Source organism: Antechinus flavipes, chromosome 4 (assembly GCF_016432865.1).
Source record: "Antechinus flavipes isolate AdamAnt ecotype Samford, QLD, Australia chromosome 4, AdamAnt_v2, whole genome shotgun sequence".
Taxonomy (NCBI): domain Eukaryota; kingdom Metazoa; phylum Chordata; class Mammalia; order Dasyuromorphia; family Dasyuridae; genus Antechinus; species Antechinus flavipes.
This window is the reverse complement of record NC_067401.1, coordinates 45,292,343-45,353,996: the sequence shown is the minus strand read 5'-3', so window position 1 is coordinate 45,353,996 and position 61,654 is coordinate 45,292,343. Positions and strand designations below refer to the sequence as shown.

The window sequence follows — 61,654 nt, the reverse complement described above, 5'->3', positions numbered from 1 at the left end:
AAAAAAGAAATCAGATGAAATGTGAACTATACTATCTGCATAACTGGGTTGTTGTGAGAAAAGTGCCCTGTAAAACTCTAGGAGAAGTACTGGACTGTATCTACTAGATTACTATGAAACAATAACTTGAAGGGAGACACAGAAATTAAGGGAGAGAAGGAAAAGCTTACTGTGGAAGGTGGACTTTTAGCTGGGACTTAAAGGAAGCCAGAAGTCTGAAGGAGGAATTGAGGAGAGTACTCCAGACAGGACAGCCACTGAAAATGCCTGGAGGCAGGAGATGGAGTTTCCTTGGGATAGGGAACTCCCAGATTAAGGAAACATCCCCCACTTGTGTGTGTCAGCAGTTTTCTGGCAGTTTAGCGTCCTAGGACATTTCCTATAGCCTTGTCCAAGGTCACACAGTCTTTATGTGTCAGCCCAGGTCTTCCTGACTTTGAGGTAAACGCTGTTACCATTTATCATGCTATAGATAGCTCAGTTCCTGAGTACAATGGCTAGGAGTTAAAACTCACTCCGAGACTTACTGGCTGTGTGACCCTGGGCAATTTAACCTCTGTCTGCCTCAGTTTCCTCATCTATAAACTGGAGATAATCATACTGAACTCCCAGAGTATTAGTGAGGATCAAATGAGATAACATATATAAAAGTACTATATCAATGCTAGTTATTATTAAAAAATAAAATTACTGCATAAATATGATTTGCCATAAATAATTTTCATTAGAAGAGGAAAGGCCATCTTCCAAAACAAAGAATCCTAACAGTTATGGGGCATCAGATGATGAAAATACAATTCCTCTATGGCATCAAAGGATACCTCTATGGGCAGCAGTCTCAAAATTCTCACTTGAACTCTACTCATTACTTAATATAGACTAAATAAAGGCATAAGCATGACAGGTGGATTATAGAGTAATTGTGCATATTGCATTTTTGGTAAAGTTTTAATCAAATGTATTTTAAATGCAAATATATTAGGACTGTAGTCTGGAATAATGGAAAGAGTATGAGGCTTGAGCTCAAAAGACGCAGATTCAAATCTGACCCTGACACCAATTTATAGGTGTCTCAGAAAGCCTCTCAGAGTTCTTTAATATAATATAGTACAATACAATAGAATATAATACAATATTTGTAATGTAATATAACATAACTTAACATAATACAATGTAATATAATGACATAATATAATATACAATGTAATATAACATAACATAATATAATACAAAGTAATATAATATAATATAATACAATATAATATAACATAATATTACATAGCATTATATAATATAATGCAACACAATATAATATAATAAAATTAGTTTTATTTCTAATATGGTCTTTCTATATATATAAAACTCACATAAACAAAAACTCTTTGGACAGATTCTCAATAATTTATTTTTTGCTGAGGTAATTGAGGTTAAGTGACTTGCCTAGGGTCACACAGCTAGGATTCTGAGGTCAGATTTGAACTCAAGAACTCACTTCAGGGCCAGTGCTCTATCTACTATACCATCTAGTTGTCTTGCCTCAATAATTTTTAATAATATAAAAGGATATTGAGAACAAAAGTTTGAGAACCACTTCCATAGTCAAATCCTTATGTGAAACTCAAAAGTAAAAGTAGCAGATCCAAAACTTGAACTTGATTCTTTCTGACTACAGGTTTAGTGGTCTTTTTATTGTTCCATTCAGAATAAAGAATTTACTCTCTCTCCCCTTAGATTGTACTAAGCAGGGCTAGATCTTTTCCCTCAATTTACTCCTCTTTAACAATTAGAGGAGTGGACTGAATGGTCTCTGTGATTCCTTCCAGTTTGTTTAAAGAAACTGGAAAATTTAGCTTTTAGAAAAGAAGCCTGAGTGGGGCTTTACTGGCCTTTAATGTCTGAAAGACTGTCAGATGGTTAAAGAAGTTAGTCTTGCTAGTTCTCAGAGGACAGATCAACTAGTATCTGGGCAGATCTATCAAGGGGCAGATTTCCCCTGAATATGGGTAACACTTCTTAAAAGTCATAGTTTTAGAATCATTCTTTTCCTCTTTATTTGTTGCTATTTAGTCCTGACTCTTTGTAAACAGTTTGGGGATTTTCTTGCGAAAGATACTGAAGTAGTTTGCAATGGCCATATATTCCATTGTTCTACCATTAATAAATGCTTGCTGAATGGAGGGGGCAATAGTGGTCTGTGACAGAAACAGAATCTCTTGAAAAGCAGCGAAAGAAATGTCACTATGGCCTCACCAGCAGGGTCTTCATACCAGTGTTAGTGATCAGTAGTGACAATAGTGACTGATGGCTTTCCCCTTGTAAAACCATGAAAGCAGAAATGGGTACCTGTCCAAAGGGCAGGACCAATGGTTTCCCCTAGGATTCCTTAGATTCTTCTAACAGATAAAATTATCTTAACCTTTTGCTAAAGGAAAGTAGATTCATAGAATCACAAGCTTTTAGGGCTCTGAGGAACCTGAAAGATCTTCATCTACCTATGTATGAATAGGAAATAATAGTTTCTATAATGTTACCTGATAAATGTTTGAGCCCTCATTTTTAGGTGAATCCATAACCTTCTGAGGTGACATGGTCCACTTTTGAGTAGGGAGATGATATAATGGACAGGACATCAGTCTTGAAGTCAGGCAGCTCGGGAATTCAACTATCACCTCAACTATCATAGTGGTATGGATGATCTACTTTGGTAAAATCATATGCTACAATTCCAGGCAAAGAAAGCAAATTCATAACTCTAACCTTAAATCTAACTTCATCTATTAAAAAGGAAAGTAACCATCTTATAGGGATATGAGGGCAGGGATGGGGGAAAAGTTTTGCAAAGCCTAAAGTATAATTGTAATATCACTATTATGATGATTATAATTCACATTATAATGTGATAGTATGAAAAGCCTGGCAGGTAGGTGGCAGGATGGGTAGAGCACTGAGCCTGGAATCAAGAAGTCTCATCTTCATGAGTTCAAATTCAACCTCATCCGAGGCAAGTCACTTAACTCTGCCTCAATTTGCTCATCTGTAGAATGAGAAGGAAATGGTAAGTCACTCCAGTATTTTTGCCAAGAAAAATCCCAAATGGGATCACACAGAGTCAGACATGACTGAAAAAATGACTGAATAACAATACAGTGTGCTAAATACTAGCATAGAATAGAAAAGAGAAACCCAGAGCAGGCCCTGCCTTCAGTGAACTAACCTTATTATCCTGGAGTCCCACACTGAAGTTGTTTCTTGCTGATGACTCTAGGGGTTCACTCCATGGCCAGCAGAAGGCACTGTCGGTGTTTTGGTTTGTTCCACACCTTTTACAGACCACTGATAATGTTTCTATCATCTTCCCTCTTGGCCACCATTGAGAAAATCATAATCTTCACCTCAGTGGCCTTTCTTAGCTTAGATGGCACCAATTAATTCCCAGCCCTTTTCTCTCTTGTGAGCTGAACTGACAGCAATGTGGGTGGAGGGAGGAGGAAGGAAATCGGGTAATCAAGGAGCACCATGTGCCTTATAAATTGTAAAGGGGGAAAACAGGAAGATCTGCCAAGTGGAAAAATACTAAATACTTGGAATGTTTCATTTGAAGATTCTGAGAAATATCTTGCTGGAGGGGCCAAATAAATAGATGTGGGTCTCCTTTCCTCAGAGCAGAATCTGTATTATTTTCCTTTGTACTGTAAATGGAAAAGACAGCATGACAGAGTGGAAGGGTTGTTGTAATAGGAGTCAGAGCCTTTCTTTGAAACATAAGATTCTAGTTCTAGAATGACCTAATTTGACCTTTCCATTTTACATAGAAGGAAACTGAGACCCAGAGATCATGACTTGTTCAACTCAAATATGGAAGTGACGGAACCTTGAATACAGATCCTACATCCCCAAGATCCATATCATTTCAACTGTATCTAGCTGCTTCTATCAACTTATTTCTGAGACTTTGAACAAGGCACTTAAATTTCCAGTGCTCCTAGATAACTATCTGTAAACCGTTGCAGAAGAATTGTTGGGAAGTAGAGCTCTCTTATCTCTAAATTGACAAGCCTTTGACCCTGTGGTTAACTCATTTGCTAGTGTTTACAAACCAGTCTTGAGCTGGAATTGTGAGGCTCACTCACATCCACAACTCAGTCCCCTCCCTGGAGAAAATCTTCCCCAGATTCCCAGAGAGATGTGGACACTTCAGGAAAATATCTCAGAATTGTTCTTAGGGACCTTCCCCCTTGGGTGTTCAGTGCTCTGACATGAGACTCACTGGTCCTGGAAATGCTCTGATTCAATCCCATACAGCAAACATTAACTTCCTGAGATGTATGAAAGCCTAAACTGCGTCTGGAAATACTAAGAAGAAAGGAAGCAAGCATTAATTAATCGAATTTTAAGTGCCTGCTATGCAGAGTGCTTTGCAAATGTCTCATTTGAACCTCATAACAACTCTGCAATGGAGGTACTATTATGGTCTTTTTTTTTTTTTTTTTTTTTTTGCTGAGGCAATTGGGATTAAGTGACTTGCCCAGGGTCATACAGCCAGACAGTGTTAAGTGTCTGAGGTCAGATTTGAACTCAGGTCCTCCTGACTTCAGGACTGGTGCTCTATCCACTGCACCACCTAGCTGCTCCCATGATTCTCTTTTTACAATTGAGGAAACTGAGGCAGGGTCATAAGGTCATACAGTGCCATTTTACTCAAGCTCTGAAGGGAACTGGTGGTAATAAGAGTTGGAGATGAGGAGAGAGTGCATTTCAGGCCTGAGAAGAGGGATAGAAGTAGCCCATGCAAAGAGGTTGAGGCTGGAGGCAAATTCTCCTTGACCAGGTAAGTCCAACAGTTCGATTTCATTGGACATGGATGATTTACATTTTAGAGATATAAATTTAGTAACTGAATGGAGAATAGATGGGCAGTGGGTGAGATCTGAGGCAGGGAAACCGATCCATCAATCCACCAGCATTTATTAAGCACCTATAATGTACCAGATACTATACTGGAGACCGAGAATGTAAATATGGATAATGGCTCTTGTAACAGGCTGAGAGGTGATGGGGGCCTGAATTTCCCTGATGTTTCACTTGACCATTGGCTCTTGAGCCATCATCTTCATCTCCCTTTCACTTGACACTTGGACTCCATCAAAACATAATCTTCTTGCTCTGATTGATGAGCTTTTAAGTTTGTCTTACTGAAGTCGAAGTCTCCATGCCATATTGTGGCCATATTCTTACCGAGCTCTCTTGATAATCCCACTTGCCTCAGGGGGGAAAAAAAGAAAAAAAGAAAAAGAAAAAAGTGAGGGGCTAAGTGACTTGCCCGGGGTCACATAGGTAGGAAGAGTTAGGTGTCAGAAGTCAAATTTGAACTCAGGTCCTTCTGACTTCAGGACTGGTGCTCTATCTACTGCGCCACCAAGTTGCCCCACCACTCATTTTTTTCAATACTCCTATATGTATTTTCTTTTCCCATTAAAATGTAGGCTTCTGCCTGTAGTCTTGGCATGTGCCCCTAATCCTCAGCTCAGGAATTTTAAGAAAGAAAGAGAAAGAATAAAAAAGAAAGAAAAGAAAGAAAGAAAAAAAGGAAAAGGAGGGAGGAATGGAAGAAAGGAGGAATGGAGGGAAGGAGGAATGGAGGGAGGGAGGGAAGGAGGAATGAAGGGAGGGAGGGAAGGAGAAATGGAGGAAGGGAAGGAAGGAGGAAGGAAGCAAAGAAAGAAAAAGAAACAAAGATAAAAGAAAGAAAGAGAAAAGGAAAGAAAGATAGGAGAAAAAGAAAAGGAGGGAGTAAGGAAGGAAGGAAGAAGGAAGAAGGAAGGAAGGAAGGAAGGAAGGAAGGAAGGAAGGAAGGAAGAAAAGAAAGAAGGAAGGAAGGAAGGAAGGAAGGAAGGAAGAAGGAAGGAAAGAAAGAAGGAAGGAAAAAAGGAAGGAAGGAAGAAAAAGAGAATGGAAGAAAGAATATAAGCTTTTTGAGAACAGGACAATCTGGCTTGCTTATATTTGTATCCTAGCACTTAGCACAATGGTTGACACACTTAATCAATTCTTTATCTAGTTTTTTGTGTATCTGAACTAGAGTGCTAGTCACAAGAATGGGAAAACAGAATTTATGGATTCAAGAGATATACAAATAGAATCAGGGAAGGAATTAGGCATGCCCCTCAGGTTGTGAACCTGAACAATGAGAAGGATGATTATGCCCTTGACAGAAATGGAAAAGTTAAAAGAATGAGTTTTTGAAGGAAAGATAGCAAGTTCTATCTTAGATATGCCCAGTTTGATCTGACTATAGACTTTCAATTGGAAATGACCCATAAACATTTGGTAATGTGTGGGACAGGAACTGGGCAGAAAGAGCAGAACTATCTGGAAATCATCTTCACTTGACCTTCACATGCCTACAAGCTATTATCCTATTATCACTTCTCTCTTACTTGATCCAATCCTAGAAGAAGCTGTCTACACTTTTTGCCTCTGATTCTTACTCCCAAGTCACTTCTCAATCCCTTCCAATCTGGCTTCTTTTCCTACCACTCTATGACACTGCTCTCTCCAAAGTCACCATCAACCCTCTTTATTGCTAAATCTAATGGCATTTTTTCAATCCTCAGACTTTGCCGTTTTGCAGTATGTGATACTATTGGCCACTTTCTCCTGGCTACTTCTTCCTCTCCATGTATTTTTTTTTTTTTTGGTTGACATTTTTCAGTTGTCCTTCTCTTCCTATCACAGCAGCAGCAGCAACATATCCCATTTCTTGGTTATACCCTAGGACTCTGCTCTAGCCTTCTTCATCTCTCACTCTACCCACTCATAAGGATCTTATCTTCTCAGCTCCCATCAAATCAGTGATTCCTAAAGCTATACATGCATATATCATCTTTCGCCTAAGCTCAATGCTATATCTCTAAATATCACATTTGTTACTTCTCCAGTAGACATATACTCAACACGTCCAAAACAGAAATCATCTTTTTTTTTTCCTAAACCTATTTTTTCTCTTAACTTTATCATTTCTATTAAGGAAATCTCTATTCTTCTAGCTGTCCAAATTTGTAACAGAAGCCATCACTCTCTCCATTCTCATTCCCATGTTCAACCAGTTGTCAAATCAATTTGATCTTCTTACTATCTCTTAGCATCTATCCATTCCAATCTTTCTACCCACTATGATCACTCATAGCACATCATGAGAATCATCACCTCATCTGACAATTGCAAATGATTCCTCCATGGTCTCCTTGCATCTGGTCTCTCTCCTCTCTAATGCATCTTCTACACAACTACCAAACTGTTCTTCCTAAGTGCATGTCTGACCATGTCACTCCTGCTCAATCACCTCTAGGACAAAAGTACAAACTGCTCTGGCATCTAAAGCCCTTCACAGTGTGACCCCAGCTTAGCGTCTCTAATGTATCTTGCCTATCTGAGTATTACTTTTCATGTACTCTACATACCTGCCAGATTATTTTCCTCCCTACTCCCTTGCTCTTATGCTTCTTTGCAAAGGTGCCCCCCCCCCCAGGCCTACAATGGTCTTGCTCTATTTCTTGACATCCCCTAACTTCCTTAACAGTTCAGTTTGAATACAACTTTCTTTGGAAGGCTTTCCTTATGGCTCTAGTTTGTTAGTATCCCCAAATCACTTTGTATTTATTTGGCCGTATATGGGTTGTTCAAAACCTCTGGTGTGAGCGCCTGCTGAGTCCCCCCTTCAGGTTTGCTCATTCCACCTTTCACCCAAATTTCAGCTTCAAGAACCTATAGCAAACACAATGGTCATACCTAGGTAAATTGTCTTAGCAGATGGGCTAAACCAGGTTGAAGGTAACTAACAGGCTTCAAACCTGTTGCTGACTTAGGGAGTATTTACCCTAAGCACATGAAGGATTTCTCTGTTGGAATAAATAAATGAGAACCGTTTGTTCCAGCAGCCATGGAGGGACTGAAGTAGGTGTTGTGGAGCACCGAGTGCTTGGTAAGACATCAAAGATACCAAGGTCATCCACTGCATCCCAGATCATGTCAACCATCCTGATTTTGATCTTAACATTGGACTTGGATGACTCTGGAAGAGAGCATGAGGCAGATGACTTTGTGCAACTTTGCCTCCCTTCAATTCATACATAAATCAAGACGTCACCCCATGAAGTCATTGTTATTTTTCAAAAATAAAGGATGAACAACAATGAAAGGTGACTCTCATTAAGTGTCAGGTTACAGTAGATGGCTTCTGAGACCCTTTTCAATTCTGCTGTCCTTTGATTAAGAAAAAGGAAATGAATATACATCAACCAGATTGCGCTTCATAAGCAATCAGCAAGTACAATGAGTTTTGAAGCAAGTCTAAATCATACAGGACTTCCTGGTTCATCTCTCCCTTTCTTCCTCCTTGTCCCTTTTAGTTTCCTACCCTAAGATTCAGGCAACAAATACCTTCCCTATATAAGGCACTTAGCTTGAATCCTGGGGGGTGGTACAAAGGCAAAGACTAGGTCACTGCCCTCAGAGGCTCATTGGGTGGACAGGAGGCATTCATTTACTTATCCAAGAGAAGAAGATCTGATTTAAGTATGACTTTATTGAAATGAAAGGCTCAACTTTTAGTAGTGCAGGGAATCTTAACTGCCATGTCCCTATCACTGTTACCAGAGTTAAATTATATTTCACATCAAGCATAATAGGAACATGGCATTATAATTGGACGGAACCTTAGTAATTTTAAAGTATTCCCTTTCCCCATCAGTCACCCCCATTTTCTCAGAGAGAACACTGAGGTCCAGAGAAACAACTGGCAGAGCTGAGATTTGAACTCGGGTCCTCTTTCTCCAAATTCTTTCTACTCTAACATACGGGTCTGATTTCCCAGGCACTTTGGACATCAGTAGTGCAGATATAATTCACCCCATTTTACAGTTTAGGAAACTGAGACTCAGCAAGATTAAACAGTATACCTGTTGTCCTATTAACTAATAAATATCACTGAGGAGATCAGAACAGAGTTCTCTTGATTTAGCACTTTATGCCAGACACTATGCTAAGCACTTTACATCTCATTTGATATCATTTGAAATCCACAACAATCCTAGGAAGAAACTGAAGCAAATGGAGATTAGTTCTTGCCTGGAGTTTTTTGATCCTCACAACAAATCTGGAAGGAATTGTTATTCACTTTTTTACAGATAAGGAAACTGAGATAAACAGAATTTAATTGATTTAGCCAGAGTCAGCTACAAAATGTCTGAGGATGGATTGGCCCCCTTGGTAGCCCTAGGATTTGGGTCCAGAGAACCATGGAATGTAGTACAGGTAAGTGAGGTTTGGGATGTGGGGAGCAGAGAAGAATTGGAAAGGTCCAGGGAATGATGTCTGGCCTGAGTAGCTGGCAGGCTGCCTAAAACAAAAGGAGAGGTCTCATTCCTGAAGGCAGACTTCACAAGCTGACCAAGCTCAGCCTCTCAGTGGTTATGTTATATTTGGGCTTCTTCCACAGTCACATCTCATCAACACACATTAAAGGCACTTCAATTAGCCAATTTTTCTTAAAAAACAACAACAACAACAACAAACCCACTGCTTCCTTCCATAGCTAAATAAGTAGTGTCATTTAATTTCCTGTCAATTGCCTAGAAAGCAGCAATTAGGAAAACAGTAATCAAGGGCAGAAGAGTTGCTGAGAGGGAGCCTCCTGGCAGCCTGGGAGACCCAAGCTTCAGAATACTCCCTCCTGCTGAAGTGCCCCATGATTGGCTCATGCCATCTGTGTATAGATGAGGATCCTTCCGACAGAGACTCCAACAGCTGCATCAACTGGAGCTCACATTTAGATGGGCTTCCAAGTGGACCACGGACCTTCCCAACAGCCCTCTGGGTAAGGGAGAGAATTTGACTTATTATTATTATTATTTCAATTAGTTTACAAATAACAACAAAAATAACTGACATTGAGTTAAAAAAAAAACTTTAATGTCTAAGAAGTACTTTAGGCACATCACCCAAATTCTTAGTTGCTCTAGGCAGCTCTCATGACTATACACCAGAAAGAGCCTGACCTGCTTTGATTAAGGGAGATTCCTCACCTGGGAGTTCCCTGTAACAATCAAAATCACAAGTGCAGCCTAGTCCCAGATCTCATTTGACTTTGCAGCAATTCTGTGAAATAGGTTATTTAGGCATCACAATGTCCCACTTGACAGATGGGAAACTGAGGTTCCAAGAGGTTAGATTATCTCAGAATCCCAGAGTTGGTAAGTACCCAAGTCAGGATTCACACCCATCTCCCGATTCCAATTTTCCACTAATAGGATATGGTTTGCCTTGTTTGGTTAAATTCTGACTTCTTTGAAGGTCACTCCAGGAAAACTCTGCCAGAGATCTGGAGAGGATCCAACTATTGATCCTTGAACCTTCCACAGGGCCAAGATTATGAGGTTACAATAGCCCTCTTTGTTCTCCTTTTCCTAAGGGACTTGAATTTAACCTAATAGAGTGCCTTGAATCAAATACAGCTATTGTTAGGACTCTGTGTGTGTCTATGTGTCTGTGTATGTCTGTCTCTCTGTGTGTATGTATATGTATATATGTGTGTATATATGTATATATATACATGTGTGTTTGTGTGTGTGTGTGTGATCAATTGGAAATAGTTTACAGAAGGAAGACACTAGTATTAAGTAAGAGGAACTGGGAAAGGCTTGTGGTAAAAGATAGGCTTTTAGTTGACTTACATCCTCCCCAGAAAACCTATCATCAGGAAATCTAATTATCCTACAAGACTGAATCTGCCTGGTACTTTCATCTCATTAGGATCCATTTCTCCTCTGATTGGACCATCTGCTTGATGGGTGGGTCCATGGATTGGAGGGGCTTTATTTAAGGAAGGGGCTCAGCACAATTTTTCTGCACTTTTCTTACCAGTTACCCTGCTTTTGGATCTTTTCACTATTTCCCCAGCACCTAGTATCTCTCCCTCTCCTGATGAGTAACTCCCCCCCCCCCCACCAACCCCTATTAGGTTGTAAGCTCCTTGAAGTTAGGGACTGTCTGTTTCCATTTGTAGTTATTTCCCAGCACACCATAAATATTTAATATTTATTAATTTACTGACTAATTGAAAGGAGTCAGAGAAACCAAGAGGTGGAGATGAGGAGGAAGAGTTCCAAACATGGGCTTAACCACTGAAAATATCCAGAGACAACAGTTGGAGGTTAAAGAACCAAGGATGACCAGTGACTTGATGGAGACCTATTGTAGAATTGCTTTGTGCTTTGGGGGAGGAGTTCGTTGAGATTACATCCAAAGTCCTTTCCCATATGGAGCTGCTATGATTCCAAGATGAGCAAGTATAATTGCTATGGCCTGGGTGGAGCGAGACCTTCCAGATGACCCCTTCCCCACATGGAACTCTGGGGATTCAACTTCTATGACTTCCCCAAGAGATTCTAGTCCTCCTCTGAGTGTGGTGTGAGTTGGAAGGAGGTTGTCAATGTGCCAAATTCAAAACCTTCCTAACATGGCCATCTGAGGATCTGTTTTCTCTACCCACGTGTTTTCCCTTACTCATAAGAAACAAAGAAAATATAACAGAAATATTTTTTTTGAAGTCATATAATCCCACAATTGGGTTACCATGTGAAAAAAAAAATCTAAAGGTTATAATTGACTACAAGCTGCAAGCTCAATATGAGTCAGCAGTGTGATGAGACAGCCTGATCTTACATCTTTTTGTAAGTATTGTGTTCAGAACAAGAGGTGACAGGCCCACTGTACACTGCCTTGTTCAGATCTCAGCCAGAGCACTCTAGTTATTTCTCAGTGTTGTTTTAGAAAAGACATTGACAGTTGAAGTGTGTCCAAAAGAAGTCTGTTGGTACAATGTTGATATTCAAAAATATGTGAGGGATGGCAGCAGGGGTCCTCAAACTACGGCCTGCGGGTCAGATGCGGCATCTGAGGATGTTTATCCCCCTCACCCAGGGCTATGAAGTTTCTTTATATAAAGGCCCACAAAACTAAGTTTTTGTTTTTATTATAGTCCGGCCCTCCAACAGTCTGAGGGACAGTGAACTGGCCCCTATTTAAAAAATTTGAGGACCCCTGTAAGGAGTTGGGTATCTCAATGTGGTACTCACTCTAAGGTAGAGAGGGGATGCAGAAAATTTCTCTTCACCATTGTTCAGAAGGAATATCCCCTTCTCATACATCAATCTATCCTTTATGGCTGTGCATGGGCTCCTGATGCCCCTGACTGACTTATGGTTCAATTCGCCAATCAAGATATAAGCATTTATTAAGTGCTTACCAGTACCAGGCCACTGCAATATGGATTAGGGATTTAAAAAAGCAAAAGTAAATGAGTCTAGATTTCTCTTTATGACCTTACATTCATAGAGTCCGAGGTTATGTGGCCTTTTGTTGCTGAATTCTATTCCCACTGCTGGCCAGTGACAGGAAATGTTTAACTTGAGAAAAGGAAAAATCTTGGGGCAGGGTATAAGGGACACAAAAGCTAGCTTTAAGTCCTGGAAGGGCTATCAAATGACAGATGGACTGAGATCTTTCTACTTGACAATAGGAGGAGACACTAGAAGCAATAAGGTAGATGTTTCAGGGAAGCTTTCTAGAGGAAGATCTTTCCAGAAGAAGAAGCAGGGTTGTCCATCACTGAGAAATGAGCTAGTTCACTGAAAGTAATCAAGTGGGGTCTAAGTGACTTGTTATAAGAGATCATTTTGTTTTATTTCCCAAATGCATGTAAAAATAGTCTTCAATATTCATTTTTATAAGATTTTGAATTTTTAATTTTTTCCTTCCCACCTTCCTCCACAAGACAAGAAACTTGATATAGGCTATACATGCATAATCTTTTTTTCCCCCCTTCCTCTGCTGTGTCAGCTGGCTTTTTTTCATTGAAGCTTTTTATTTTCAAAACATATGTAAAGATAATTTTTCACCATTGACCCTTGCAAAGACCTTGTGTTCCAATTTTCCCCTCTTCTTCTACTCCTTCTCCTAGCTGGCAAGTAATCCAATATTACATGTATAATTTTGTTAAACATATTTCTATATTAGTCATGTTATGAAAGAAGAATCAAAACAAAAGGGGAAAAACATGGGAAAGGAAAAAAACAAATTTTAAAAAGTAAAAATGTTATGCTCTGATCTACATTCAGACTCCATAGTTCTTTCTCTGGATATGGATGACATTTTCCTTCATAACTCTTTTTGAATTGTCTTGGATCACTGAACTGCTGAGAAGACCTAAATCTATCCTAGTTGATTATCACACAGAGCTGCTTTTACTATGTTCAATGTTCTCCTTTTTCTGCTCATTTCACTCAACATCAGTTCATAAAAATCTTTCTGAATTTTTCTGAAATTTGCCTGTTATACAACTATGATATACCATTATATTTATATACTACAATTTGTTCAACCATTACTCAACTGAGGCACATTCCCTCAAGTTCCAATTTTTTGCCATTACAAAAAGAGCTGCTATAAATATTTTTGTACATGTAGATCCTTTTCTCTTTTTTATGATCTCAAGATAAGATGCAGTAGTGGTTTTGCTGGATCACAAGGTAAACGCAGTTTTATAGCCCTTTGGGGATAGTTTCAAATTACTTTGCAAAATGTTTGGATCAGTTCTCAAGTCCACCAACAATGCATTAGTGTTCCAGTTTACCCCTCCAACATTCATCATTATCTTTCCTTGTCATCTTAGCCAATCTGATAGGTGTGAGGTGGTACCTCTGAATTATCTTAATTTGCATGTCTCTAATCAGAAGTGACATAAAGCATTTTTTCATATGATTGTAGATAGCTTAAATTTCTTCTTCTGGAACTTGCCTGTTCGTATTCTTTGACCAATTATGAATTTATAAAGGATAACTTTAGAGTGGATTCCTGTGTTGGGTGAGAAAACTAGGCCAAGTGATCTCTAAATCAGATGACTTTATAGAAAAATCTTACAATTGATCAAACTCATCCATCATAGGTAGGTATGATTTTATTTTAGAGCTGTCTTCTTAGATAAGAAAAAAATGGTGTAGATATTCTTTGCATATTGTGAAAACTAATTAGTTCAATGCAAACATTAGTTGGGAGCTGGGAAACTACTAGAGGATTTGATTACATTCTCTCATTTCCTCTTCCTCCCTCCCTCTTTTCTTTCTGATCAAATCCAGAATGTTGATAAATAAGGATGTAGTTAGCTTTCAGGGGCACGTCTCACAATCCTAGCTGAGAAAAGTTCTAAAGTGGCATGTCAACCCAGTACTCCCACTCACATTAGTATTTAATTTCTGAAATAGGTTATGTAACAAGGGGCATGTTCTGGGAGACAGTTGTCCTCCTTGGTGATAAACTCAATAGCTATTGCTATCCAATTGAAACATCACATTCCCCTTATTTGTCATTCATGATTCTATCCCCTGAGTACTATTTAATAACTGCTTCTCTAGTTTATCACTGTTATTGTTCAGTCATTTCAGTCATATCCCATCTTTTTTGTAACTCCATTTGGGGTTTTCTTGGAAAAGATATGAGAGTTGCTTATTTTCTTTGCCAGGTCATTTTTATAGATGGGAAACTCAGGCCAACAGGAATTAAAAACTTGCCCAACATCATCCAGCTAGCAAGTGTCTGAGGTCAGATTTGAACTTGGGAAGATGAGGCGCCTTGATTTGGGATCCACTGCTCTATCCGCTATGGCATCACCTAACTTTCCCCGCTATGGTTTAGAATGAATTTATTGTTAGCTCAGTTGGTTGGTACAGTAATTCTCCAAATGTAGAACACAGACCACTGGTGAGCAACTTCTGAATATTTTCTATAATCTTATTGCTTTTAACGTAAATATTCATAGCATGAAAATATCTGTACTTTTATTTCATTTCATGTTATTTTTCTGGATTAAATCAGAAGTGTTGCAGAAAGACCACAGAATTTAGACTCACAAAACCTTGGTTCAGATTCCTTCTTTGCCACCTGCTATTTGTGTGATCTTAAATAAGCCATTTAATCTTTCTGACCTTCAGTCTCTTCATATGTAAAATGTGGGGATTGAACTAGAGGATTTCTAAAGTCTTTTCCAAGTCCTTTAATAAGCTTTTGTCAAGTATCATTTCTATATCAGTCTAAACTTGGATTCCAATGAATCAATAAGCATTTATTAAATAACTTCTAAATGATGATGTTTCTTAATATATCTGGAGAACCCTTTACACACACACATACACACACACACACAGAGTCCTAGGAATAGCTATATCTGATTAGGTTAATGGGGAAATAGAGACAAAATGGAAACATTTCCTGCTGCCAGAGTACCATTGAAGAGACAACATGTCCAGCTAGAGGCATATAAAAAAGAAATACAACATAATGATGGAGGGATGGCTCTAGAAGTGGAAGGAACATGTTTTTACTGGTATTTCATCTAGGCCTGGAGGGTAATGAGGTATTCTAAGAGTCAGATGTGATGACGGATAATGTGCATTCCAGGTATGAAGAAAAGCTTATGTAAAAGCATAGTGACAGAGGATTGTTTTTCCTTATTTTTGAGAGAGTGTAAAAAAGAATTAAGATATAGCCCTACATGCAGTGACTCTAACTCCAAGGTTTATTTTTGTTATTGTTTCAAGTCACTTTTCAGTTGTGCTCAACTCTTCTTGAAGTTTTTTAGACAAAGATATTGAAAAAAGAAATAGGAGTAATACAAAGACAATTATGAAAAAAGAATTGGCCGTTTTGAAAAAGAGGCACAAAAATAGAAAATAACACATTAAAAATCATAATTGGTCAAATGGAAAAGGAAGTACAAAATCTCACTGAAGAAAATTATTCCTTAAAAATTAGAATTGAGCAAGTGAAAACCAATGGCTTTATAAGACATCAAGAAATAATTTTAAAAATCTAAAGAATAAAAAAAGAAGAAAATATGAAATATCTCATTGGAAAAACAACTGACCTATAAAATAGATCAAAAACAGATAATTTAAGAATTATTGGAATACCTGAAAGTCATGATCAGAAAAAAGCCTAGATATCATCTTTCTAGAAATTACTTGGGAAAACTGTCCCAATATCTTAGAGTCAAAGGGTAAAATAGAAATTGAGAGAATCCATTAATTACTTCTTGAAAGAGATCCCCAAATTCCCTTGAATATTATAACCAAATTCCAAAGCTCCTAGGTCAAGGAAACCTGGGGGTGGGGGTGGGGGTGGGGAGGGAAACAATTCAAATATTGTGGACCCACAATCAGGATAACACAAGATTTAACAGCTTCCACATTAAAAGAGCAGAGGGCTTGAAATATCACAAGGCAAAGGAGCTAGGATTAGAATGAAGAATAATCTGATTAATAAAATTGAGTGTAATACTTCAGGAGGAAAATTTAATGAAATAGAAGACTTTCAATCATTCCTGATAAAAAAACTGGAGCTGAATAGAAAATATGACATTTAAACATAAGACTCAAGAGAAACATAAAAAGCTACATATGAAAGAGAAATCAAGCAAACTAAACTATTGCCATTTTTATGGGAAGATGTTATCTCTGATGCCTAAGGACATTTTTGTTGTTAGTACAGTTAAGACAGGTTTACATAGACAGAGGGCATGGATGTAATTTGATTGTATTGGAATAATCTCCAATAAATAAATAAAGAAATGAGTTAGAAAGATGGAACAGGTAAAATGGGAAAAAAATTCTCTTATAAAAGAAATGTGCACAGAATAATTTTTATAATGGAGAGGGAATGAGGAGAGATAGCTGACAATGGGTAAGCCCCACTCTCATTGGAATTGATTTAAAAAGGGAAGACTGTATATACATACTCAGCTGTATACAGAAATATAATCTACCTAATAGGAAATAGGAGGGGAAAGGGCTAAGTGAGACTGGGGGAAGAATGATAAAAGGGAGAATGGAAAAAGGGAGATAGTGGTTAGAAGCAAAATGGACTTTTAAAGAGAGACAGGACAAAAAGAGAAAAAAAAGAGGAAATAGAAGAAAATGGGATAGAGGAAAATACACAGTAATTATAATTGTGAATGTAAGTGGGATAAGCTAAGCTCACCCATGGAAGTGGAAGTGGATAGCAGAATGGATTAGAAACCAGAATCCAACATTATGTCATTTACAAGTGACATATTTGAAACAGAAAGACATATGCAGAGTTAAAATAAAGAGCTAGAGCAGAATTTAATATGCTTCAGCTAAACTAAAAAAGTCCAGAATAGCCATCATAATTTCAGACAAAGACAAGCCAAAAATAGATCTAATTAAAAGGAATAATCAGCAAATTATTGCTTAATAATTAGCAAAATGAAGTTTTGCTAAAAAGTACCACAGATAATGACTATCAAAAAATGTTTATAGCAAGTTTCTGTAAAAAAAGCCTCATTTCTTAAATATATACTGAGTATAATCCTGAGTCAAATTTATAAAAAAATTAAGAACCATTCTTCAATTGATAGTAAAAGTTTGTAAAGGCAATTTTCAGAATAAGTAATCAAAGTTTTAGATCTAGGAAAAATGCTGTAAATTACTAACAGTTAGAGAAAGGTACATTAAAACCTCTCCAAAGTATTACCTCACATCTATCAGAAATGACAAATGCTGGAAGGGATGAGAGAAAGATAAGTATACTAATGAATTATTGGTGGAGTAGTTATCTGGTACAATAATTCTGGAGAACAATTTGAAACTAGACCCAAAGGAACTAGGCTATAAAACTGTGCATATCCTTTAACTCAGTAATATCACTACTAGTTCTGTAACCCTAAAGAGATCAAAGGAAAAGGACCCATATATAGAGAGAAAAATATAGCAGCTCTTTTTGAGATGCCAAAAAATTGGAAATCAAGGAGATGTTCATCAACTGACCAATTGTTGGAATCCTTACTAACTGTTAACTAATTAGAGTTGATCTAATCTTACAAGAAGATGTTTTGGGCAGAACCTGAAACAAGGTACTAAGTAGAACTAATTAATACAAGGCTTGTGTTCACACCTTTACTCATTGGAGTTCAATGAGTTCATACCTCCCTTGAAGCTCTTTGGGCCAGAGAGCACTATGGGAGAAAACCCATAATCCCTCTCTCTGGAAGGAGCATAAATAGGCCAATGGGCCAGTCGAAGAAGTTCTTCAGAGGAAGAAGCTACAAGTCGAGATTTCATGGAATGACATGAAGACTGGAGCTGGCTGGAGGCTGAAGAAAGCAGAGGCAGAGGCTGAAGGACCAGACCTTTGGATTTAAAGACATTTGGAGAGAGCTCTTGGAACCAAGCAGAGAGATAGGCCTCTAAGCTAACCGGGCTATACTGGAGATAATAAAAGATCTGAACTTTTATCACCTGGCTGCGTTTTGAGAAGAAAAAGCTCACAACAACCAATGACCAAATAAATTATGATATATGATTGTGATGGAGTAGTACTATGGTAAAGGATGAGGGGGTGGCTTCAGATACATGTGGCAAGACCTGTTTGAATTGTTGCAAAGTGAAGTGAGAAAAACCAGAAGATCATTGTGCACAATAACAGCAATGTTGTAAGGATTATCAACTGTGAAAGACTTGGCTACTCTGATCAGTACAATGATCCAAAATGATTCTAAGAGACTCATTATGTAAAAAAAAAAAAAAAAAGCTCTCAAAAAAACCAACCAAACGATAAAAAATGCTCTCTACCTCCAGAGAAACAATTGAACTCTGAGAAAAAACTGAAGTGTAATTTTATCACTTTCTTTTACTTTTTTTTTTAAATATGGCTAATATGGAAATATTTTACATGATTTTACAGGTATAATCGATATGTTGTTTGCCTTCTTGGTGGGTGGGAGAGAGAATTTAGAACTCAAAATTTGAAAAGATTTAAAACAAATTTTAAAAGAAAAATGGGCATGACATCTCATTCCTCCCCCCCTTTTTTTTTTGCCTACAGGGTGATAGCTATAGAATTGAAAAAAATCTCAGATAGTAATTTAATGTACTTGTTTTCAAGAGTAGGAAATGAGACCCAGAGAGGAATGTTACTTGCCCAAAATCACACAAATTACAGAACTAAAATGTGAACTCAGTTCCTCTGATTTCAAAAATAGTCCCCTTTCCACTGTTGGTATAATCCAATGGACATCCCATTTAGGGAAGTGAAAAGGGTTCTATTTTGTGGTAAAGTGGAAACACAAGAGCACAGAAGCAAAACTCTGGAGGAAAAGTGCCTTTGGACTGCACTCCTTCTAACTCATGGTTCAGATCAATGTCACACAAGTGGGCAAAAGGAGAATCTGTTCCCACAGGCAATCACCATGTCTGTTAACAGTCTGTTGAAAGAGCTACACTCGAAACATCACAGTGAACCTGGGCAGGATGCCCATCTCTCCTGAACATAATGGCAATGCCTAATATTTATGGACCAGAGATTTCACCCAGGTGAGGGAGGAATGAACCTGATGGAGTGAATTAGTCGGTATTTGAACTAGCCACAGAACAGCAAATATTTACTCAAGGAAGCCAATAGAGTTGACATTTTAATAGTCAATAAATAAAACTGAACCCTCCCCTCCACTACCCTTTTCCCTCACCGTCATCAAAGGCTTTTTTTCCCCTTCTGCTTTTGGCAGTGCCTACTTTGGTCAATCAAGCCATCTGGGATGTAGAGGGAAAACATATGGGAAATGCTACCACTATCTCAGATGAACATAATTTGCTTCATTTTAATAGGAATTTCAAAGAATCATCATGTCCCACTGTAGCCTCTAAGTTTCCTTGAGACTATAATTTTCCATTGCACTCATAGAGGAGGATTTGATTTCTTCTAAGGTCAGGGATTGAGTCTAAGAACCATTGGAGTGCCATACTATAACCATGAGGTGGGATTTAAATAGGAATGTAGACCTGATAATGTAGAGAGACAATGAGATTTTTCATTGTCTAAAATACAGCACCAAACTAAAAGAGGCAGGAATACACACTGAGTGGGTGCTATATGATGACCTTTCTCCTTATATTAACTTTTTTTTCTAGCTCAGTTCCCATCTGCATGTTAAGCCAAGAAAAGCTTAGTAATATCTAATCCTAAGTAGGATAATTGTCTGAAATAGAGGATTGTGACCCCTTAAACATAAGGTTAAAGGGGATTTAATCTTAGTCTAGAAATACGCTCCCTGGCTTTCATTATCTGGGTCTGGTGGATATGACAAAAAAGTTATCTACCTGCCTTTGTTAGAGAAAAGACTCTAGGAGTCCGGAGCCGAGAGGACCAGCAAGTGGCCTTGAGAAGATGAAGTTTATGAGATGGTTTTAGGGAGCAATGTTCAACGACATGTCTAGAAATCACAACAGAACCAACTAAAATCAGGCAAACAATACCCAGTGGAGATGATTGTGCCCAGCAACCACTGTAAGAAGAGCAGACTGGTCCCTAGTAAAGGCTATGTACCCAACAGAGGACAAAGGGACCAGATGAACAGTGCACCCTGGGAAGACGTCCCATCAACAGGGAGTGTACCTTCGAGATCTATGTGATGATATTGCCAGAAGACAATGATCTTCTTAAATTGTTGTAGCATAGGAGGCCTAAGCCACACACACATTTCCTATTCCCACATGATCACCAACACATGACACATTCTCCCCACTGATCATAAATGTGATGATTTCTATAATTTAAAAAAAGCATATCCAAAGCAGTACAGCAAAGTTTCTTTTTTCCAAGATCCAATGGATCTATTTTTTTTTCAATGAACAAAGTTCAATTTTCTTTTTCTCCTCCTCATATCTCTCTTCCCCAATGGAAAATAAAAAATCCTTATAATAAATATACTTGTGAGAGAGTCTATTCCCCTAGGAATAGTGTGAATGTTCTATTATGACTTTGCTCACTATGCTGCTTTATTAGATGTTTTTGCTTTGAAAAACATTGTTTTCTCCAGCTGACAAGTGAAAAAATAAAATACATTTGAGAGGGTTATGCGCTATGATTTTTAGTGAATATAGCTATTCCCAGATTTCTCTCTCTCTCTCTCTCTCTCTCTCTCTCTCTCTCTCTCTCTCTCTCTCTCTCTCTCTCTCTCTCTCTCTCTCTCTCTCTCTCTTCTTTCTCTTTCTCTGTCATTTTGTGATTTACAAAACATTTTTTCACAATACAGTTGTGAGGTAGTGCATTATTATTCCTACTTATTAGATGAAGAAACTGAGAGCTACAAAGTTTCAGCGACTTGCCCATCTGTTGCTCTTTTAACTACCCAATTCTGGCATTTGGGTCAGTTGAACAAACATTAAGCAAAACAGATAGAAAATACTTTCTGCTCTCAGAGAAGCTACATTCTATTGGAATAGGTACAGCATGTACATGCTGTACAAAAATAAGCAAATACAAAGCAAATACAAGGTATTGTGGAAAATTTTTTTTCCAGGACATGTCATTTTAAAAATGGTTTCTTTTAATGAACAGAAATATTTTTTCTTTCCTTCCCATGTTCCTTTCTCCCATTGAAAAAGAAGAAAACCCATGTAACAAAAATACATGATCAGATAGAACAAATTCCATTGACCAGCTTCTGTCTCTATCTATCTATCTATCTATCTATCTATCTATCTATCTCTATTATCTATCAATCTCTCAGTTAGCTCATCAATCTATCACCTATTTATCCATCTCATTCAGTGTAGTATAATTTCAAAAGTGAAAGCACACTAAAAAGTGGGAGATCAAGAAGGGTCTTGTGAAGGCGTTGATACCTGATCTGTGCTTTGAAAGAAGCTGAGGGGTACAGTGAGGTATACTTTGTCATAACTTCTGAGACTATGATTATAGAAATTCCCTCAAAGAAATTATCTTCTAGAGGGGGGATTATAGTATACTTAGAGATAAGTAAATGCAAGATACACCCATATAACCCACATCTCCAAATCCATTTGCATGGATCTCGATAGTAGAGATAGATTACTCAGTGCTCCATACTCATATCAGGGGCTGAGTTGATTACAAGTTGAGGGAAGAGAAATCCTGGTCTTTGAGAAAAAACAAAACAAAACAAAACTACTCTTCCTAAATGCTCTTTTAAGTTCTGAAGGGAGAGAAAGACCTGGGAAGAAGCAAACATAAAGATACCATGTGTACCAAATCCAGAAGATCAAGATCTCCCTTCTCTCAAACTCTCATCAGTTCTATTCCTCATGAAAGCATGGAGCATTGGGTAATCAGTCTCCATCAATTGAAAAATACCCATTTAAATGTTCTTTGAAGTGAGGTTACATACAAAATAAATATAGGATTAGGTGAGTGGGATAGGGCAGAGACCAATGACTTGGAAAGTTATAAATGGTAAGGGGATTTGAGAGGCAGAATCCTAAAATAATTCATGGTCTTCCACAATGAGATATATTAAAAATGAGACTGAATTCAAGAGGAAGTCTCTAAATGACTTCATTCAATAATATACAGAGACTGAAAAAGCACTACTCTTTTTGTGTGGATATGACTAGAAGTTTTGGCCAGAGCAGCTATAAATTCAAGAGTGATGCTTTCTGATATTCGAACTTGCAATTTTAGCAAACAAACTTGTGGTAACTTGCATCAGTACTAACAGGAACAGGTTTGTTTCATTATACTTTTCTAGGTGAATATATGTTACTTGACTTTCCTGAGGTTTTCTCTTAAATGTTAATAAGTAAAAATGAAATCTGTTGTGAGAAAAAACCCTGGAATGCTTTTTTTCCTCTCCACTATCCCTTGAAGTCCATAATTAAATTCCCATAGCTACTGAGAGGTCTTTCATGATTTTTGCAATGGTCAGCCCTTCCTTCACACCCCAACTTCATGAATTATTTTGTATTTACATTGAATATAAGGGTAGGACTGGAACAACAGTTTTGGAGAGGACAGTCTTCATATTTTGAGACAGACAATGTGTGGTTCTGGAATCTTTTTTGAATCTACTCCACGAAAGGGAAAGGGGAAAACTTCAAGAGAGACATGTAGGGAAACCAAGTGACTATATTTCCAGCTTACTTTCCTAGAAACTTCAGGGGATTTCCCCCATTGGATGAGATTAAATCTTTTTTGATTGAGATCTCATTTCACTTCCACATATAGAAAATTTTCTTGTCCTAATCTGTATAACTTCTCTAATTTCTGTTTGCTATTTGCTTAGACAATTGAGCTTATTTACTGTTAACTATTTGATATTTTGGGTAACTAGAATTTTGTGGGAAGGAGTCAAACCTGTAAGTGGAAGCTTGAGGTACCTTTTTTATTCCTCAAGAAATAGTGGCTAGGATGGAGTTTTTTTTTTTTTTTCTGAATCATGCATGTCCCAAGCAATAGTTAATTGGACAGATAGATATAATTCTTTTTTTTTAAGTTGTCCATAGTATTTTATTTTCCAAATATGTATAAAATAATTTTCAACTTCATTTTTGTAAGACTTTGTTTTTCAAAATTTTTTACCTTCCTCTCTTACTTTCCCCCCTTCCCAAGACAGGAAGTTATCTAATATAGGTTAAATATATGCAATTCTTTTTTTTTCTTTTCTATACAACACTTATTATAGTTCTTAGAATTATAGAACTTTTCATTAGAAAACAAAAACAAAAAAACAAAGAAGCAACTTTTGAGGTCTGATGGAAAAATTGAGGCTCAAAGAGCCCAGCATTTTAGAGGAGTTAAGTGAATCTGGGGACAATTTACAATTCTTTTTTAAGATTTAAAGATTATGATTAAGATTTTTCAAGTTTATTTTATTGTTTTTAATTTTTAAAATTTATTTTTAATATATATTTCTTTATGAATCATGTTGGGAGAGAAAAATCAGAACAAAAGGGAAAACCATGGGAGAGGGGGAAAAGAAAAACAGAAAAAAGAAGTGAGCATAGCATGTGTTGATTTATATTCATTCTCCACAATTTTTTTCTGTATGCAGATGGCATTTTCTGTCCAAGGTTTATTGGGATTGCCTTGGATCACTGAACCACTGAGAAGAATAAAGTTTCATAATTGATCATGGCACATTCTTAATGGCAATTCTTTTATTATTATTTTTCCTTTTTTGTATTTTTATATGTATTTTTTAAGGTTATATGTATACATTCATTTTTTACACATCTCCATGTGAGGTTGGAAAAAAAAGATAGAATAAAAGGGAAAATCATAAGAAAGAAAAAACAAGTGACAATAGTATGCATTGATCCACATTCAATCTCCACAGGTTGATCTCTCTGGATGTGGATGGCATTTTTCATCCCAAGTGATATATGTAATTCTTTTACATGTAAAGTGCAGCTCAGTGCTTCAGAGATAGCCAAGTAATATAATGGAAAGAATGGAGAAAGACTTAAATTTAAATAGGCACTCTGGGTGCCTAGTCTCATCAATTGTGAAATAGTAATAATACCGCCCCCCCCCCAGGGTTGTTATGAGGATGAAATGAGATGATTTTTATACCATGCTTAACAAGTGACTCACACAGTAGGTGCTTAATCAGTGTTTATTCCCTTTCCCTCTTCTCTATTTATCCCTTCTTTCAAAGGAGGGTAGAGCAGCCCGTCTTACAGCCTCTTCTTTTGTTTCCATCTTCCCTGGAAAGCAGTAAACAAGATTTCAGAAATATCTATTAATGTCTCCTGTGAGTCATACTTATATAACCCATGTGGGCATATAATGAGAAACATATATCTTTCACACACACATATATATAGGTATATATGATCTACATATGCATATTCATGCTTGCTAATCTGTATTAATATTATAATAATATAATAATGTTATAAAATGTAATATATAATAATATTGTAGGTAGAACAGTGGATAGAGTTCTGGGCCTGCAGTCAGGAAGACTAATCCAGTCTCAGATATTTAGTAGCAGTGGGATCCTGAGTAATTCATTTTACCTTGTTTGCCTCATTTTCCTCAAATGTAAAATGAGCTGGAGAAGGAAATGGCAGAGCCCTCCAATATCTTTGAAAAGAAAATTCCAAAAGGGATCACAAAGGATTGGGCACAACTGAAAAAGGAGTGGAGAATAACATTTAATGTTTCTTTCCCTCCCAGTATAATGTAAGCTCATTTAGAGGAGGAACTGATTTCAACTTTGCCTTTGCAACCTCCTAATTTTGGGAGAAATTGCAAAAGGCCCTCTTCTGATTGGTGGACCTCTGATAAACTTATGGAGACACAGGCAAAGGTCACACAGGCTGAGCAATGATGGATGGGATGGAAGGTATATCATTAAAAATGATCAATGCGCTCTGTGATCCGCATATTTGAGTCATCCCAGGGCCTAGCCCTGTGTATGGCACATAATGAGTTTTTTCTGTAAATGCTTATTTCATTGGGTTGATTATGAAACATGCTGCCTCTTGTGTACCATCATAGACAAATTGATTTTTTGCCTCAAAATGAAAATTTAAAAGTGGGCAAAGTGAAATGTCCAGAGAGAGAAGATGAGGCAAGAAGACCAGATTAATCTGTACACTATTGCCATCAGATTCTGAGTTAAAAAAGAACTCTCAGACACCATCTAGATCAAAACTACTTAAAATTGTGGATTGTGACCCCTTATGAGGTCTTGTAACTGAATGTGGAAGTGGTGAAATTGTGATTTATTATTAGTAAGTGTTTGATTTGCACACCTATTTTGTACAACTACATATCATGGAGTAACACAAAAATTTCTCTGACAAAAGGAGGTTATGGATGGGAAAAAGTTTAAGAAGTCCTAATCTAGATCAACAATATCACTTCAATAACAAATGCAATATATAGCCATGTAGCCTTACTTTATAGTCTCCAGTGAGGAGAAACTTGTCATTTCTTGGGACAGCAATCTATTTTTGAATAATGCTACCTAGTTATTCAGAAATTCCTTTTTTATAAAGCCTAAATTTAGAGGTGTCCATTAAAGTGGATAGTATGTTGAACATGGCTTGAAAACTACTCAAGATATTCACTATCTTAGGCAAAATGTGCAGCCTTTCTCAAGTCACTGAGCCATTTGTAAACTGAGGCAGTTAGATTGAATGGCCTTTAAGCTTTCTTCCTGATCTAGATCTATGAGCCTATGTTCTTTGTCACTTCTATCCACTAAGGACACTTGCTCAAATATTTGAAGACAGCTATCATGTCATTTCCATACAGAATCTTTCTCCACTCCTACTCTGAGAGCTATCCCTTGTAACAAAAATAAAAAATTGTGTACTTGCATGAGGTTGGTGGTTAAAGGGAATATTGGGAAAAAGGGTAGTACCTAGCAGCTCTCAACCACAGCTATTAATTATTAATTCATGGCTATCTGATGAATCGAGTGCATAACTAGCTTTCCTCCTTCCTACTCTCTTCCCAAGAAGTTGTTGGAAAAATCTTTGTCTCCAGGAATCTGTATAAGGACAACTTCAAGTATTTAAAATCCCACTTTTAGAAATTAATTTTTTAGGATTAAGTATTTCTCTCCACTCGTCTAACATGTTAGAAGGGTTGTTCAGTTACATATGACTCTTCATGATCCTGTATGAGATTTTCTTGGCAAAAAATACTGGAATGGTTTGCCATTTCCCTTTCCAATGAATTAAGGTAAACAGATTAAATGACTTGCCCAGAGTCACATAGCTAAATAAGTGTCTGAGGCAGGTCTTCCTGACTCTTAAGCCCAGCACTTTATCCACTAAGCCACCTGGCTAATTTAACTCAAAATGAAGAAAGACTCAAAATTAAAATTTTCTCATTCCTTCCAATTCCAAATCTTACTTATAAACTTTCCTAAGTAGTAACTTTCCTAATAATCCATTAGATGAAACATAAAAATACAAACACTGTCAAAGGTCCTTGAGTTGAGGCAATGGAAAGGTGCACAAAGGACTGACATCAACGGAAAACATCTGTTCTCTGTGACCTTGTTGGGCCATCTGTTTTTCCCACAGAAGTGCAAAGGATTTTGCTTTCATTTACTTCTTTGTTTTATGACTTCAAAATAGCTTCTAACATCAACTAATGGAGTTGAGGAGCTAATAACAGGCTTTCTGTATGCTATTCTCCCCCTGCTCCATTCTCATGATTTATCAATAGCCTCTATAATTTATATATACATATACAAATACACATATAATTGATTTATACAATTTCTAGATAGCCTCTATAATAAATATTAAAATCCTCTATAATTACAGATAGCGTCTATGTTCCTCACCTGAGAGGCTGAAAGTAGAGAGCAGCATTCAAAGCCGGGCAGTGAAGGATGAAGATACTTGGTTCAGACTACAGCTGTGCTTTAAGTAACTTTCCAGAAGCCTTCAGGGCAGCCATGGTTATCTGATATGACAAGAATAGGTGTCCATCAGGGAAGGATAGTTAGCAAGGGTGTTGGAACACTCACCTGCTCTAAACTGTCATCCTTATAAAACAGTTATATGATGGAATTTTGAAAAAATATATTAAGATGTAAGGAGAAAAGACCATTTTTTCCCACTTTTCTCTTTCTACTAATGTCATTAGTTAACTGAGATGTCGTTCAGAGTCAAGACATCCAGGAGCTATTTCCATTATTAAATGGATGAAAAATGGGTATTGGTGAGACTACAACATGCAGCTGAATGGACAGTTTCTTGAATTAATCCACTGGTACATATGATTTCCCTGAAGAAAGATATAAATCTAACTGAAAGACAGAGAGACAGAGAGAGAGAGAGAGAGAGAGAGAGAGAGAGAGAGAGAGAGAGAGAGAGAGAGAGAGAGAGACAGAGACAGACAGAGACAGAGAAAGAGAGAAAGAGACAGACAGAGACAGAGACAGACAGAGACAGAGAAAGAGAGAGAGAGACAGAGACAGACAGAGACAGAGACAGAAACAGAACTAGACAGAGACAGAGAGAGACAGAGAAAGAGAGAAAGAGACAGACAGAGACACAGAGAGAAAGACACAGAGAAAGATACATACATACACCAAGAATATGTGTTGTTTCACCTCTCTCAATCGACTACCTAACACTAAAGCCTTCTTATCCTGCTGTTGCTTCTAGCTATCCTCAGTTTCTTCCCATCAGAATCTGGGACTCTGCTACTGTCTTGCAGTTCTGAAAGATGAGCTGTTGCCTTATCTTTCAGGGCCCCCATCTCCAATTACTTCTCAGTTATCCATCCTTACCAAATTCCCATCAGAGTCCTCCAATTCCCTTCTTAGAGTCCAACATTCCTTTCTGTAATATGTTTCTTTTTTAGAATGTAAGCTCCTTGAGGGCAAGTACTATCTTGCTAATTTGTAGTTGTTTCCCCATATTTTAGCACAGTACATAGTACATAATAGAGCTTAATAAAAGCTTTATTTACCAATTTATATGGTGCAAATTATGGAAAATTAATAGTCTCTGCAAAATTGCATGTGACCCAAGAGACCATGCAAAGATATATGGCAGGGTTAAGTCAGGCACTCGGGTGTTGGCTTAGATAGAATACTGGACTTGGAATCATGAAGACCTGAGTTCAAATTCTGTCTAAGATACCCTTCAATTATCCCCAATTTATTCTGTATCTATTTTGCTTGCATCAAATTGTTTGCATATTGTCATCTCCATTGGACTCTGAGCTCTTTGAAAGCAAGGGCTATCTGTCTGTCTTTGTATGTCCAGTCCTTAGCACAGCACCTGGCACATAGAAAGCACTTAATAAATCTATTGACTGGTTGACTGACTACTGTCTCTATGACCCTGGATCCCTCAATTTTCTTCCAGGTCATCTCTTGCACAAACAAGATTGTGGAAATAATCCAGTTATGGGTCATGGTAGGAGAATACTAAGTAATGATGGAAGAGGAAAAGTCAGAAAATGGCAGAGGGAACAAAGGAGCAGACCATCTTATTTCCTGACTTTCTTCTTCCTCTTTCTCTCTTCTCTTTTCTCTCTCTGTCTTTCTATTTCTTTCTCTCCTGTTTGTATAAACTTGTCTATAGAGTATATTCCATCCTAGCGAGTGCAGGAGATGTATTCAGGTAAAGGGTATCCAAGGCTGTTTTCCACCTTAGATATCTATCTCATCTACTTAACTCTCACCTGTGATTCCAAGAAGCTATCACATACACAGTGGCCACATCACAATGAACCATTTTGGCAGATGGGTAAATTAGATTAAAGGATAATTGAGAGGTCTTAACCCTATTGTGGAGGTAGAGGGGTGTCTACCCCAAGCATTCCCTTGCTGGAATGAACAGATGAGAGCAATTTGTTCCAATGGCCATGAAGGCAGGTGAATCATGTTCTGTGGAGCTTGGTTAGACATTGAAGGTATCGAGGTCATCCACTGCATCTTGAGTCATCACCATTCATTTTCCATAGCCAAATACACAATGATTTTCCAAACCAGAGATAAGGGCAATGAGAACTCAGAAAGGTGAAGCTATTAAAGCAGGTGTCATGTGTCTGGCAAACAGATGGACTGAACTCTTGTTCCTATAACCTGCTGTATGTGAAACACAATCCTTTATAAATCATCATCACAGTGGATTTTCTTGTGACTTCATAATTCTATATTATATTATATATACATTATATATTATTTTTTGATGAAAGATAGAATGTCCAGTTTCAGTGGTTAGAATATCTGGAAATTTTGAACTTCATATTCCCCACAACCTTTTTTGCCTCTTTCACCAAGGAATGGACATAATAAAAAACTGGTCCCGGAAGTGACTAGTTTGAATTTTTCTTTCCTGTTTTTCTGAGAAGCATTACTAATGATGTGGAGGGAATAAGACTATTAGAACTGTGATGGCCTTAGAAGAGGGAGTGAGACTGATGACTTTGTATAACTGCCTCACTTAAATCCAATTTATGCTCAAATCAAAGGACATCACCATACTATTTTACCATTTCTACTTATCTCAAAGTCCTGTGGCAACAGACAAGGGACAAAGTAGCAGGTGTGGAGTACTGGAAGGCATAGTCACAACCCTGCCCAAAGCCAACCCAAACCATAGGGTCATCTTCTCACTGGAAGCAGCAGGGGAATTTGGTAGTCCCTTAGGTATCTGGGTATCACCTTCTGGAATAAAAAAGGGGTTAGACAAAGTGCCCTAAAAATTGTCTGCTTATCCAACCTTAGCCTGATTACTCCAGTAGTCAGGACCCCATCCTGTGGTTGAAACAACAACAAAAAAAATGTACAAAAAATTTCTGTAACGATGATTCTACTCACCTTCAGTGCATGGGATGTGCACACATTTATAGATAACACAAAATCCAGTAGACCTGAAAAATGAACAGCTTGTTAGAGAATTCAGCAGATATCACATCCAAATAACAGTTCTGAGTGAAACAAGGCTGGCAAATGAAGGCCAGCTTACTGAAGCTGGAGTTGGATTCATGTTCTCCTGGAGTGATCACAGTGAAGGGGAGCACTGTGAAACTGGTATAAATTCTGCAATCAAAACTAATCTACCTGACAAGCTTGTATGGCTACCAAAAGCAGGTAGGCTCGTAATGGTGCAATTGCCACTTGCAGGAAAATGCCGTGCTACCATTATCAGTGCCTACGTTCCCACCATGAAAAGTTCTGACCAAAGAAAAATTTTATGAAGACCTGGAGATCCTTATCATCAGTGAACCAACAGGGGACAAACTGATAATTCTGTGTGACTTGAATGCTAGAGTAGCCTCAGACTACCAGATATGGCAGGGAATCCTTGGGAGGAATGGAAGTGGAAACAGAAAGAGACTGGCCACTTAATACTGAAGATGTGCATCTTGTGATCTCATCACTAATACTGTGTTCTATTTATCTAAAAGTATAAAACTTTGGAGATGCATTCTCTCAGCAAACATGGTGGTCTGAAAAAGTGATCCAAAGACACTTTCAAGGTCTCTCTTAAGCATTTTGAAGTTGGTTTTGTGACATGGGAGATATAATACAGGACTGTCCAACATGGTGTGCCCCATCAGAAAAGGTACTGTGCTCTATAAGCAAATCAGAATGGAAGTAGCTCAAAAGAAATGTGAGAGAATCCAGCCTATTTGTGCCTGACCCTTAACAGAGCATCCTGAGCTCATGCTGGTCTCATTTTACTCTCTCTCTCTCTCTCTCTCTCTCTCTCTCTCTCTCTCTCTCTCTCTCTGTCTGTCTCTCTCTCTGTCTCTCTCTCTGTGTCTCTCTCTCTCTGTATATATATATATATATATGTAGCTTGAGTCTAATAGAATACTGTCACTGTGATGCTCTTTAAGACAAAAATCAACCAATATTCTATTCTTCCCTAACCTTCACTAACCCTAACCCTAAAATATAAGGTCCCCGAGGATTTTGGTTTGTATGTCATCCCAGTACCTAGTATAGTGCTTCATTTCTACCATAGTAGGAGCTTAATAAGTATTTTTTTATAAATTGAAATTGAATTCTTCCTCTATGTCTCATGCCCTTTCCAGGGCTTTGTTCTACTAAATGAATGTTGTTCTGAAGCTAAGCCCTAGGATGTGGGGGAGGTAACAAGGGCCCTGAATTGCCAGGGAGACTGTTCTGTGCTGAAAAAGCCAAGCCAGAGTGCCCATTGGCAAGCCAAGAAAATCGTAGTCCAAAAAAGCCTAGCTGAAGTCCAACTTAGGACGACAGGTGGATTACGCAAACAGGAACCAGGAACCAGGCAGAAAGACGTATTTTCATGACAAGCAGTAGCACTGCCCAGAGATATACTCTCAATAGTTTCCCTTTATCATAATGTTACCCCAAGTGAGGTGAGGTCCATTAGAGAGGGATCTAAGAAAAGCCTCAAGTAAAATTGGATTTCCAGAAAAAATATATCTTTTTCCTTTCTGAATCTATTAAAAACAAAATAAAACACACTCCCTACATTACTGTGCAACTTGGCCTGTCTGTGACTGATTGAATGATTAACCAAAGAATTACAGAATGGAATTGCTGATAGAACATTAAGGGATGGAAATATGAGAAAATCAGTCAACCCTTTATTCTCACTGTTTTTGATAATAATATTTAATAAGTAGATGTTTACCCAGGATTAGGGTTCTGAAGGGCTCTGATTGTGATGCTTCATTAATAATAATAATAATAATAGTAATAATAGCTAACATTTGTATAGCCCTTTTAAGTTTGCAAAGCATTTTCTATATGTTATCACATTTGATCTCACAAGTTTGTGAGGGAGGGGCTATTATTATCTTCATTTTTGCAAATGAGGAAACTGAGGCAAGAGTTTGTGGGCATAAATGGGAGCTAATACTGGGTTCTCAAAATCAGCCAATGGAGCAAAAGTTCTGTATATTTGACACAATTGCAAAGGCTTTGAGTGAATCTCTGAGGATGGAAATCCAGTCTAGCTACATCTAAATGGACTTAACTTCCTACTAGTCACATGATGATTTTTTATTTTTTGGTTATCTCCTCAGTCACAAAGAGAATCATAGAATTGTAGAATCTTAAGAGTTGGAAGGAACTTGGGAGCCATTAAGTCCAGCTATACCTAAAAAAGGTATGATCTATACTCCTCTACCATATACAGTCTGTGTCTCCAAAGAATCCCCCAGCCATTGGCCATCCAGATTTTCCTTAAAGCCTTCTATTGATAGGGAACCCAACAGTGCCAAGAAAATTCATTACATCCTTGGGTAGTTATATTTGTTACTCAATAAACATTTATTTTTAGCTCCTTCTGTGTGCCAGGCACTATATAAATATTGGAGAGACAAAGAAAGGTAAAAGAATGCCTGCCCTCAAAGAGATCACAATCTACTGGAAGAAACAACATAAAAACAACTATGTGCAAATTAGCTAAATACAATATAAACTGGAAACAATGGAAGGAAAACATTAAAATTACGAAGTTTTCTCAACCACCAGCCTCAATTTATCTTTTTGAAACTTCTACTCATTGTCCCTCGTTTTGTCCTCTGGGGCCAAAGAAAATGAGTATATTCTTTATTCTCCCCAAGATCCTTTCATATACTGGTAGACAGTTATTCTTTCCCCTTCCCTATTCTTGCTACCCTTACTTTATAATGCCATTCATATTGATAGTGCTATGTGTGAAAATACCCATATTTTTTCAGATTAGCCATACTTCTGCCATCTTGTACTGGTAAGGGTGATTCCTTGAGCTCAAAGGTAAGGCTTGATACTGGTCTTAATAAATTTTATTTTTAATAGATTTAGTTAGAGCCTCATGATCTCTTCCTGAATACAAATTTTGTCCCTCAGTTTTATCTATCCCTACTATTATTTTTGGATGGTACTATAAAATTATTATTATATTATGTTTTCTTATATTATCTTATTATATGTTATATTGTTCAAATCTGCCAATTTGATTAGCATGTCTCTGGTACCATTATTTGCCAGTGACAATACAATAAACAGCACGGGGTCTAGTTCAGAGCCCTAGACCTCCCCACAAAAGCTTTTTTTTCTAAAGTAATAATAATAATAATAATAATAATAATAATAACTAGTATTTAAGTAGTACTTTAAGATTTACAAAGTACTTAACAAATATTAACTCATTTTATCCTTACAACAATCCTAGGAGGTAAGTGCTATTATTATTCCTCTCTCCCATTTTATAGATGAAGAAACTGAGATGTAATGGGATTTGCCCAATGTCACATCACTAGCAAATGTCTGGGAACAGATTTGAGTTCATATCTCTCTAACTCTTGAGTCCTGTGTTCCAGCCTCCATCCTGCTTAGCTGCTCCTAGCTATTGTCAGAGATAGAATCTGACTCTCAGGATCCAGAGATCCAGAGAAGTCCAGAACTCCTTCCATGGTGTTGGAGGTTGAGCTTACTGGTTTTGCTTCCTGTGTAACCCCCCAAGTGTAACCTCAAGGAAATCAATGAAGCCATGCCCTGAATGTGACCCAATAGGGGCTCCCTTTACATGACTCAGATTCTTTTTTTCTCAACCTGGAAGAAAGTGAACAAGAAGAAGGCGAATGGGAAGGGGTGGACTACTTTCCCCTGTTTGTCCCATTTTAGAATAGCAATTCCTAGAGAAAGGAGAATAGAAATTAAGTTAGCTTGAATTTTTCTTTTTCATTTGTCTCTATTGTTTGCAAGGAGCTTATATTCATTATCACCTATCAAAAACCCTGTGAACAGTGTGCTATAGTTATTCTTATCCCCACTTTACAGATAAGGAAGGCAAAGCTTTCAAGGAGGTTAAATGAGTCATGATTCACTTAGCTGGTAAGTATTAGGGGTAGAATTTGAATCCGTGTCTTCCTTATTCCAAATCTAGGATTGGTTCCACATACCATGCATGGCTTCTCCTAAACCATCCTAGACCCTAATTTCTTGCCTCTTAAGAGGAGCATACATAAATCTTCTCTACAAATTGTTTGTTAAATTTCGTGTTCATATAATAATAACCTGCACCGGTCCCATCATCAGCTTTCTTTGTGGGCAAGGATAGACTTTCTGTTTAGAGAAATGGTCCCAGGGAATTCAGCTGCCGGCCTGACCACATGGATGCTCCATCCCAGCTAATGCCAGCCCTAACCCCTATCCCATATTGCCAACCTTGGCGAGAGCAGGAGGTTGCAGTACTTGGGAGGGTGGGGAGTTTAAACTGTCCCCCTTCTGGCCCTTTGTCTGAAGCACGGGCTTAGGAGGTCAATCCAGTCTTAGTTCTGTTACTAACTAGCTGGAAGACTTTGACCAAATCCTTTTTTCTATCTATACCATGACTTCTTGTCAGTAAAACAGAGGGTTGGATGTCATGACCTCTGCAGCCTCTTTCATTTGACGTTTCGGACCTCTGTGACTCCATCTTGGCAATACCCTTGGTATACAGGAGTTTTTAGGAAGATCTGGAGGTGATCCATATCCCACTATCTCCGTTCACCTCAGGCTGGAGACACAGAATTATAGAATTTAGAGTTGTAAGGAACCCTGGTATGCATTTGGCTCAACCCAAAAGGAATTGTACAAGTCAAGACAGCAGTCCCCATGATGTCATTGGTCCTCTTCAAGAACAAAGGATGAATAACAACAAAAGGAATTCTCTCTTTAACTTAATCAACAAGCACTGGTCTGGCCTCTACTTGAGGGTCTCCCCTGCGGGGGAACTCATTCTATCTTCTTATTCCACTTTTGTGCAACTCAAAATGTTAGGATGTTTCCCAGATGCCAAGTCTAAATTCTCCCCTTTACTTCTAGCCATTGTTCATGGTCTGGCTCTCAGAGGCCAGAGAGAACAAATCTAATCCTCCTCCTACACAGCTTGAACCCAGCTATTGTGTTCCCCAGGTTTCTCTTTTCCAGGCTAAACACCCTTTGATCCTTATATGATGTGAGAACTCAAGTCTCTTTATCATCAATATCTTCTCAGAACTGGAGTGACACTCTAGGTGACAAGAGACTCTGGGTGACTTCCAAGTAGGGCCAAGTACCCAAGGACTATTACCTCTGTATATCTAGAATTATGACTTTGTTAAAGATTGCATTAATTTAGGGGCAGAGAAAAAAATATTTTTGTTTATTTAAAAAATTTAATTTAAAACAAACAAAAAGAACACCTTAGCTTTTTTTGGAAGGGGGGCGGCTATTATATCATACAACTGATATGTCATATATAACTATTATATCATGTTGAGCCTGCCTTACACTAAAATTCTACCTCCTCCCAATCTTTTTGAGATTAACAGCTGTTAAAAAAAAAACAACACACCAAAAAAACACACAAAAACAATGCCTTCCTCAGCCAATATTTGGGAAACTGATATATCAAATCCATTTGCAATACTTTACATTTGTCCTTATTGAATTTCATCTGATTACATTTAGTCCAGGGCTCCAGGCTGATGAGATCCTTTGGATCTCTTACTCTACCAACTTCCTATGGAATTAGAGATGTTTGGAGCTGGAAGGAACCTTGGAAGTCATTCATTCATTCATTCATTCATCCATTCATCAAGCATGTAGCCTATCAGGTGGTGGGGGAAAAAGACAAGAGCAAATAGCGACTGTTTTCAAGACACTCTCCTCATAAAGGGGAAAACAGAATTTGCAGCAATAAATAAATGTTATACATATGTATGTACATGCAATGTATGTTCATGCACATATATGAGCACAACAACCCACATATATGCACACATGTGCACATGCATTTATGTGTACATGCTTATGTATATGTACACATGAATATACATGTAAATAAGATTGCATTGCTTAAACACAGATACATACAGGTACATATGCAAATTTGTGTGTGCAGACTCACATATGTGTACATCCATACACATGAGCATTTAGCAATAATGGGGACTTTGAGTATCTAGGCTTTCTGCCAGTGGTTCCAGTCCTATTGATAGAATTCCCTTAAGTGGAAGGGCAGAGTTCCCATTAAGCCAGTACCATTTAGGCATTTAACAGTCAGATTAGATTTTACAAAGAAATATTTATTTCAAAGGTATAATTACAAATATAAGAATTTACTCCCTCACCATGAGGTTTAATCCCCCTTCCTGGTATCACTCCAGTCTCCAGGAAGGGGGTTAGGTTCATAACTTGCTTCCTACATACCTCGGTCCCACTTTCCAAATAACAATCCCATCCTTGCTTCTGGATTCAAGGCATAGGCAGCCTGGACTCTGAATTTCCTTGCAAAGATAGCCATACCATCTCCCTGTAACTGGGCTCCAAAGTCCCAACTCCTGAACCTGGTGGAAATTGCACCTTCTACCTGAAACTGAGAAGGATAAATGAAACAGATGAGAAACAGAAGCATTCATTTCTTAGACAGGAATCAAGAGATTGGGGGGAATGTATCCCCACTCCTGGTCCAGCTCACATTGCCCACTCTGTAGGTGAACTGTGATTTTCATGCCCCGGAAGCAACAGGAAGGGGAAGGAGAAGGGCTGGGATGGGGGAAACGACTCTCTCAGTCAGTGTTTTAAGATGTGGAATGTTTGGGCTAAGCAGCCCATCAAAGGGGTCCCATTCACCCACACAGTAGGAAAACACAGGCTGGAAGGTGTCTTCGGGTAAGGGCATCTGGCCATACCCAGGGTAAGTTGTGTGTGTGAATGTGCCAGATTGCCCCCCCACATACATGCTCACACACACTCACACACATACACACACACAAAGTTATAAAAAGCATATACACGCATATTATCTATCATGCTATAGATATCTATAGCTATCTGTGTGTGCATATATATGCACACTTTGGGCATGGCTACACATGTACATGTATATACATATACACACATCATATACATGCCTATAGTACATTGTATATATACATACAATTGTACCTCTCTTGTGTGTGTGTGTATATATATACATATATATATATATATATATATATATATATATATATATATATAGCATAAATACATACAAACACATGGTACATTGTATATACATAACAAAATGTACACGTGTATTTTATACATGCATATACATATACATGCATGCCTATGGTACATTGTATATACATATAATTGTACACATTGTATATATGTATAAAGCATAAATACATACAAACACACGATACATTGTATATACATAACAAAATGTACACACATATACATACCTACAGTACATTGTATATATACATACAATTGTACCTCTCTTGTATATACATATAAAGCATAAATACATACAAACACACGATACATTGTATATACATAACAAAATGTACATCCATATACATACCTACAGTACATTGTGTGTGTGTGTGTGTGTGTGTGTGTGTGTGTGTGTGTATATATATATATATATATATATATATATAGTACCTACCTTGTATATATGTATAAAGCATAAGTACATACAAACACATGACACATTGTATATACATAACAAAATGTACACACATATACATACCTACAGTACATTGTGTGTGTGTGTGTGTATAAAATTGTACCTACCTTGTATATATGTATAAAGCATAAATATATACAAACACATGATACATTGTATATACATAACAAAATGTACACACACACATATACCTACAGTACATTGTATATACATATAATTGTACACATTGTATATATGTTTAAAACAAAAATATATACAAACACATGATACATTGTATATACATAACAAAATATACACACATATACATACCTACAGTACATTGTGTGTGTGTGTGTGTGTATAAAATTGTACCTACCTTGTATATATGTATAAAGCATAAATATATATAAACACATGATACATTGTATATACATAACAAAATGTACACACACATCTATACCTACAGTACATTGTATATATACATATAATTGTACCTCTCTTGTATATACATATAAAGCATAAATACATACAAACATATGGTACATTGTATATACATAACAAAATGTATACATGTGTATTTTATACATGCATATACATATGCATACATGCCTACAGTACATTGTATATACATATACTTGCACACATTGCATATATGTATAAAGCATAAAAACACACAAACACATGATACATTGTATATACATAACAAAATATACACACATATACATACCTACAGTACATTGCATATATACATACAATTGCACCTACATTGTATATATGTACAATAAATAAATACATTCAAACATACATATGGTACATTGTATATACATAACAAAATATACACACATATGCATACATATTTATAGTACATTGTATGTGTGTATAATTGCATACAAAAATGCATACACATTCATATCTATATATATGCACAAAACTATATATACACATGCATACATACCTACAGAACATTGTATATATGTACATTTACACACATACACATGGCACATTGTATATATGTAACAAAATGTACATATATATATTATACACACATGTATACCTACATACTGGCATAATAAATTTAAAGTAATTTTGGGGGATGTGGAAAAAATAATACAATGAGGAGGGACTAAAGAAGATCATAGGACTTGGCAATTCCAGCTTCTTGAGGACTTCCAGTGATGGGGAGCCCCAGTAGCCCATTCTCTTTTTGAACTTCTGCCCTTTGTCCTTGTAGCCTTTCCCTGATGAATCAACACCGTCTCTGCCAGGAGATGGATTCTTCCCCGGGCTCTTTGACTTTCCCATACCCTGTCATATTATCCCAATGGAACCTGTCCTGGCTCAATCTCAGGCCTGTGCACATTTCTGCTAACAAGAAATGTGAGTCAATCTGATGAGTCGGTGGAAGTCCTGAGGCTGCAGATTATCCTCATTAGCGAGATAGGCACTAAATCAGGGGTGAATCACTATACCCACCATTGGGAAGGCGTCTCCCCGTTGACGTGGACGCCGCCATTGCTGCCGTAAACTTTGTCCTGGTTTGTCATGGGATGTGAAGCCCGAAAGTGCTAATTCTGGGGAGAAAAACCTCAATTTGTCTTTTTTCCCTCTGTCCATCCATCAGCCGGGCAGAGGATATTGACTGAGCAGCCTGCTTCACTGGCCTGAGCCAGCAGCAGACCAGGTGAGTGTTGCTGCCCTGACAGGGGCATCTGGGAATTCTTCCAGGGAATCATTAAGGCACAATTAGATAGAGATTATTCTTTTACTCACAGAGGATGGGTTGTTAAGCATGTAAATTAGATTCCTTTGTATCGAACCCCACTGTGAAGTGACAACTTGTGTCTTATTTTGGGGGGCGCTGGGATTTGCTTTCTGTTCTCTGGATCCATCCATTCTCCAGCCCTGCTTTTCTTCCCCAATTATTATCCAGGTAACTTTTTCTGTTGTGTGTCCATTGCATCAAAAATTGGATTTGAGGTCAGGATATCAGAGCTTCTGCCCAGCTCCGTCACTTATTAAGTGATACTGGCCTAGTTAATTTTTTTTGCATCTTTGCTTCTTGACCAAAAAAAAAAGTAAGATTCATAATCATATTATCTATCTCATGGGATTGATGGGAAGATCAGATGAGAGTCACATACAAAGTGTTTTGTAAGCCAAATGTGTCAGTAAGTTATTAGGAAGTGCTATGGACAGAACACTGGGCCTGGAGCCAGGAAGATCTGAATTCAAATTTTGCTTATTAGGTGTGTGATCTTTTGGGAAATCCCTTAACCTCTGCCAGCCTCATTGAAAAAAAAAAGTACCTTACAGGGTCATGGGGATCAAATGAAATAATATATATAAGGTGCTTTGCAAACCATAAAATGTTTTATAAATGTGAACTGTTATTACATGGCAGGATCTCCTTCCACTTGTCAGGCCTTCCAGAATGATGCAATCCTAGAAAGACTTTATCTTCGCTGGCTAAATCACTGGTCCCTCAGGCCCACGTTCTGAGTTTATTGGCTAGCAAGAGTAGCTCCCCAAAGAAACTCTAGCTGCTTTAGGCAACTAGGTGGTACAGTGGCCTTGGGCTAGGAAACTAGCTCAAATATGGCCTCAGGCACCTGCTAGCTAGGGGGCTCTCAGCAGATCATTTGCACTCTGTTTGCCTCAGTTTCCTCATCTACAAAATGGCATAATAATAATACCCCTAAATGAGAGAATATAATGTTCCTGGTACCTCTAAATATTTGCTATTACTATGTTTATTCTGTCTCTTTGTCTCTCTGTTTCTGTCTCTATCATCTCTCTTTCTCTCATCTCTCAGATCTCTCTCTGCCTCTCCTATCTCTCTTCTTCCTCCTCCTCCTCTTCCTCTTCCTCTGCTTCCTCCTCCTCCTTTTCTTTCTCTTCCTCCTCCTCCTTCTGTCTGTCTCTGCCTATCTCTCTATCTCTGTCTCTCCATCTTTCTCTGTCTCCCTCTCTTTCTCTCTCTCTGTGTCTCTCTGTCTCTTTCTCTCTCTCTGTCTTTGTCTCTCTCTTTCTCTCTATCTCTCTGTGTCTCTCTGTTTCTCTCTCTCTCTTTCTCTGTGTCTCTGTCTCTCTGTGTCTGTATCTCTGTCTCTGTCTCTGTCTCTCTGTCTTTCTGTCTCTGTCTCAGTCTCTGTCTCTTTCTGTCTCTCTCTCTTTCACACATACACACACACACACAAATAAATGCTATTTAATGTTTTAATAAAATTAAAAAACAATTTAATTTTTTAAAAATTAAATAACTCAGTTTGACAAATCTCTGTTAAATAGCTTCTATATACTAGGGACATAGAGGGGATATAGAAACAAAAATAAATGGCCCCTGTACTCAAGTGAGCTACATTGTCCTAATGATATCAGGAAAAAAAAATACAAAGTGATTTACAAAGAAAGAGGGCACCCACAGCTAGGGGAATCAGGGAGGAGGCATTTGACTTGGATTTTGAAAGATATCGAGAAGAGAGGGAACCGGATTCAAATTCAACAAATGCTTATTCAATGTCTAATCTATAGAGGAACCATGCAGGTGCTGAGAATACAAAAATAGAACTGAAGAAGTACCAACCCTCAAGGATATTTGAGGGTATCCTTGATACATATTTTTACATTCTTCTGGAGTTGGGGAAGATGTTGCAAATATGAGGGATAGCTTGAATGAACAAAGGAGAAAAATGGAATTTTGATTCCATTTCTGTTCATTAAAATTTGACAAGTAAGGAATTATAAAACAAATTAACATAAAGGGTTTTTTTTAAGGGCTACAAATTCAGATGTCCTAGTGGGTGAGATGAGGGAAGCTTTGAAGTTGGTACTTACCCTGTATCGTGGAATGAGGCAAAAGAAGGTAAAAGGCATTACCCCTAGAGAGAATGAGGCCTAAAAAATGCATGAATATAGGCTGGAAGGGGAAAGAACATAAGGGAAGGCTGGAAAGAAAGATTTGAGTTGAGTTAAATAGGACTTTCTGATGAGTAGGTCTCTGTCCAATAAACAATGATTAGTCATTGAATGTTTTTGAGCAGGGAAACAGTATGATGAGATACTTGTTTGTACATTAGGAAAGGTAATCTGAAAGAGGTGAGGGTAAGATAAGAAACTGGAGGCAGGGATATCCAATGTCATTTTTGCTTCTGTGGGTCTCAAAAGGAGCAAACAGATATTAGAACAAATACACTGGCTTTGAGATCCCCAAATCCTGCTGTATTCTTCCCACTTTGTCCTGTCTTCCTCTCTCTTGTCAGGATGACGTGGAAATCATGTTTGTACATACACGTGTTTTGAGGTAACTTTTTTTCTTCCAACTCTCTACTTCTTTTACTTTTGGCCACAGTTATGGCCATTCACTATCTGGCTTGTGTAGCCAGCCCCGAAGGGAGGGTATTGGAGCTTGGGAAAAATGTAGTCTAGGCAGGAAGAAAAAAACCACTTCCTTTCATCACTCTAGGAGGCATTCAAAAACTACTTTTATTTGAATGGGTCAATGAATAAATGAATTCAAGTGTGAAGATAATGATAATAGTACTCAACTGTGGGGATAATAATAATAATAATAATAGTATTTATGTAATGTTTTAAGGTTTATAAAGCATTTTACAAATATTAACTCATTTTATCTTCACAAGTACCCTGACAGGTGCTTTATTATTCCCATTTTGTGGTTGAGAAAACGGAGGCAGTTAGCAGTTAAAAAAATGAGTTTCCCAGGTTAATACAGCTAGTGAGTATCAGAGCTGAGAACTGAATTCAGCTTCTTTGACTTGAAGATCAGGCTTCTCCCCATTATAACAATCCACTAACTTTTCTCTTCTGGTTTTCTCAAGAAGGCAGGTGGTAAGAAACCCAAAGGTTGAATAAATATTCAGTCTTTCGGTGGGGTTGGGAAGGGAGGGGTAAATTCCTTGACATGGAAGAAACAGTTGAAGCAAACAGTTAAAACTCAGCAGTCCTGAGAAAGCCAGAAGGGTCAAGGAGATGGAGCAGGAAACAGCAGTGAAAGGCATGGAGACTGGGAAAAGTCAACATAGTATTGAGAGATAAGCCCTTCAACCCCAGGCACCTCAGAATGGAGTATTTCCCTCTTAGGTAAGTAAACCAATTAAATTGACTTTAATAAGAAGTTAGTGGAAAGTGTGACTGATTAGGATGGTGAGAACAGAAGGTCTCATTTAGCCCGTCCAATTGTGGACCCAGAAAGATTCAAAAGGACCAAGAGAATGAGGTACCAGGATTCCCTTCAGCTCCTGGCTCTGAAGTTAATCAGCTAAGATCACCTGTCCTGCCCACAGGCAGGAATCTCAGGACAGATTCCTAAGCAAACAAGGAGGGCCATTGAAAGGACAAGCAGACAGAAATCACACAACTCTAGAATCCCAGAGTTGGATGTTGGATATGACTTTGGAGGCCATCTAGTCTAACCAGTACCTGGCTAAGAGTCTAGTCTACGACACACCCATCAAATATTTGTCTGGCCTTTGTTTGAGGAGGGGAATTCACTACTGCCTGACACTGCCTCTTCCTGAGGTCTGGGATATCTCTAATTGTGGGTTTTGTTTGTTTTTGTTGAGGCAATAAGGGTTAAGTGACTTATCTAGGGTCACACAGCTAGCAAGTGAGGTCATATTTGAACTCGGGTTCTCCTGGCTCTATCTGTACCCTATCCCCACTGCATCACCTTGCTGTCCCTGATATCTCCAATTGCAAGAAAACTTTTCTTGACATGGAGCCTAAAAGTGTCATTTTACAACATCTAATGGTTTCTCCTATTTCTTCCTTCTGAATCCAAGAGAGATAGCAGATATTTGACAATGAGATACTTGATTTCAAATAAACCCTGAATCTTCTCTTCTCCAGGATAAATACCTTCAGTACTTTTACCCAATTGTCAAATAGCACTATCCTATTATGGTGGCTATAAGAGAGTGGATAAATCTACTTTGACTGTAGGTTAGGGGTTATTACCCTGGGACTTGAAGACTTTAACAAAAATGATAACATATTTCAATGTAATAAGGTTCCTTTGTAATTTTATGTATTTGATGAATTTAAAAGTATTATTCTGAGAAGGGGCCCATAGTTTCTACACAAAACCATCTATCCTTTCTTGATAGCCCACACATTTTCTAACATGAAAGGCCGAGCAATTTCCTGAATCCTATTGGCTGTGGCCATGATGGTAACGGACTGGGGTTTCAGGCTGCCTTGTGGTTTCTTGCTTAGATGTCAACTACATCTGTTCTTATCTCAAATGTGTGAATTTGGGATGAGTAGAAAATGGACAAAGAATTCTCAGGATCCAGGAGCAAGTGGATCCCATGGAGTAGGTCGCTCAGAGATGCTAAGGTAGTTGAGTTTGGATGGGGGGGATGATTGATTTTGTGTCTGAAAATCATCTCAACAGAAAATGTATTTCAGCTGCCAACAAATGGATTTGGTTATAGAGCTTTGAAGTAAAAAGGACTTTAGGGAAGAAAATTCCCGCATGGAAAGGAACCAGCCTTCCATGAGCAGATTCCAAAGTGATTTGATTGACAAATATTCCATGTTTACATGCATAGAGAAACCAATAAACAAAGACAAATCCTGGATTTTGAAATAATATATAAGTGCACTGGTCATCACATTCACCACAGGGAAGGGTCCTTTCTCATGGTAGCAAACTTCTTCCTCTTGGCCAGCCATCTCACAAATAGGAGTTTTCCTTGTACAGAACATTCTGGAGACTATACTTTCACAAGATTTTGAGCTGGAAGAACCCTCAGAACATATGGAGAGCTCAGAGCAAAACTACCTACAATTCTGGGGAAAATAGAGCTTGGTTTTTGTAGAGAGCTGTTCACAGGCGCCCCTTGGGTATTGCAAACCAGGGAATTCACTGAAATCAGAGGTTGTGAGATCTGGGCTGCTTGTGTCAAACCTGAAAATGTCAGAATGACGTGAACTGAGAGATCAGGGGTTCTTTAAGATCTTATTGTGGGTTAGGGGTTGACTAATGGACTCTGGCAATGAATTGTGACTTCCTCTCAAAGACCACCTAACTTAGAGAGCTAGATGAGGTCAAGTTCCAGCTCTCGGGTCTCATCCTACGGATACGCCTGCCTTGGTAGTTTCCCCAAGTTTTGTAATCCCATGGATGGCATGGACATCTTAAAGATTCCATTGGTTCCATCTGAAGCTGTCTTGCGTGTGTATCTACACTGCCAAAATGACTTGCCACTTGGGTCCAAAAAATTAGTCAAACAAATAGTTTTGGCTTCATTTAGGCATGATATCATTGGATTTGGATTCTGGTCTCTTCCTGATCTGTCATGTGTTTGGTGGGGGAGGGTCCCTGAACATCTGCTGAGGTTTACCACACTCTGCCCTTGAGATTCAGACCGATTGATCCTCCTAACCACTATGCTTCTCCCTGCTGCCTCTGTTCCTAAGGTCTCATGGGTACCAGGGGCTGTCCCAGCTCTTCCCCTCAGCCTACATGTGCATCCTAGGGTGCGAGGATGGTGGTAGAAGAGCCCAAGCCCCACACAAAATTTATTGTTTGTTATACTCCCTCTAATCCTGATGGAAAAAAGGAGAAATCACTGATTCATTTGCTTCTTCTCATGCTGGTGAATTTTTCTTTCCAACCTTTGCTGAGCTGTCTCAATGATCTGGTGACTAGCATCTTCCCCTAGACAAGGGGAACAGTCATCCTAGGAGTATTTGCCTGGGAAAATGTCTTTCCATTTGTAGAAGATGAGGTATTTTCTCACAAAGGTTTATTTCTCAGAAGTGCCTTCCCCCCCTGTATGGGGCCCCTCTCTCACCTCTCTTCAGCTCCCCAAATTCACCTAGCTGCAACGATTTACCCCAGCATTCATCCTTCCACTCCTCACTCCACCTCCCATCTGGTTCTTCATCTGTGTGGACAATTGCAGGGCTTACATCAGGATTATTACAGATGTGGTCTTAGGATAGGAATGGGAATCTTTTTAGTACTCTGCCTACTGCACTGGCTTTTGCTTCACTATTATTCCGTGTCTTCTGATCACAGAAAACCAGACCAAGGCTTAGTATTTCATTTAATATTTGGTTTCTCTATTAGCTATCATAGAATCACAGAATCATAGAAGATCAGAACTGGAAGGGGCCCCTTAGGGACCATCTAGTTTAGGAATTCTTCACATTTTTGGTGTCATGGACCCTATGGCACAGGAAGTCTGGTAAAACCTATAGACTTTTACAGAAAAAAAGTTTTAAAAATAAAATATAGAAATTTATAAAAGAAATCAATTATATTGAAGTTCCATTCTCCCTCTCTTTTTAAACTCAAGAATCCCAGGTTAAGAATCCCTGCTCTAGCTCAGAGATGACAAACATGGGGCCCATAAGAGGTTTGTAAATCTAATTGGGGAAGCATATATATATATATATCTCTGAGACAATTGGGATTAAGTGACTTGTCCAGAGTCACACAGCTAGAAGTGTTCAGTGTCTGAAGCCAGATTTGGATTTAGCTCCTCCTGACTTCAGCACTGGAATTCTATCCACTGAGCAGTCTACTTACCCCATGGGAAATATTTAAGAAAATAAAAATATCTTAAAATAGATAACCTTGCAATTTAAAGCTGAATTAATATATGGTTCAGCAAGGATCTATCTATCTATCTTTATTGGCCCCCATTTCTCTTTTGGTTAGACATAACTACTCTAGTCCAACTTTTTCATTTGCAGGTGAAGACTGAGGCCTAGAGAGTATAATGTCTTGTCCAAGGCCTTACAGAGCAAGCTGATACAAACCAAAAGTAAGGAACCAGGAATCTTTGCTCCCATTCATATTTTCCTGTTTGGAAGGGTCCCACTTCAACTATTATGGCTCTGTAAAGGCTGACTATAAGTGAAGGAAGAAATATTTTTGACCAAATGCTTGGGAATGTTTGGGTCTAGTTGGGAAATACTTGTTCCCTGTAGCTCCAGTTAAAGAGTACATAGGGAGTATTTACTTAACCGAAGAGAGAGGTAGAAAAGGTCCTCAATAAATATTTGTTGAATGAATACAAAAGCCATTTTCCATGATGCCTACCAACAAAAATATTAAAAGCCCTACTGATAAGGAAACTATAAACAGCTAAAGCATACAGCACAACTCATTTGACCTTTTAACCTTAAAAAATAAAGAAAAATGGAGGCATCTGAGACATGAAAATATTCTGGAAAAAAAATGAAGACCATTTTTCATTTTTCTATCTGATTTCTCTCGGTTCAGGCATTAGAGTAGCTGTAGAGGGGCCCTCCCTCTCTGAAAGTCAGTTTTCCACAAGGCTTCATTGTTTTTAAATACTTCTATGATTCCATAAAATTCATATACTGTGCAGATCATAATGTATCTATTCCTTTTCATTCTGTGTGATTCCTGTTCATGTCCTCCCATAAATCCTCCAGAGAAAATATGATCAATGTGTTGGAGACCATATTTAAAGATATCTCTTATCATTCTCCGCATACTAGTATAGACCTCAATTGATCTTTGTTATTTATGCCTTGCTCTTTTTACCTGACTGATCTTATTCTTTTTTTTTCTTATTATGCACATTTTCTAGGTAATATATTTCATGGCACTTCCTGCATATGAATCATTCCTGATAATATACTTCAGTTTTTAATGCTAACTTTGGATCTGTCTGGAGGTTTTTGAGTCACTAGAAATTTTGATTCTTCAGATTCTGACAATTAACCCCTTAAGAAATAGTTGTTGACAGTAACAAGGTTATGTAATGGTTAACTGTGATGGACTTGGCTCTTTTCAATAATGAGATGATTCAAGGCAATTCCAATAGACTTGTGATGAAAAGTACCATCCACATCCAGAGAGAGAACTATGGAGACAGAATGTGAATCAAAGCATACTATTTTTACCTTTGTTGTAGTTGTTTGTTAGCTTGTTTTTTCCTTTTTCATGTTTTTTCCCTTTTGATATGATTTTTCTTGTGTAGCACAATGAATGTGGAAATATATCTAGAAGAAATGCACATATTTAACCTATATTGGATATCTTGGGGAGGGAGTTGGGAGGGAGGGAAGGACAAAAATTTGGAACAAGGTTTTGTGAAGCTGAATGTTGAAAACTATCTTTGCATGTATTTAGAAAAATAAAATGCTTAAAAAGAGAAAATATGAAAGTTTTTTTTAAAAAAAGAAATAGTTGTTGAATGAATGGGTGAATAAATAGATCAATGAATAAATAAATAAATGGAAGTTTTAAGTGGATAGCAGTAAACATGAGGACTTTCTTCCTTTCCCACTATTCGTCCTCAGAGTTCCTTTCTTCACATCTCCTAAGGTTCAATATTTCTATAAATAGGAGCAGAAAAGTATGAGTCTTTGTGAGCCAAGGAACCAGATATATCTTGATGTGGTCAACACATCCAAAGCTTTGGGATTCATGCTAGCATAAATCATTTCCTCTTTATCTTTGTGTCTCATCCATTGCATTATTGTTCTTGATTTCATTGGTGTGGACACCTCCATCACCACAGATCACATTCATGAGTTGCTATGGTCAAAAACCAAACCAAAACAAATAATATTTTAGTGGCCAACTCTTTGGTGATTCACCCAGTCTGCACTTAGCTAGGCTGGTCACCAGGCAACTGATAGTCCATCCTTAGGATACTAGTTGCTCTTCTAATTGGTAGGACCTACTTGTTTTCAACTTTATCCCAAGAAAGCCTCAGAAGAGGGTATTAGTAGGGCTCCATATGCATAGAAGGAACTTACTAAATGTTTCTTTATAGAATGAATGTTAGTCATTAACTTTAGAAATATTATTCCTCTCATCATTAACTAGGGTTTTTCTATTCTACTGAGAATTCCAGGTGCTCAGATATAGCAAGCTGTTTGGGGAGATTTGGGGTTTGAGTAAATGGAGAAAGGATTTTTTGTCCCAGGCAAATTATAGGTTCTCTGACTATGTCTAGAGTTGACCCCACCCTCCCAATCTGGCTGTAATCCAACAGTGACTTTATTAGTAGTGAGGTTAAGAGACTAGGAAGTAGTGGAGCAGGGTGGGGTCATTAATTAGATAATGAGCTGGAAGAGCATCCCTCCCGAGGAAGGACATGTCAAATTGTCAAATTGGGATGTGAGCCTTCATAAAAGCAAATGAAGATTCTTAGAATGAAACTGATGTTCAAAGAGTTAGAGCTTGTTGACTGAAGGGTCTTTCACAGGCAAGGAGTTTAAGCAGATATAGAAAAGAGTGTGAAATCTTCCTTGAAAAGAGGGCTAAGGGAGAAGGGTTAAAGGGAAACAGTTTAGGACATTGCTTTTGGGACGTGATCAGCCACTGGGAGTGGCTATTGGGACAATAGTAAGCCAATGGTTCCCTGTTGTGCTTGGCTGTTTCTTCTTTCAGAGAAGTGTTTTCTTTGGAACATAGGAACAGAATATTTCCTGGGAGCTTAGGGGAGATCTAGGGATGGGTGTGACAATATATTGTGTCCTGTATGGGCATTAGAAATAGCTCTTCTTTATTAACATGAGCTACTCTTGTGATAGCAGAGCGTAGGAGGCCAGCTAGAGAAATATGGTACAACCCCAAAGGAAGAGGAAAAAAAAGATTCATATGGATAAAATAGCTATAGCAACATTTTTGTTTTTTGAGGGTTTTTTTATTTTTTGGTTGTTGTTACAGTAAAGTATACAAAACAAAGTAGTGACCATTAATTGAGGAGTGAAGAAAATATGACATATAAATGTAATGCAATTTAATTTTACCACAAGACATGATGAAAGGGATGGATGTTTCAGAGAATACTGGGAAGACTTATATAAATTGATGCAGAGTGAAGTATGCAGAACCGGGAGAACATTTTATATGTTAACAAAATAAAAATGTTTTTGAAAAACTTAAGATCTGATCAATGCAATGACCAAACACAGTTCTAGAGGAACAAAGACGAAGCAGGTTATTACCCACCTTCTGACAAAGAAGGAATAGGCTCAAATTGCAGGATGAGGCATATATTTTCACATACTTTTTCAGGATTCTGTTTTGCTTGAATTTGTATATCTATTACAAGATCGTTTCCCCTCCCCCCAAAAAATGGGATGAGAAGTGAGAGAAATAGAGGGCTAGTAATAAGGTGCCAGAAAAGCAAAAAAGAAAGCAGAATCATGGAAAAATTATTTTTTCCATTTCTTTAAAAATTTTTTAAATTGAGTTTTGAATTCTGTCTCTCCCTTCTGCCTTTCCCTCATTGTTATGGCAAGAAATGTGATATCAATTATATATGTGAAATTATTCAAAGCATATTACCATGTTAGCCATGTTGCAAAAAAAGGAAGAAAAAATAAACTGAAAAAATAAAGAAAGTGAAAAAATTATGTTTCTCCATGAAACAAAATTATGGACTCCATTAGTTCTCTCTCTGGAGGTAGGTAGCATTTTTTTTTATCATAACTCTTAAAGAAATGTCTTGAATCATCATTACATTGCTAAGAATAACTAAGTCATACAATATTGCTGTTACTATGTACAATGTTCTTTTTCTGCTCACTTTACTTTGCTTAAGTTCATATAAGTCTTCCCAGGTTTTTCTGAAACCATTCTGCTCATCATTTCTTATAGCAATGAAATATATTTTAAAAAATGCATAGAAAAGAACAGAAGGGAGACTAGAAAACATAGATAATCAAGACAACTTCTAAAGTTACATATTGAATTTGTTATACTTAAAAGGAAAAAGTCAAGCTATATATAATAGAGATTCAGTTTCATGTACCATTCTCTTTTTCTGTCCAACTTTATATGTTAAATGCTCATTTTATTTAGTGTTTATTAAGTTGAGAATCTTTTTTTAAGGTACTATAAATATAAAGCTCTGTATCTCTATTAGTTCATCCTGAAGGATATCTTTCTATTGGACCTTTAAGATAGTCATCATGACTGGTTCCTGTCTTAGACATCTTGGCGGATGAAATGAGTGAGAAGCAGACAGTGATGTTGTTTGACACAGAACAGACCATAGGATTTCAGGATTGGAAGAGTCCTTGAAGACCATTCAGTTCAGCTTGTACCTGTATAGGAATTTTTTTTACCATAACCCCATAAATCATTATCCAGTCTTGGCTTAAAACTTTCCATGATGGGAAACTCACCATCTCCTAAGTAGCCCATTTCACATTTGAGCAGCTCTATTTGTTAACCTTGTATCAAGTCTACATCTGAAAGAATATGATTTTGAAAAGTAGGTGCTATTATTATTCTCCTCATTTTATAAATGAGGAAACTGAGGCAGACAAAGGTTAAATGCCTGACCCATGATCAGCTAGCTGGTAAATTTCAGAGATGGCATTTGACCTCAGATCTTCCTGAATCAATTCTAGCATGCTCTTTAGCCACTTTGTCCCATTCCTGTCTTCTTCCATTTAACATTCTTTCAAATACATGAAGAGACCCATTAGGTTCCTCTTCTCCACTGAAATCAGGTCTCTTTGCTTCCAGTCTTCCCTTTAAGTCTCCTCTTCTCTATTCTTAAAAAAACTGGACCCACGTCAGGAAGACCTCAGTTTTTACCCAACTTTTAGTAGGTCAATGATTTTGAACAAGTCATTTAACTCTTCAGACTTTTATTTCCTCATCTGTAAAATGGAATAATACAAAACCTATATTATAGGATTGTTGTACATATCAAATAAAACAATGAGCTGGGTAGCATGGTGGACTTGGAGATAGGGAGCCCTGAGACTCAATCCTGCCTCAGTCCCTTACTAGCTGTATGACTCTGAGCAAATCTACCTCTCTTACCTATAGTAAAATGGGGATAATGAAATCTGCTTCTCAGGATTGTTGTGAAGATCAAATGAGATTATATGTGTAATGTGCTTTGTAAATTCTAATGCATTAGGTGAATGTTAGCTATTACTATCACCATCATCATAACTATCACCATCACCATGATCACGATCATGATCATCATGATCACAATCATGATAGAATCTCAGAATTGGAAGAGACCTGAAAAGCTTATGGCTTAACTTTCATATGAAGAAGAATCCTGTTTACATCTCTTCTGGCAAATAGCCATCAGCTACTACTTAAAGATCTCTGTAGATAGGGAATCCACTAACCAAATGGGATAGCCCATTCTATGCTTTGGCAGCTTTCTTCGTTAGCAAGTTTTCCCTTAGATTGAGTTGAAAATCCACTTTTCTACAAGTTATTTGCTGATTGTTCCTCATTTTGCTTATTGAGGTCAAATAGAATAGGGCCAGTCCCTTTTCTATATCCTGATCCTTCTAATATACATGTGATCAAAAGGTCCCATGATATATGATGTATATGGAAGAACTTTATGATATATATATATATAATATGTGTATCTATATAATATATTTAATATTATAAACATGTAAATATATATTGTATAAACAATAAATTTAGAAAATAAAAATAAATAAATTAAAAACAAGATAGTGCTAATTTTGATGGTGATAAGGTAATATGGTTGATATAGCCCCAGGCCTGGAGTACCTCAGGTCAGGAAGTCCTGAGTTCAAATCTGACCTCAGACATTTATTGGGTGACCATGGGTTGTTGTTTTTTTTTTTTTTTTCCACTCATGGGTGGAGTAGTGGATAGAGTACTGGACCTGGAGTCTGAAAGACCTGAGTTCAATGTGGCCTTGGAAAAATCACTTAATCTCTCTCTGCTCGGGTTTCCTCATTTGAAAAGCAAGAATAATAATAACACCTAGAGCTTTTGTGAGAATCCAGTGAGATAATATTTGTTAAGCATTTCGCAAACCTTGAAGTGTTATGTAAATGCCAGTTTAGGTGCTACATCTAAAATCATTCCTTCCTAGAATCAAAAGGGCAGCTACATGAGGATGAACACAATGAACCATGAGTCAGAAGAGGATCTTGACTATTGGGGTGGGCACTGCTTCTTTCTTTACTGGTATGAGCGCTTCCACGAGAACACAGCTTCTCTCTAGCTCCACTCTTCCACTCCCCCTCTCCAGTTCTTTTCTTCTCTCATGGTCCACTCTGACTGTGCTGGTTGTTCCAGCCAGAGACCCAGTCCAGTATTCATCCAACCTTGCAGTCCTTGCCTTCCCTTCCCTTCCTAATTCTACTTTTCTCCTTATTTTCCTATCTTCCAGGCAAGTCCAGTAAACTGAGATTAAAACTGTCAGACATACCAAGGTGAGAAGGGACATGAGGTGAAGCCAAATAATGGGAGAAGATTGTTACCATCATAGATGACACTAGTCCCTAGTGTAGTGGAAGCAGCATTGGAGCCAAAGGTCCTGGTTGGATGACCATAAATGAATCATTTAATTTCCCTTGACTTCAGTTATCTGTAAAATGAGGGAGGTGGACTGGATGGCTTCGAGCTCTAGATCTGGACTCCTTGAAGTTCCTAAATCTTTTTGGACCTTAATTTTCCCATCTACAGAATTATAGGTTTGGATTAGGTAGTCTCTAATGTTTCTCAATCTAGGCTCATATAATCAGTCCTATGGGAGGTAGCCAGATGGCTTGAGGATAGAGCTCTGAGCGGGTTGTCAGGAAGACCTAAATTTAGATTTGGGTCTCTGACATTTATTATCTGAGCGACTCTGGGCAAGTCATTTACCTTAATCCATGGGAGAAAAAAATAGCAAACCACTTTGGTATCTTTGCCAAGAAAACCACATAGACAGCATTGGCTTGCCATTGTACATGGGGTCAAAAAGAATTAGACATGATCGAATCTCTAAACAACAATGAATAATCCTATGACTCAGTGGTTCTAGACCTTTCAAAGCAGCCTACAACTGCTAGAATCATAACAATTAATACTTAGAACTGACATTTATCCAATAATTTTACAGTTCCAAAGCATTCTGAAAAATATTTACATTAGCATGCTTTGAATATAATGGGTGATTAAAACATGCTTTTTTACTTAAGATTTTAAAAGTACTTTCAATAATTCAATTAAATTCAACAAATATTTGACAGGTTGCTTGCTGGTACAAAGCACAACAAAGACAAAAAAGAAAATAGCCCTGTGGCCTCAAGGAGCTTCCAATCTAATGGGGATTTACATGTTTTCAGAGAGAGAAATGACACTAATAAGGAGAGGGTTAATTAGAGAAGGCATACTTTTTAGGAAAGATCTCTACAAGGAGGAAGATTTTGTTGTTCTTCAGTTGAGTTTGATTCTTTGTGATCTCATTTCTTGGCAGAGATACTGGAGTGCTTTGCAGTTTCCTTCTCCAGCTCATCTTATAATGATGAAACTGAGGCAAACAGAAATAAGTGATTTATCCAGAATCACCCAGGTAGGAAGTATCTAAGATCTGAATCTGAACTTGTCTTCCTGACTGTATGCACTATGGAGCCTAGTTGTCTTGTAGGAGGAAGCAAGGAGCGAAGATCCATTCCAAATACTAATATAGAATCCCTAAAGCTATATGTAATGTAAATTGGTAAAGAAATGTGCCTTGATTTATACAAACTTTTTCAGGAAGTGCATCTACTAGGTGCACTAAATATGAGGCACAATTATGTAGCTATTATATTTAATGGAAAAAGCTTGGAATTACAAAATCTGATGTTTATTGTAGCTCATCCTTCCCCCAGGAGAATGTGAATCACTTGACTGGTTTTTCTTTTGTCTTTTTGTATCCTTAGCACTTAATACAGTGCCTACCAAGCATACAGTAGGAGCTTAATAACTATCTGTTGAGTTGAATCAGATCGTATTAGATTTGTACAAGTCCATATCTATCCTATGTACCATGTTGCAATAAAGCGATTTATACAAAATCAACCTGGAAAGCAAGTAGCAATAAACATTTAGCCATGTTGTATTTCTCTAGCCAGATAATTGGGCCAGTATTAAAACACTTTGTCTTTCCTGACAGAGGAAGGAAAAAGTAGTAATGGTGTAGTGATAGTAATAGTAGTGGTGGTGATAGTGTTGGTAATAGTAGCATTAGTGGTAGTAATAGTAACAGTGATAGTAGTAACAGTAGTCATGGTAGTAGTAGTAACAGTATTAGTAGCAGTGGAAGTAGTAACAGTAACAATAATCATGGTGGTAGTAACAATATTGGCAGCAGTACTAGTGGGAGTGTGGTAATGGTATGCATGGTTCTGAAGAAGATCCCCAACGAGGAAGATGGAGGCTCGCCTGCACAGGGAGGAGAGAGTAGTGTCCTGAAGACCTTGAGAGAGAAGTCTGTCAAGGAGAAGAGGGTTCCGAAAGGATAAGAAGTGAAAAAAGGTCATTGGATTTGGCCAATTAAGCGGTCAGTAATGGGGTAGCTGGATGGTGCAATGGACAGAACACCAGCTTTGGAATCAGGAAGACTAAGTTCAAATCTGACTTCAGATGCTTGTGCTAGCTGTATGACCTTGGGCAAGTCACTTAACTCCAATTACTTAAGCAACAGCAATAGCACAACCAAAAAAGATAGAAAGATCATTGGTGACTTTGGACAGAGCAGTTTCAGTTAACAAGGAGGTCCCAAGCTGGATTGTAAAAGATTCAGAAAAGAGTGAAAGGAGGAGAAACAGAGGCAATTAGTTGTAGATGACTTTTTCAAGGAGTTAGGCTGCAAAGGGCAAGAGTAATGGGATGATAGTGGGATAGAAGGATCAAGTGAGGGTTTTTTGAGAATGAGGGAGACCCAGGCCTAGCTGTAGGCAGTAGAGGAGCAGCCAGTAGGGGGAGAAATTGAAGAAAAACGAGTATGGATGATAAAGGGGGCATTCTACAGGGGGAGATGACATGGAGTGGGATGGTTTGTGTAATTAGACGTTTGCCCTGGCAAGGGGGAGGGTCTTTTCTTTGTGTGAGACAGAAAAAAATGGCTGAAGGCACCTGAGTGGTCTAAAATGAGGATGAGGGGAGAGAAGGCAGTCCACAGTGAATGAGAAAAAGCCTTAATTTTTTTCTGTAAAATATCAGCCAAGATTCTCAGCTGATAAGGTTGGGGAGGAGTAGCCATGGTAGGTAGGTAAGAAGGGATGACAAGGTAGAGAGTAGGATGGTGGTAAGCAAGGGAGGTATAGAAGGATTGCCTAGCAACAGTGAGGGCCCAGTTGAAGCTGTGTAACATAAATTTGTAATGGAGCCAGCAAGAATGGTTGTATGATTTTCTCCACTTTAGTTCAGCAGCACATGTGTAGGAGTGAAGACAACAAATAGTGGGAGTGATCCAAAGCTGAGGCTTGGCGTCAGGCCTCCAAATGTGTCCTCCATCTGTTGTGATGCCTGAAATTTCACCATTAGAGATTTATTCTTTTGTACTTGAGGCTGTTTTAAATCTTTTAGAATTTTCTGAAAATTCAAGTATTTCTGGGCACAATCAGCATTAAGAGCAGAAAGTGAAGGAGCCAGTAGAGACAAACTCTTTTTGCAATTCTGTTTGAGATGGACCATGCTTTCTGAGGAAGCTGTTCATCAGTAATATCGCATCACTCTTAAAGGAAAGTCCCTAAGTATTTGAGCTCTATGGCATTATTCATAGTAGGAGACTCCCTAAGAATAAGCCATTTTCCCCTTTGGGTATCAGTTTCCTTATCTGTAGAATGAAAGGGTTGACTATCCATGACTTTAAGATTCCTTCCAATTCTGACATTCTAAGTTTTTTTCTTTTCTGAGCAAAGGGAAGTGCTCATGAGCCAGGGGCTGATTGGGTGATTTTTTATGCCCAGATATGGCCAACCTGGTTCTATCCCCAAGGAGTGGGATATGCTTTTCATCCCAAAAGATGAAAACTAGAATATGAACTCCTAAAAAGCAGGGATTATCTTGCTTTTCCATTTTTATCCCCCCCCCCAATGCTTTGCATATTATAAATGCTTAACACTTGCCTTTTTACTCATTCAGTTATTTCTGTTAGCCCACGTGATGAAACGAGAGTCCTTAAAGCAGAAAACTCCCTAAACAGTACTTTCACCGTATTTTTCCTCCAGAAATCCCCAGGAACTAGAAGAGACAGAGAAGGGAGTTATTTCTCAGTTAAAACATTTATAACTTTCCCTGTTTAGTTCAATTCAAAGTAAAACACAGAATCTCAGCATTTGAGGGGACCACATCTTCTAATCTACAGAAATATATCTAGCAAAAAATCTGACTAAGGACTTCTTCTTGTGGAAGGCAGCCCCTTACACTTATGTGGAACTTCTAATTGGAAGGAATTTGTTCCTTCCCAACCAGCCATCCATCCAGAAACCAAGGCCTACCCATTCAGGTTCTGGAATTTCATGCTGGGACCGAACAATGTCCCCGGGGAGAATGTGTTCACACTCACTTAACTGACCATATCTATCCATCCCTTGCCAATGCTTCTCATCCCATCTAATAATCTATCCCCAGCCTACAGTTAGCATCTTAAAATCTACCCTGCAGTGACTTCAGCCCTCCCTTCTACCCCTACTTCATACTCTGGGAACAGTAAGAAAAGTCACTAGAAAAGGAATTGATTCTATAATTTTCCATATGTTGTCTCCATTTATGAGAATGTAGGATTATTGAGGGTAGGATCTATTTCATTTTTAAAAAATAAAATCATTTATTTATTTATTTTTATTTCACTTTTAAATGTATATTTCTAGTAGTTAGTATAGTGCTAACACTTTGTATACAATAGGTGTATAATCAATCAATGCTTTTGCATTCATTCTTTCTTCCAATTTGAAATCTAACTCTCTTCTGTGCAATCCATTGTTTCTGATTCTCCCTTTCCTCTTTCACATGACTAACCTTGAAATATTTGAATACTATTAATTCTATTCATCTAATACTATTAATATTGAATGACATTTTCTATGGGTTTCTGTTTCTCCAAGTAAAATATCCCCAGTTCCTTCAACTGACTTTTGCAGGATACATTTTTATGGACCCTTTACCCTTTGTTCACACTCATGTGGACATGCTTTAGTTCATTATTGTTCTTCCTAAATATGTGGTGCTCAAAAATGAATGTGGTCTCCCCAGGACAGAATACAGTGGAATTATCAACATCCTTCATTTCCTTGCTTCAGCCTAAGAGGAGATACTGGGAAATGGGGAGAAAATGATGCTGGATATGGAGTCAAAAACCCAGTAACATCCTTCTACCTTTAAATTTATGATTCTGGATTTTTACCTGCCATGTCACATCTATGAACTTTACCTATTCCTCAATTTGAAAGCACCCTTTGGATACATTATCCTAAGAAGTTCCTTAACTAGTTTTCTTTATTCAGTCTCCTCTTATTTTACCCTTCTCCCCATTCTCTTAGGGGCAGTTAAATCATGGCCAGAATTCAAATCCTGCCTCAGATACTTACTAGCTGTGTGACCACCTAACCCTGTTAATCTCTGTTTCTTTCCCTGTAAAATAAGCTGGAGACAGAAAAGGCAAACTACTCCAGCATCTCTGCCAAGAGAATTCCAAATGGAGTCATCATGAAGAGTTGGATGTGACTAAAAACCAGACTGAACGACAATAACCACCATCCTCTTGGTGAGCCGTGGCTCTCCAGGCTCTCTCAGTTTCTCTTCCCACTTCATAAACCTTTAGTTTATGTCGAAGCTTCTAGTTTACCTCTCTGCCCCAACAGCATCAAGGGATTCCCCTTGCTTCAGCCATTTAGCCACTGGCACTATTGCTTCTTCTTAAGGAAACATAAACATATTTACTATTGAATTAAATTTAAATTCCTTAGGCCCTAGTCATCTTGGAAACCACCCCGTTTCCAAATTCACAATGCCTTTTTTCCCTCTTAGTGGGAAGGGAGTTTACCATTGTTGCTCATCTGCCAAATTATAGGAGAGAGTCTCCCGAAGGGATCATTGTAATTCCAGTCACACATAGGCTACTCTTTCTCTTGGTCTCAGGTAGCTTTACCACATTTAGTATTAATTAATTATATTAGTATTAATATAATTTAAAACCATTTGTGATACCTAGTGTGGATGTCAGTTACTCCAAAGATCAGATCAGAGGGTTGATTCAAATTTAATAAGATGGAATTTCATAATGATAAATATAAAGTTTACATGGGCCCAAACATCAACTCCACAAATATAAAATGGCAGATGTTGGTCAGATGTTTTTCTGAAAAAAAAAAGCAGCTAAAAAAGCTAATACAAATTTAGGCTGCTTTGAGAGGGAGGCACGGAGAAGTGATCATGCTACTGTACTTTGTCTCCTCAGGCCAAAGCTATAATACTGCATTGAGTCCCAGATACTATGGTTTAGGAAGCACATTGATGAGCTGGAGCACAGCCAGAGCAGGATGACCAGGATATTAAGAGGCCTTAAGATACCTTCAGCCTATTGAAAACTCAGCAAAAATGAGATGGTTATCTACAATTATTTGAAGTCTTGTTCTGTGGAAAAATAATTAGGTGTTTTTGTTTTGTTTTGTTTTTAATCTACTAGTTCAGAAATTGAAAATGCTGGATGTATTGTTATTGTTCATCCTTCATTCTAGTTCAGAAATTGAAAATGCTGAATGTATTGTTATTGTTCATTCTTCATTCTCCAAGAAGACCAATGAAATTAGGAGGATTGACTTGCAAATGAATTGGATGGAAATTACAGTGATGCAAACTTAGGACAGAATTAATGAAAACTTCTTAACTATTAGAGCCATAGAAAAGTAGAATGTAAAATTTTCTTACTCAAGAGAAATCTTAAAACCAAGGATTCTTAGTCATTTTTGTGTAATTGATTCCTTTGCATGGACTCTTTCCTAGAAAAATGTTTTTAAATGAATAAAATAAAATAAAATATGACACTTCTAAAGAAAACTAATTATATCACGCTACATATCTTGAAATATTTTTTAAGTGAGTTTATCAACCTCAGGGGAAGAACCCTAGCTTTAAACAAAGTTTGGATGACTATGTGATCATTTCACTTGTAGAAGGCCTTCTTCATCAGATTCAGGTTGGATGAGGTTCTTCTAACTCTGAGATTCTGCGTGATTCTACAGAAAAATCAGCAAATAGGGAAGCAAATAGGGGTGGGGTGAGGTAGAGCTGAGGTGTCAGGGGGAGAGGCTGGCTGGTCAGAATGAAGAAATAGACATCTAAATGTCAGAGGAGTACCCCATGCTGCGAGAGTGGTTTAAGACCAAGTTCTCACCATGTGGAGAAGGACCAAGAATTCTTTTCTTAGACTGAGCCTTGCAGACTGGTTTCTATTTTGAGGCTAGGCATCCTTCTTGAGTTTCTCTGAGGTTTTACCTGGCCTAAACTCAGTAAGACCTTCTGTTTTACCTTCTCTTGCTTCTTCCTGTCTCTGAGCATTGCCTCATGTCCCAGAAAGTCTGGAATGGCTCCTGGCATCCGGCCAGCCAAGTTTTCCTTTTCTCATATTTTAAATCTCTAGCTTTTGTCAATCTGGCCTTATTCCCACTTCCTCCACTAAGTCGTCAGGAGCAAGGTGGTGATTTCTCACCCCACCTGGATGGGTTGCTCTGACTCACTTTCCATGCTTCATGACATCAGGAGCTGGAGGTTTGTACATCATCTCATAAAAAGAGGGCAAGCCCTGGTTTTGCTTCTGTGTTTATAGAATGTTTGTATAGCAACCTGAGTGACCATTTGTCATTTGTGCGGCTCTCTCTCTCTGTGCCAGAGCCCTCGCTGACAGAGATTAGGATACTTGAATTTACTTGGGTCTCCCTAACTGTGATATTTGGGTGTTTAATGAATGAATGATTTCTTGATGGGGAAGCACTGGTTGTGCTCTTGAAGTGGCTTGGTATGGGAGCATGATCCTGTTGGCAATGCCATGGATGCCATCCCAATCTGTCTTTGGATGACCTGCAATTCGTTTCCCTGTGTTTTTTTTTAAGGCAACATAGTATAATGGAAAGTATCCTGGATATGGAGTCAGGGAAAACCTGTGTTTGAATCTGAGCCTCATTTTCCTAATTTGTAAAATGGGGATAATAAAGTCAATTGGACTAATCTTATGAGATTTAATGAAGTAAAGTGTATAAAACATTTTGTATACCTTGAAGTATTATCTAAATCGCAGCTGTTATTATTTTATAAGCACAATACATCCCCATATGTTAGGGATTCTCAACACTTTTTTGTATGTGTTATAGATCATTAAAAAACTTTGGCATCTTGTTGAAGCCTATGGAATGTTTTGATATGCATACCACCAAATACATAGGATTGCAAAGGAGACTAATTGATTTTAATAGCTTTTCATTTTTTCCAAATACATGCAAAGATAGTTTTCAACATTAACCTTTGCAAAGACTTGTATACCAATATTTTTTCCCTCCTTCCTCCCCAATACAGGTTAAACATATATAATTGTTCTAACTGTATTTCCAAATTTGTTATGCTGAGCAAGAAAAATCAGATCAAAAGGAAGAAAAAAAAATCCATGAGAAAGAAAAAAGAAACAAGTAAACAACAATAACAACAAAAAAGGTGAAAATACTATGCTTTGCTACACATTCAGTCTCCATAGTTCTATTTCTCCATGCAGATGGCTCTTTCCATCACAAAGTCCATTGGAATTGAAAGAAGACTAATTGTGTTAAAATACAATTATCAGAATATTTATGAAGGCAAATTCACAGAGGAGAACATTGCACACAGTAACAGCAATATTATAATGGTGATCAACTATGGAAGACTTAGCTACTCTGATTAAGACCAAGATCTGAGGAAATTCCAAAGCACCCCTGAAGAAAATACTATCTGCCTCCAGAGGGAGAATTGATAAACTCTGAATATAGATGGAAGAATACTTTTTTAAACTTTATTTTCTTGTGTGTGTGTGTGTGTGTGTGTGTGTGTGTGTATGTGTATGTGTGTATGGGGGTATGGTATGTGCAGTTTTTTTTTTACAACATAGTTAATATGGAAAAATGCTTTGCAT

The 61,654-nt window shown here is 37.8% G+C and overlaps 1 long non-coding RNA gene across 2 annotated transcripts; it reads right to left on the bottom strand.

The window, feature by feature from the left end:
- Positions 1-24,485: 24,485 nt before the first annotated feature.
- Positions 24,486-28,132, bottom strand: LOC127562265 (uncharacterized). 2 transcript variants are annotated; one of them, XR_007953645.1, is made up of 3 exons: positions 27,971-28,132; positions 27,197-27,318; positions 24,486-24,590 (listed from the first exon to the last, which is right to left on the bottom strand). It is a non-coding gene; the product is annotated as an uncharacterized LOC127562265 (long non-coding RNA). The 2 variants fall into 2 exon arrangements; XR_007953644.1 differs by lacking the exon at positions 27,971-28,132 and having other exon boundaries at positions 27,197-27,442.
- Positions 28,133-61,654: the final 33,522 nt, after the last annotated feature.